At 46.6% G+C, this 72,089-nt stretch overlaps 1 protein-coding gene and 3 pseudogenes across 1 annotated transcript; 2 read left to right on the plus strand and 2 right to left on the minus strand.

Annotated features, from left to right (window-relative positions):
* Window positions 1–8,260: 8,260 nt before the first annotated feature.
* Window positions 8,261–11,141, plus strand: LOC123138649 (putative wall-associated receptor kinase-like 16; annotated as a pseudogene).
* Window positions 11,142–11,864: 723 nt separating this feature from the next.
* Window positions 11,865–14,737, plus strand: LOC123138650 (wall-associated receptor kinase 1-like; annotated as a pseudogene).
* A 12,626-nt stretch (window positions 14,738–27,363) lies between these two features.
* Window positions 27,364–29,026, minus strand: LOC123133195 (putrescine hydroxycinnamoyltransferase 1-like). The gene is made up of 2 exons (XM_044552728.1): window positions 28,459–29,026; window positions 27,364–28,322 (listed from the first exon to the last, which is right to left on the minus strand). The coding sequence occupies exons 1-2, from the start codon at window positions 28,876–28,878 to the stop codon at window positions 27,423–27,425; spliced, it is 1,320 nt and encodes a 439-aa protein (XP_044408663.1). The 5' UTR covers window positions 28,879–29,026; the 3' UTR covers window positions 27,364–27,422.
* Window positions 29,027–31,316: 2,290 nt separating this feature from the next.
* On the minus strand, window positions 31,317–55,052 carry LOC123138651 (putrescine hydroxycinnamoyltransferase 1-like; annotated as a pseudogene).
* Window positions 55,053–72,089: the final 17,037 nt, after the last annotated feature.

Raw genomic sequence — 72,089 nt, forward strand, 5'->3', positions numbered from 1 at the left:
GAAAATGCAGTAGAGCAATTGTTTTAGCACTAAACTTGTGTCTTCCCCAAGTAAGTTTCAAGACACGCTTCTTAGACGAGGAGGGAAGTCAACGAAATATCTGTATCTGTATATGTATAGTATAGGTCTTCTTTCCTCGCAAAATCTTTATCTTTACTTAATAATAAAGCACTGTGGGTTTCTGTCGTCCGTCACCCCTATTTGCAAAAAAGTCCCTGCAGTTTGTTGAAATCAACCCGCAGTCCATTTTGAGTCATACCGAACCTTTTTTTAGTTTTCTCAGAAACCCCCCTGAGATTTTAGGTAATCAACCCGCCGTACATATTTAAGTCATGCGAATCTTTATTTTGGTGTTTTAACAGAAAACCCCCTGATCTTTCGGTTAATCAATCCGCAGTTTATCTAAAACAAAATTATCCATATCTTTTAAATCGTAACTCCGATTTTAACATAGTATATATGAAACTTGATTAGAAAAATGTGTAGAATCCAAATATATTGTTACTTTTAGCTATTAAATATTTCTAAACTATTAATTTGGATGCAAACATAATCTATAGTGCACGGTCTGGGTTTTTTTTCGCACTGGCGGCGATCCAAATTGCAAATAAACACACATTAAAACCAGATTGAGAGGGAAAAAAACATTGATAACCACGCATGCACAACTCTGGAAAACCTCACGGGAAAAAACAACATTTTTCTCATCTTATTCTCAGTGATTGTGTGCGTGCGAGCGCGCGCGTGTGTGTGTGTGTGTGTGTGTGTGTGAGAGAGAGAGAGAGAGAGATGCCTTAGGATTGACCACATTCAAATGCGTTTTCGTTGTGTGAGCATTGAGACCACCGCCAGGAACACAAATGTGATGCAATTTTAAAATAAAGAACGTCTACGTATCAAGGTCTCAAGTCGTGGTTATTGGGTTAAAAGCGTGTGTGTTTTTCTATCCCGTTGTAACGCACGGGCTCTTTTACTAGTAAAAAATAAAAAATAGTATAGGTCTTCTTCTCCTTCCGTCGTGTCAGGAAAATCGCAACTCATCCGTCGCGCAGCCAGCCAAATTTCCAAGCCTTTACATTACGGCCCACCAAGCAGAAATATCTAGGAAGTCCATCATGTTTTTTCTTTTCTTTCGTGTTTGCAAGTGTCAACAGTATTCGTTTCGTTCTGCTTCGCAGCTGGTTCTCAGCACTGCAACATCAGACTTGGAAACATATTACTGACATTTGTTTATTTCCCATTTCCTATTGGAAAAATAAACCAACATTTTTTTAAATGTGTGAGCACTTTTATAAATACATGAACATGTATTAGAAATACGTGATCACATTTTGAAATTTACATGAACATTTTTATAAATGCACGAAAACTTATTTGATTATGTAATTTATAGAAAAATACATGATAAGTATATTTTATTAAAGTATGGATATTTTTTAAGTACACAATGAACATTAGTAAATGTACAATGAACAATTATTTAACAGGAGATACAATAATTTTATAATACACCATGAACCATTTTACAAAAACAAGATGAATTTTTTTTGATATGCAGTGAACATTTATTAGTACACGGTGGACCGTTTCAGAAAACACTATGAACCTTTAGAATACTAACATTTTATAGTACATCTAACCATTTAATCACCAGGAACAACTTTTAATATGCGATTATTTATTGGATGTACACATTGAACATTTATTAAATATAGGAACATTTATTAAATATGTCACGAACCTTGTTGAGGGTGAACATCCTAGGTGAGCCCCGTGGGAGGTGGGCATAGCCCGCTCTGAGGAAGGCGCGGGTGAGCTCGACGGACCCCCTCTACCTTGAAGTCGCCCACACACGGAGCTCTCTCTCGACGAGCACGCCCGGTGGGTACCGCAGTTCCGGCACGACGGACGAAGGAAGGTCGGCCCGTTGTACTGCATCTTCACTTGGTCGCCTGGAGATGGCTCGGTCGCTTGGGTGTTTGAAGTTGGAGAGAATGGATCTGGCTTTTGGGTGGTGAGTGGGAGAGGAAGGAGAGGCACCCCATTTATAGGCATGTGGGTGGGAGAGGAAGAGAGAAGGGATGAGAATGGTTCGTGTGTGAATCCGGACGCGTATGTGTATCCGTTACATTTTGGAGCCTTAAATTTTTGCCCGGAAACGATGCATGGGGCGCACGCGTACATTTAAATCACTGCACAGGGAAGCTCTTTGACCGGGCGCGTGCATCTGACTCGCTGCCGTATCTGAACCACTGGCATAATCTGAAACAATGGCCTAACACTGAATCAATACGTGCATGGCCACAAAGCTCGCCTCGCTCGCATGCATGCACGTCCGCCTTCTGCGCATGCAAACCCACGTCGCCGCCTTTCCCATGCATGCAGGCCCGGAAAGGCTGAGACGGGCTATTAACTGCAGTCTCAGGCCCAGACAGCAAGGCGGCCCAACGGTCCATCCAGCGCGCCCGGTACTTACTGAAAAAAAAAACAATCTCCCACCAAACAGATTGCATCTCGCGTATTGCCTCCTCCTCCCCGCAGATTCCTTGTAGAAGGGTTAGATCGACGGTCCTTAATCGCCGCTAGGGTTAGATGGACGGTCCTCGTTCAGCGCTAGGGTTAGTGGGGTTTGGGAGGGGTTTGGAGTAGTCAAAGATAGGTTTGACCAGATTTCAAATGAGCATAATAAATTAAATAAAAATCAGAAAAATGAAAAACATGCGCACATAATCTTTTTATGTCATATACTAATGATTTAAGTTGATAAAAATGTTTACATACATTAAAACGAAAAGTTCATGTGTCTTATGTGATATCTCAAGTATCTCAAACTCTCTTGTATGCAGTGAAGAGAAGTGTTTTGGGGAGATGAACATGAAAATTTCAAAAAACTCACCACAGCTTCATTTTGGAGTGAGTAAGAAGAATCCAGGCTTAGTTTTTCATTTTGATGTTTTAGATTTGTTTAAATCTTGGTCAAAGTTAAGTTTGACCAGAATTCAAATGAGCAAAATAAATTTAAAAAAATCAAAAAATGGAAAAACCGGTGCCGCATAGTCTGTATATATAGAATATATGTGTAGAAAAGTTAATTGGCTGATTTAGACAAGGTCGAAAAAAACCTTGCTTAGAAATGACGTCGTTTACCCTACCTTTGGACCCCTCTTTTTTAGCACGTTTTTCATGAAAATTTCAAAAACCTCACCACAGCTTCATTTTGGAGTGACTGAGAAGGATCCAGGCTTAGTTTTTCATTTTGATATTTTAGATTTGTTTAAATCTTGGTCAAAGTTAGGTTTGACCAGAATTCAAATGAGCAAAACAAAATTCAAAAAAATCAAAAAAAGAAGGAAAAACCATTGCACATAGTCTTTATATATAGAATATATGTGTAGGAAAGTTATTAGGCTCAAATAGACAAGGTAAAAAAATCTTGCTTAGAAATGAGGCCGTTTACCCTACCTTTGGACCTCTTTTTTAGCATATTTTTCATGAATGTGAGTTTACCAAAGTTTTGAAATAATTCCAACATCCATATAGCATGTCAAATTTGAAGTTCTAACATAGTTCTAACGTAGGTCCAACATCATTCAACATAAATACAACATTATTCATAATATTTCATAATTATTTATAAATAGCGTTGGGGCTTCTGTCTGTTCCTTGAGCTTCTTGCCATCATTTTGCTCCTGGTGCACCTTGTGCTCATTGCTTATTCTCTTCTCCTCTTGGTTGTCAGTACCTTGCGCTTCTTCTTCAAACCTACCACATAGCTGTGCAAAACATAAAGGGTAATGAGATCATGTCAAGTGATAAATGTATAGTAGTATTTGCAAGATTTACATACCTAGCAGAATTCACAACAACAGAAGGTTGGTGACCATTTGGAACCTCACTTGGATCACCATTTGGAGCCTCACTTGGATCACCATGATCACCATTTGGTGCCTCACTTGGATCTACATCAAATCTACATCAACCCTAGGATCCTGTTTCAGCGGAAGACCAACTTGGCGGACAAAATAAATCAGCATTCAATATTTACTCATGGCATGAATCAGTCAAATGGATAAGGATCCTATTTACTCAGCATTCACTATTTACTCATGGACAAAATAAATCAGGAATTTAGAAGGATCCTGTTTTAGGGAAAGACCAACAGCAATTTCATCACCGCAATTTACTCATGGACAAAATAGAACAGAGAGCTCTGTTCTATTGATTGCTGACAACATAATTCACCTCTAACATAATCCAAAAAAATTCTTAACAATTTCATCAACAACAATTATCCTAACAGTTTCATCAACAGAAATTCTCTTCACAATTTCTACCAAATTCATCAATGCCACTTCCAAGAGATTTTTCCAAGCTTACAACAAACCTACATCAAATCAGTGTGTGTGTGTTTGTGTGTGTGTGTGTGTGAAGATTCTCCTAACAAATCTACATCAAATCAGTGACATAAACAGAGAGGAAAGGGGGAGAGGAGAGGGTGGAGGAGAGGGGTGCATACATGGGCAAGGTTTGCTTGCGGCGACGGCGAGTCCCCCATGCTCGGCGGCGGCGAGTCCCCCATGCGTGAGCGAGGTCGTCGTTCCTGTCGTGGGCGAGGCGAGCGGCGAGGTCGTTGTTCCTGTCGTGGGCGAGGCAAGCGGCGAGGTCGCCGTTCCTGTCGTGGTCGAGGCGAGCAGCCCCTGCACCACCAGCAGCGATTACCGCCCCCGCCCCGCCCCTGTTGGTCGCTTCGCCTCCTACCTCATCTCCAGGCCATGGGCGAGGTCACCTGTGGCGAGGTCGTGGGCAAGGCGAGCGGCCCATGCTAGTCCCTTTGGCCGCCGGCCCCGCCCTCGTCCGCTGCCCCCGCCGGTTGCCTCCGCCCGCCGCCCGCCACCCACCGGCACCGCCCTCGTCCGCCGGCCCTTGCTGGTTGCTTCCGCCCGCTGCCCGCCGCCACCTGTTCGGAAGACCTAGAAAAACGCTAAGTGTTGCTCTGTTCGATGCCATCTGGTTGGAAAGTCCCACTTGTCACTGATACGAGAGAGCCGTGGTTTCATATAATGTATAGTTAAATTCCCATATATGAGCAATAGTCCCTCTCTAGCTCAGTGGTAGCGAGCGAGCTAAGCCAGCGCCAGGTCGTGCGTTCGAGTCCCAATGGGCAAATGGATCCCGCCTGTCAGTGTGTGCCCCGTCTGTCTGTTTAATACTAACATTTAAGCAAAAATGACACCTAGACAGTGACACATAAGCGAGGTTGCTGAGGTGGCTGCCTAATCATCCTAATGCATTCATACTCAAGTGCAATGACCATTTTATATTGGTGGTTATCAGCTAGGCGTGAGGTAGTGGACAGTGCTGCCCGCTTTACGACCATTTCCTCTAATGAAATTATGACCTTTATGACTTAAATGGTCGTTATGGTTCAGGGTCACTACAAGAAACCTGTTAATATATGACAGTTCTTGTCTGTCACAGACCAGGGGAAAACTGTCATGCGTGGCCATGCATGACGGATTTGAATTCCGCCATGTATATCACGTCATAATTTGACATCAAGGCGTCCATGACGGTTATCGACCGTCAAGGATTAGCCCAAGGCCCGCGCAGCCCAAACCAGGCCCTAACCTTCGTGACAGAAAAGACCGTCATGGATCGATGCCACATAGGATTTTTGAATCATAAATTGGAATGACGTGGCTGCCTACGTGGGAATTATTTTTGTCACAAAAATCATCCTGGATTTAGGCACAATTTTAATTTAGTCCCATTGTCTGAATCTTTCCACCCAAGTTTCACCAACACATTTTTTAGCATAACTTGTTAAAAAGATCATAATGCCAACTTTCACCAAAGACAAGTATTTCCAAAATCTCATACATACATATATCAATTAATATGCGTCCGCCCGCAGGTATCTACAACATTTGCAATTCACGAAATTCTCCATGAAACAATAATTTACAACATAGATTTACAAAATATATCACAAAACAAGATTAGGAAATAGTAGAATCCAGGTTACATAGACAGAACATACAAACTATTGAGGTTTTTATTATAGGTCTTCCGGTCAGTCCTCTTGATGGCAATTATCACGTCATGACAGATTGTGCTGGGCAGCACCGAGTAGCCCGCTACCCAATCATACCTAGCATATTTACAAAACAACAGATATTGGTCGATATGGATAGATAATAAGAAAATTGCAAAATAGTGAAAAATGGATTACATGCTATCCAAAAATCGTAAATCTTGTAGTGCCTACAGAGGATAACATAGTATCTACAACATATATGTTTCATCTATATCCAAATTAATTAAAACAGTCAAGTTACGGGTAAAAACTGAAGTGTTAAGTACTTGTGCATAGCATCCAAACAAGAAACAAAAATGAAGTGTTGATACTTGAAAGTTAAAGCTTAGATCAAAAAATATATAGTGAAAATAAATCAAAAAGCTACGAAGAGACAGTACTGGACATATATAAGAATGTAAAAATTTAGTCAAGCATCCAGCAGGAACAATAATATATTGACAAATGGAGATGCAAAATTAGCAGCAGCCGTGAGTTGACACGTTTCTCAGCCACCAGGACACTGCAATCCATATCAAAAGGATTACATGCAGACCAGAATAAGAACACCACCTTTTCAACATAAAAGCTTACAAAAAGGAAGACATCAAGTTTCATCAGGAATACCACTACGGGAAAACTTATATGACGAGAAGTTACGAATTAGTTCTCCAACAAGAGATGATGTTTGGAACATCTGTCATTTGGTGCAGAAAAAATAAAACTACATTATTTGTGTGTACATCTAAATCGCAAAGATTCAGATTGTTACAATATTTCATTATTTTATTGTTTCAATCATGTCTAATGGAGCAGCTTATTCAATGGTAATCTTGTACCTCTCCCTCTCACTCAGGGAGCAGCTTATTCAGTGGGGTAAACTCGTATGCTTAGCTTTCTTCCATCTACAAAAGCTGGAAGGGAGAAGGAGAAGTACACAAGTTAACCACCGAAAAAGCTGATCCCTGAGTGAGAGGGAGAGGCACAAGATTTACCACTGAATAAGCTGCTCCATCAGGTTTATGCACTTGGACCCCATCAGGTTTCAAAAATATATATAATTGTAGTTTATGCACCGGTCCTTCCGTAACTTAATATTATTTTTTTCATTCATCCTTTTCTAATGCATACATATAGAGACAAAGTTAACTGAACTCATCTCCCTCTGTGAACAAACTGAAATTCTCAAGTACACGTACATTTAGTGAGATACTGAAATTCTCAAGTACACATACATTCAGTGAGATAGTGAAATTCTCAAGTACACGTACATTCAGGACATGGTCTGGTTCATTGCATTAGAAAGCAAGAAGACTTGCACACATAGTAGAAGTTCATAAGTTCAGCCAACTAACTTGTACATACTTAGTTCAAGCAGGACATGGTCTGGTTCATTACATTACAAAGTAATAACCTATGAAAAAAAGAAGTAAATAAAGTAAAATTAGGTACTGCAAGCCTCACCATTTAAAAAGATGTTCTTCACAGAAATGCATTACATATTTTGTTTGAAACCAGTCTATGAATGCAGAATAAATGCAGGGGGTCGGTTTCTCAATAGCAAGGCAAGATTGAATTGGCATGAATAAGCTCATTAAGATCTATGATGAGCCAAACAACCAGCACTGGTTGCAATAAACAAACAAAGATCTTACCCTGCTATTGAGAAACTGATAAAAAGGCAAACAAGCCAGCTAGAAATGGAGCAATCATGTAGATTCAATCTGGAGCAAAATATTCACTTCCATGCAAGAACTAGCAGTTCAACCTTCAGCAATAATCACACATCGACAGGAGGACATTAATCTCTTGTGGTTCTGAGGACTAAGATATGAGATAGCTAAAGAAAATGAAGATGTAAAATCTGTCTATTCTTTTAGATTCGTAAGAAAACTTTGTAGCAATGTAAATACTAGTAACATGCGACTGGCTGCCCTGGTCAAAATCTTTACACCTAGTCACAGCAATATTAGTTTCTTTCTTCCAACTGAAAAATAGTTCATTATCTGAAAAATCGAACATAGAAGAGGCTATCGCAAGATATGAAGTGCTAAGCAACATCATGGACAAAAATTACAGAGAGGACAACCTCATGTACGACCTTGTTGAGACAAGGTCCCTTGTGTACGACCTAGTGAGGACAACCTCGTCGGCATGCACAAAAAAATTTGTGGAACATAGGGGATGGGGAGAAGCAAAGCCTCACCAGATCTTGAGGAGCACGAGGAAGAGGTGTCGTGGGAGTCGTGGGGTTGCCGGTGAGATCCAGGAGGACAATATTGGCACACGGGCATCGCCAAGATCCCAAGGTCAGCTCGCCGTAGGACGTCACCATCCTCCCGCATCGCTATCCTCCCGCATCTGCTGCCGCACGGGGCCCTCCTCTTGGCCTGCACGTTTCGTCCTCCCCTGACCGGCCAAGGACGCGGTGGTAATCGTCGTGGTAGTTGACGGTGCAGTGGTTTTCCAGATCTAGAAAGAGGTAATAGATGTTAGGGAATAGAGTGGCGGCAGTTGACAGTGCGGTGGTCATCGTCCTGCCTCTAGGAGAGGAGAGGGAGGGCCGGCGGCGAGCTATGAGAAGAGGGAGGCGATGAGATCTTGGGTGGCGGCGTTGTGTGGGGAACAATGGGGAAGTAGGAGGGGGCTGCGCAGGAGGGAGAGAGGAGGGGGCGGCGAGGAGGGTTAGGGTTAGGCTTTTATACGGGCAAATGTCAAGCGGGCTGTAGCGGGCTTTGGCGGGCTTGCGGGAGTGTACTACTCTATCCATGACAGTTTCTGAAAACGTCACCCGAAATCCGTCATGTATTAACAGATTTCTTGTAGTGGGTTTGGAGGCCCCCGAACAGCTTTTGACCAATTGGTCTAAAATGGTCATAAATTTATGACCAATTCTTCCAGGCTCACTGACAGAAGGTCATAAGTTGACATATTTCTTGTAGTGTACGCCTTGCACAGACGAGGGAAGGGCATGCCCTGCCACTGAGTTACCAAAAGTACCTCGGTGTCATTCCTGATGCAACCGTTGAAATCCTCGGAAAATCGAACGATGGTAAGACTGCTCGGGTTCTGGCACGGTGTCATCATAGGGCCTCTGTAGGGTGTGGTAAAAGTTTGGACACGTTCCGAGTAAGCCTCCCTTGAGGCTGCTTGTACACCACACCGTGTCTGAGCTAGTATCTGGGTATCGAGAGGGAACGAGACCAGTTTGTGCAGGAAGTTCTGGTCCTGTTGCTCCGTTGGCCTTGAAAGTTCTCATGCTCTAAGAGCGAGCAACCGCATGGCACGTGCCACGGCCTCGCATTTTTCGGGGTCGCGTGCAATATTCGAGAAATTTATTGCTCTTCTAAGGTTTCATCGTCTGGAATTGCAGATCAGCAAGGTGGCACATGAAATCATGTCGGTTAGCGGCATGGGGAATCATTTGTGATGTCCTTGTGGCATGCCTACGCCTTGAGTGGACGGGGAGTTAATAGGTAACCCATGCTTGACTAATGACATATTCAGTTCCATGGGATTATCATGTACTGTATCTTTGTTTTCCAATTGCTGTTTTTCACCATGGTTCCGCACAAAGTATTTCTGGCATATTTAGAGTACATGATAATCAAAGTATACGCAGAGTATATTTTGCAATCTCTATTAGTAAACTGAACATGCTTGCAATCAATGAAAGTTAATCCAATCTTGTGATGATGTCTTTAGATGGAGAGGTGAAGTTCCCCCTGATTAAACATAGTAAGAATTTGTTTGAAGGAGGCGCACAGATATTTGTTGACCTTATGGTGTACGCAGGCAAGCCACACCTCTCCTAGTTTTACAAATTTTGATCTTAGTTCGCAGTTTGCAAATGGATTACCAAGGGAGCAATGTTAGGGATTTCCTTCATGCTAATGGACATGTGATGCTTGAAAGAGTGAAAAACAACTGTAATCTAAGATCATTCACTCGAAAAGAGATAGATGATATCACTGGTGGGTATAGCACAATATTGGGAGAAGGGGATTTAGTAATGTTTCCAAAGAAAGATTAGATGGTCTTCATCCCGTGGCGGTAAAGATATACAAAAATGGAACCAAGGAAGAAGAGTTAGCAACAGAGGTGATAGTGCATTCCCATATAAATCACAAGAATGTTCCAGACTGTTTGGTTGCTGCACAGAGGAGAATGCTCTTACAATTGTTATGGAGCTCGTATGCAATGGCAGCCTCTACGACATCATTCACTGCAGCATCAATGCCAATGGTTTTGCCCCCTTCCCTTTGGACAAACCTTTGGACAGCGCTATTGAGTTAGCATAAGTATTATCATGCATGCAATCAATGTATAATCATGTTCTTATTGGTGACATCAAAACTGCTAATATACTGCTAGATGAAAATCTGCAGCCAAAGTTATCGGATTTTAGGATAGCAAGATTGCTTGCTACTCACAAGACTAAGCACACCAGATCTATAATGGGTAGCATAGGTTACATGGACCCTTTGTTCTGTCAAAGTGGGTTTCTAACTTCCAAGAGTGGTGTATACAGTTTTGGAGTCGTATCATCACCCGAAAGAAAGCTCTGGACAGGAATATCAGCCTTACTCGAAGTTTTGCCGAAGCACTGAGAACAGGGAAAAAGGTGAGGCAAATGTTTGATGAGCAAATTATGAATGATAAAAAGAACATAAATTTTTTCTTGAAGATGTGGCACAACTAGCAGCAGAATGCTTGAAAATGGAGGAAAAATGCGTCCGGAAATGGTTGAAGTAATGGACAGACTCAAGACAATCAGAAAATATACAAACATCGCAAGGGCAGAGCTTCTACAGGTAATAAGGTGCTTGTGTACTCCATTCCGATTGGCACGACAATTTTAGTAGTTGCTCCTGCCTTGAATTAATCTTGAGTTATTGTGCCAACTAGTAGAACTAAATAATCAAATGTCTCTTGAGCACCTTCTTATATTAAGCTTTATTTCAATTCCCCCCTAATGCAGGTAGAAGTGGAAAGGCAGAGGATGTGTCCTTTCCCATACCCCTATTACAGCTTCTACTGCAAAAATTCCACCATGAGAATGTAACGACCCGATCCCAATGGATCGAAGTCTCTGTGCTTAAGTGTCATCCCTGGATCGGTATGCTGACACACACAGTACTCAAGGAATTTAACAGAGTTCAATCACACAGTTATTACGTCGAGGTCTTCATAAAGAGTATTTATTGCAAAAATAATATGGCTGAAGGCCACCTAAATAAAGTAACGGTGGAAGCTTCGATCTACTGATCTAGGGTTTCCCCCGGAGGTAGCGGATAGAGGTCTTGAGCTTCTCCACGGCAATATCCTTCAAGAAGGTAACAACACAAAAAAGTGATGCCATCACCGGTCTTGGCAACAAGCCAAGACTGAGGTTTTCACCCGGATCCACTCGACGAACCTCCGTCTTGCATCATGCGCACGGACCACCACCGATCTCTGTAGCTGCGGAGCGAGCAAGCCACTCTAGCCAGATCAAATCTGACCGAAGGGCCAACTACGCTCGTGGCAGATCAGCCCACCAAAGCCCTACATGCCACCACCAATCTGAGGTGCTGCAGCACCGTGGCCAGATGTAGCAGCTCCACCACTCATCTGCCGCCGCTCGCCGCCGGGAGCGAGCCACCGCCGCGGACACTCGGATCTGGGGGCGCACTACCGCCCGCCCCGGTGCCCCGCACCGGCGCCACCCTCGCGCACGAGAAGGAGAGACTCCTCCGCCATCGCCATCAGCCGCCCAGGCTTAGCCCGACGGCTTCCTCCAGCGGCGATGGAGGGGAGGGATGGGATGGGGATAGCCCTGCGGCTAAGGTTGGGGCCCCTCGGCCGCCGGCGCAGGGGGGAGCGGAGGGGAGGGATGGGATCTGGAGATGGGAGGTAGAGGTAGCGGATAGGAGGCAGAGGTAGCAAATGAACCTACTTGCAGTCAATCAAAGTTAAGCCAATCTTTGGCTGATGTCTTTAGTTGGAGAGGTCAAAATGCCCCCTGATTAAACAAAGTAAGAATTAGTTTGAAGGAAGCACACCGATATTTGTTGACATTCCGATGTACGCAGGGAAGCCACACCTCTCCTCGTTTTACAACTTTTGATCTTAATTTGCAGTTTGCAAATGGATTACCAAGGGAGCAATGTTACGGATTTCCTTCATGCTAATGGACATGTGATGCTTGAAAGAGTGGATAACAACTGTAATCTAAGATCTTTCACTCAAAAAGAGATAGACGATATCACCAGCGGGTATAGCACCGCGCTGGGAGAAGGGGGATTTGGTAAGGTTTACAAAGGAAGATTAGATGGTCTTCGTCCAGTTGCAGTAAAGATATACAAGAATGGAACCAAGAAAAAAGAGTTTGCCAAAGAGGTGATAGTGCATTCCCAGATAAATCACAAGAACATTGTCAGACTGTTTGGTTGCTGCATAGAGGAAAATGCTCTTGCAATTGTTATGGAGTTTGTACACAATGGCAACCTCTACAACATCCTTCACTGCAGCAATGCTAAATGTGCTGTCCCCTTTCCTTTGGACAAACGTTTGGACATCGCCATTGAGTCAGCTGAAGTATTATCTTGCATGCGTTCAATGTATAGTCCTGTTATTCATGGTGACATCAAACCCGCTAGCATATTGCTAGATGTAAATCTTCGGCCAAAGATATCTGATTTTGGGATAGCAAGATTGCTTGCTGCTGATGTGACTCATCATACCAGATATGTCGTTGGTTGCATAGGTTACATGGACCCTTTTTTCCGTCGGAGTGGGATTCTAACTCCGAAGAGTGATGTATACAGTTTTGGAGTCGTTTTGCTGGAAATCATCACCAGAAAGAAAGCCCTGGACGGGGATATCATCCTTGCTCAAAGTTTTGACGAAGCCCTTAGAAATGAGAAACATGTGAGGCGAATGTTTGACCAGGAAATTGCGAATGATAAAAAGAATGTGAAATTTCTTGAAGATGTCACCAAACTAGCAGCTGAATGCTTGAAAATGGAGGACAAACTGCGTCCAGAAATGGCTGAAGTAGCGAACAAACTTAGGACAATTAAAGAAGCTTACCACCAGTCCAAGGTCGGAAATTCTACAGGTAGTAAGGAATTTTTATAATCCTTTCTAAGTGGCATGTCAATCTTAGTAGTCCCTCTCTCCCTCAATTAAAGAAACTTAGGATTTCATCCCTACGGCCACACCCTACCTCTCGCCACCACTGGCGTGAACCGCTTGGCTCGGTGCAAAGCCACAACTTTTACCAAGAGATTGCGAGCGCCGTTATGTGGTCTCTGGCTGTGCTACACCCTGCTCTTGTCTTGTTTCTCCTTCGCTTTATTCTCCCGTGACATCTCGCAGCTACTCTATATCAGTGGGTTCATCACCAGGAGGCAGCGGCGATGGGACGTGGGCGTGCAGCACATTAAGCCAGCAGCACACCAGCATGGCCTAGCAAGATCGGTGAGGTGTCCTCTCCTGTTTACGGCCTGCTTGATTTGGGATTGGTCATCAACACAGACGAAGTTCCCTCCTTTTCTAAAAAAACAGACGAAGTTCCCTGCTGTGGGATTTGCTTCCCTCCAACGCCGGCCATGTGTTTGGTGTTGATGCCCTAGATGATATGTCATCCGTATTTACTGCCTACCACGCGCCCGTTCTATTCGTTTTGAGAAATGGTGTATTGTCTCTGTTTAGACTCTGCAAGCTAGGTACTTGATCAAATGCTTAGCAAAATTGAGTAGACTAGCATTCATTTATTGATTTACTGTATTTAACTAGCACAACTCGCTTTCTTCTATAGATTGGCAAAAATATTATGGTAGAACACTAAAATATCTCTAGTTAAGTGGCATTTCTGCCGCATAATTATTTCTGTTAATTTCTTTGTCAATTGGTTGATAGGACCTAATTTTATTGAAGCTGCTAGGCGATGGCTTGCTCGAGGAACTACAGTCTTAGTGGAAGGTGGCTGTGAAAAAGTACTTAAACAGACTTTCAAGATTCTTCCAGATGAGCAGCTGAAAATATCTCATGTGTGCTGTCTATCAACATCTGCTGGTCCTCTGATGGGAGTTATGTGCATTTCTACAGCTAAAATGGCATTCTGCAGTAACAATCCTCTTTCTTACAAAGTTGAAAATGACACTAAATGGAGTTACTACACGGTAAAGCTTATTCACTTCCTTGTAGCATTTATCTGTAGGTTATGAGATAAGGTGTGCTCGTTGTCGCTTCATTTAATCAATTTATATATACCTTATCTGTTGTTAGAAGTAATTGAGGACTGTTTTATTTTTGTATTTCATGAAATGTATGAAATGGCAAAAGTGTTTGGTCAGAGGTAATAGTGCTTAGGAGATGATGCTTGTTTGTTTCCACAATGCTAGCTCCAACCAGTTCATATATTAATTGCTGTGCTAGTACATCTTTAATGTATAAGTTTTTCGTTACCTAAAAAAACAGGTGATCATTCCTCTTCGTCGGCTAAGAACAGCTAAGTCTTCAGTGAGCACATTAAATCTTCTGAAAAGTATATTCAGATTGTGTCGGTTGAAGGGCATGAGCTATGGTTTATGGGTTTTCTGAAGTACGACAAAGCAATATCCAGCCTGCAAGAAGCCCTTGTCAGTTCTCGTTAGTTGCAACCGTAGATATTAAATGGAAGTTTTAGTTACTCTCCAAGCCTATTTATGTTAGTTTCTACAAGCGGAAGAAATTTCTATTACTTCTATGGAAAATGTACAGGATTGGTGTATGTGCCCCATATTTGTTTGTGCTAATGCATGCAATAGCTTTGCTAGCGCAGTTGAAAGATGGTGAGTGAGGGAGTCCTGGATTAGGGGGTGTCCGGATGGCCGGACTATGACCTTTGGCCGGACTCCCGGACTATGAAGATACAAGATTGAAGACTTCGTCCCGTGTCCGGATGGGACTTTCCTTGGCGTGGAAGGCAAGCTTGGCGATACGATATGAAGATCTCCTCCCGTTGTAACCGACTCTGTGTAACCCTAGCCCTCTCCGATGTCTATATAAACCGGAGAGTTTTAGTTCGTAGGACGAACAACAATCATACCATAGGCTAGCTACTAGGGTTTAACCTCTCTGATCTTGTGGTAGATCAACTCTTGTACTACCCATATCATCAATATTAATCAAGCAGGAGTAGGGTTTTACCTCCACCGAGAGGGCCCGAACCTGGGTAAAAACATCGTGTCCCTTGTCTCCTGTTACCATCCGCCTAGACGCACAGTTCGGGACCCGCTACCCGATATCCGCCAGTTTTGACACCAACATTGGTGCTTTCATTGAGAGTTCCTCTGTGTCGTCACGCTTAGGCCCGATGGCTTCTTAGATCGTCAACCACGACGCGGTCCAGGGTGAGACTTTTCTCCCCGGACAGATCTTCGTATTCGGCGGCTTCGCACTGCGGGCCAACTCGCTTGGCCATCTGGAGCAGATCGAAAGCTACGCCCCTGGCCATCAGGTCAGGTTTGGAAGCTTAAACTACATGGCCGACATCCGCGGGGACTTGATCTTCGACAGATTCGAGCCACGGCCGAGTGTACGGCACTGTCCCGATGGGCATGATCTAACTCTGCCGCCGGACAGCGCCCAGAGTGCCGCTCAGGTGTCCGCTCCGACCATTAGCTCGGAGCCGACTGCGCTAGTCGGGGACGGACGGTTGGACGCCGCCCCAGGAGCCGCAATCTCTACGGCGATATAGCCGAATACCATCCTAGTCCGTTCCAAGGCCCGTGACTCCAAGGTGTCGGACTCTATTCCGGACTCCGAATCTTCTGCACCCCTTCCGATCGAACCCGATTGGGCTCCGATCATGGAGTTCACCGCCGCGGACGTCTTTCAGCACTCGCCCTTTGGCGATATCCTGAACTCCCTAAAGTCTCTCTCTTTGTCAGGAGAGCCCTGGCCGGACTATGGTCAGCAGGGTTGGGATGCGGACGACGAAGAAATTCGAAACCCACCCACCACCCACTTTGTAGCCACTGTCGACGATCTAACCGACATGCTCGACTTCGACTCCAAAAACATCGACGGTATGGACACCGATGAAGGAGATGACCAAGAACCAGCACCTATAGGGCACTGGAAAGCCACCTCATCATACGATGTATACATGGTGGACACACCTAAAAGAAATGACGACGAGGATCAAAAGGGCGCAACCAGGGATCGCTCCCTCGAAAAACAATCAAAGCGGCGGCGTAAGCGCCACGCCAAGCCCCACCTCGACAAAGACCCAGCCATAGAGCAGGGCGAATCAACGGAAGACGAACATGCCATCGAGCAACCGTCCAAACAGGGCGGACAATCCGAACAACCCGTCCCCGGGAAAGATAATAGTCCGGACGACCTCACGCCGGACAAGTTGCTGGAACATCAGAACCTCCACCAAAGGCTCGTTGCCACTGCACGTAGCCTGAAAAAGCAGAAGCGGAGGCTCAAAACAGCGGAAGATGCACTCAGGATCAGATGGGGCAAAGTACTCAATACCGCACACAAGTACGGCAACAGTCGTCACACAAAGAGCTATCCGAAGCGGAAATTACTACCGGAATTTGATGAAGAGGCCCTAGAGCCCCCACAGTCAAAAAACAAGGAAGCCACCAGGTTGGATAGACGACCCCACGATCGATCTCAAGCGACAAAGGGCGCCGCACTCAATACGGCGCGCGATCCGCCCAAGGATTCACATCAAAAAACTGGTCCAACCAGATCCATCTATGGGCCAAGAAAGCAAGCTCCAGTGAGCAATGCAATGCAAAAAATATCCGAACATCGCGGCACACCTACATACAGGGGCGCCGCACATCCCCTATGTTTTACCGATGAGGTGCTGGATCATGAATTTCCAGCGGGATTCAAGCCCGTGAACATAGAAGCATACGACGGAACAACAGACCCTGGAGTCTGGATCGAGGATTATATCCTCCACATACACATGGCCAGAGGAGATGACCTTCACGCCATAAAATACTTACCCCTTAAGCTCAAAGGGCCAGCCCGGCATTGGCTTAAAAGCCTTCCCGAAAACACCATGGGAAGTTGGGAAGCGCTCGAGGACGCTTTCCGGGCAAATTTTCAAGGGACCTATGTCCGACCTCCGGATGCAGATGATCTGAGTCATATAACTCAGCAGCCCGGAGAGTCAGCCCGGAAACTCTGGAACAGATTCCTTACTAAAAAGAATCAGATAGTCGACTGTCCGGACGCCGAGGCCCTAGCAGCTTTCAAACATAGCGTCCGAGACGAATGGCTCGCCAGACACCTCGGCCAAGAAAAGCCAAGAACAATGGACGCATTAACAAGCCTCATGACCCGCTTTTGCGCAGGAGAGGATAGCTGGTTGGCAAGAAGCAGCACCAGCGACCCGAGTACATCCGAACTCAGAGATGGAAACGGGAAACCGCGCCGTAACAAAGAACAGCGCCGGATCAAGGATAACAGCCCGATGAGCACGGCAGTCAAGGCCGGATTCAAAAGCTCTCGGCAAAATCAGAAAAAGCCGCCCCCCAAAGATGACAGGGACGAGCTGTCTAACCTCAACAAAATCCTGGACAAAATATGTCAAATCCATAGTACCCCCGGGAGACCTGCAAACCATACCCAAAGAGATTGTTGGGTCTTCAAGCAGTCCGGCAAACTCAACGCCGAACACAAGGGGCTCGACACACCAAGCGAGGATGACGACGCACCCCACAAGCAGAACACCGGAGAACAAAAGAAGTTCCCACAAGAAGTCAAAACAGTAAATTCACTCCAGATGACAAAAGGGAAAAACAGAACGGCACTTACGAAGACACGCGCCATACGGCCAGCCCCAGTGGAGCACCGCCACTGGTTGTTACAACCAATCACCTTCGATCATCATGATTACTCCAGAGGGGCCCGGAACGCAGACTGGACTGCCTTGGTCTTGGAACCGATTATTGACGTACTCCAATTTACACAAGTCCTTATGGACGGCGGCAGTGACTTAAACCTGTTATATCAGGACACAATCCGCAAACTAGGGGTAAACCCAGCTATAATTCGCCATGGCAACACTTCCTTTCAAGGAGTCACGCCGGGTCCAGATACCCAGAGTATGGGTTCCCTTTCGTTAGAAGTCACGTTCGGCTCACCCCGACAACTTCCAAAGCGAAAAGCTAACCTTGCACATCGCCCCATTCATAAGTCGCTATCAAGCGCTACTGGGACGTGAAGCTTTCGCCCGCTTTAACGCAATACTGCATTATGCATCCCTTACACTTAAAATGCCCGGTCCACGAGGCATCATCTCATTAAAGGGAAATATCAATTGATCCCCAAAGTACGGGTAATGGTGCGGTCGCCTGGACAGCCGCACACTAATCCAGCCCTACTATCCCGGACACGGCTCGACGAGTCCGGCGTAAACATACAAAGGCTTAATAGCCGCATAACCCTGTACAAGGGGCTCCGCGTGTTCACGTCAGGAGACAATACGGCTCAATTCTTGCTCCAACTATATTTTGTTTATTTTAATATAGATTTCTCGCACGCTTATTTTTTACTAAGTTCCTCTCTTTCGCAGACGAACACCGTGCTACGCCCGTCCAGGATACGGCACAACGGAGACACAGGCGCAGACGTGCAGTAGGGACCCGTTTCAAGGATTCTTTTCAGATTAAGACCCTGCGTAAACCTTTTTTACTGTCTCTTGTTGACAACATCCCCCGGTTTTCGCTATAACCGAGGAGGAGGCTGGCGTCTTGGCATGTGGCCACGCCAGAATTTTGCGCGTACCTGGACACCAGGGGCTTTTTTACCAAGGGCTTTGTTTCAGCCCGTCTTCATAAAGACCGAATACCTTAGGGAGTGTTCGGCGTCGCGAGTTTGGCCTTATATGCATCAGCTCCGAATCATGTCTTTGGTCAAATGTTGGGTTTGCCCGGCTCCTGTGTTTTGCTGCCTTACGTTCCGTTATATCGGCTAACGCGGCACCAGGAGAACTACTGCGATTGTGCCCCGGTTCGGCCAGGCGAGCACCTCAGTAGAGAAAGCCGAAAACTGACTGTCATGATATAGCGAGAGACTGGTCAACCACTCGATGACTCTCGGAATCTTTAGGATTCCTCCGCATTAACGAAGGGCCGCTTCCCGGTCAGGCACACACGCGCCCCGAATTCAGGCGAGCGCGGTGCCTCTAGGGGCTATTGAGTAGCCCCACTGTCAAACTCCTATGGCTAAGTGAAAGTGATAAAGCATTATAGTCCGGTTGCCTAGTTCGCCGCGCTCTCACCTCCTTTGTAGGACCAAGACGTTGGATTAAGTGTGAAAAGGCGCCTTTTTGCGAACACCCCCGCATTATATGCGTGGGGGCTGAAGCCAACGACTGCCATCTTTCAGGTTATATACACATATACATTAAACGGCCGCACAGGAGGTATTATAATTCTTGCAAGCACAAGTATAAAAAGCTTTTACATTATATCAAAATATTCCTTTTACAATAGCACATGCTATTCGAACACAACATCCTTCGAGCACTGCGCTTCTATTAAACGAGCGCCCGGAAGAACTTCCTCAAAGTAGTGCCTGGCAGGTACTCGGCCTTCGTCCGAATCCCGGGATGCAACAACACTGGCCTTCATATCCGCCCAGTATGTCTTGACACGGGCAAGAGCCATTTGTGCGCCCTCTATGCACGCCGACCTCTTCATTGCATCAACATGCGGCACAGAACCAAGGAACTGCTGCACCAAACCAAAATAACTCTTCGGCTCTGGCTCTCCCGGCCACAAACGACTCGCAACATACTTCATGGCGAGTCCGGATAACCTGTTCAGCTCCGCCTAGGCGGCCAAACGGTCGGATACCGAAAGTGGACGTTCTGGATTGTGGAACTGCGACCAAAAAAGTTCTTCCAATTTATGGTCACTTCGACCTCGGAAGTGTTCGGTTGCGTCTGTTGCACTCGCTGCCAAATCCAGATAAGTGTTTTCCGCACTCCACTGCCGGTCTAACGGAGCATACTCAGGATCCCCAAACTTCATCCGCAGCATATAGGGCTTTCCAGCCGTGATATCTCCGGCCTGACGTAGCTCCTCCTTCATAGATCTCATTGCAGAGCGAGTATCCTTGGCCTCGGCAGTTATCTTCTCAAGGTCCTTCTGAGCCGCCCTTTCTTCTTGTTCGAGAAATTTACAGCGGTCGGCAGCATCCTTCAATTTTATAGCCATCTCGGCTATTACCTTCTTGCTCTGGCAGTGAGCAGATTGTTCGGCTTTCAGCTCTTCAGCCGCCTTAATGGCAGCCGCATCACTTCTCCTTGCTTGCTCCTTGGCTCGGGCAAGTTCTGCCCGAATGTTCTCCACGGCAGCAGCGCTATCTGCATTAATTAAGCACATATATTGTAAGGCACGAACATCGAACTCCTCTCATCAGATGTCTGTGGAGCATACCTTGTGCATCGTCTAGCCGCTTATTTACAAGTGCGATGTCGGCATCCGCCACGTCAAGTTGCCGCTTTAGCTCGGCAGATTCATCAGTCCGACTAGCCACCGAACGCCTCGCAACCTTCATAAAAAGGTGACATTTTACACCTGGGGTTATGATACTCTGTGCGCCATCACTCTTGACGACACACAGAGTCTCAGAGGCTACTATTTATACAGGGCGCATTTTATATATGCGGCTCTACCAAAAAGTACACCTTTTCACGTACCTCAAAGCCTGTCAGTAAACTCCTAGCGGCCTCGTATAATCCGCTTTTTGCGGATGAAATCCTTCCTATCACCGTGTTCATCAACATACGGTGTTCTTCTGAGACGGACGCTCGCCCGTGTAGATCCCTCAGCCTCTCCGACCACGCACTAGAAGGCACCGGACTAGCCCGATGACCTTTTTTAGGATCCGGACTTGGAGAAACCCACCGGGACGACAACTCGGGGTCGCCTGCCTCGTAAGTCGGTGCAGCTGGGGGAGGCGTTTCGCTCTCCATCATCTCCGGACGAAGATCCCCTGAAGACGAGCTCTGCTGAGAAGGGTTGAGATCCGAACTGCAAGGTAATATTTTGGTTATCTTCCTCAGAAATAAAACAAGGATGCTACTCATTTTTGAACCCCTCTCTTTACTTACGGCTCGGAGGAAAGCTGATCCCCTTGAGGGCGCAATGCGGCCGGGGCAGTCTTCGGCGCCGGATCCTCTGACGAAGATTTCTTCCCCCGTTTCGAGGTCATCCCCTCTGGGTCTTCAAAGGCACTCCTTTTCTTTCCCAGGTTGGGGGAATTCTCGATTCCTCCCTTCCTGACAGTCTCCTTCGTGGAGGCGGTAGCTCCTTGGTTCCCCTCTTCGCCCTCTGCCGAAAGCATAATCTCCAGCATCCTGGTTAACACGGGATCCGGTGCGGTCTCGGGTAGGGGGGCTGGACACCTGATAAGCTTTGACTTCGCTATCCACTCCTGTTCAAAGGATAGCTCTATTAAAGGGCAACTTTATGATGAAAATGCGGATGGTGTGTCCAAATACAGGGCTACTTACCTTAGCATCCGGGCGATTGCAGCTCAGACCAGCGTCCTCGAACAAATCCGGACACATTGCTTGTGATCCAAAGAACAATTTGTACATCTCCATGGGTGTCGCGCCCATAAAATGTTGGAGGACTCGCGGTCCCTCCGGATTAAATTTCCACAGGCGGAGAGGGCGACGTTTGCAGGGCAGCGTGCGGCGAATCAGCATAACTTGCGCCACTACGGTCAAGTTAATATCTCTTTCTAGGAGATCCTAAATGCGGTCCTGCAGTAAGGGCACGTCTTTGGACGGCCCCCAGATAAGCCCTTCATTGACCCATGATGCTCGTCGTGGTGGGGGACCCAAGCGGAAAGCAGGTGGCGCCACCCATGTGGTGCCCCTGGGGGCTGTGATGTAAAATCAGTCCCGTTGCCATAAGCCGAACTCCTCTTGGAAAGTGCCCTCGGGCCAGGGAGCGCCGGCTATCTTGCTTATAATAGCTCCTCCGCACTCAGCATGCTGCCCTTTATCATCTTCGGCTCCACCTTGAAGGTTCTAAGCCACAATCCGAAGTGAGGAGTGATATGTAGGAAGGCCTCACACACGACAATAAATGATGAAATTTGGAGGACGGACTTCGGAGCTAAGTCGTGAAATTCCAGCCCGTAATAGAACATCAGCCCCCTCACGAAGGGATCAATGGGAAGCCTAGCCCCCGAAGGAAGTGAGATGTGAACACCACGCTCTCACCGGGCTAGGGAGAGGGAATGGCCTGCCCTTGAGCATGCAGCCTATGCGAGATTTCGCCGGTTAGATACCTGGCATCTCTCAGCTTTCGCATGTCTTCTTCCGTAATGGAGGAAGGCACCCACCGGCCTTGAAGGTCGGAGCCGGACATCATCGAAGGCCCGAAGCGCCTAAAATTAGAGCTTTGAGTGTTGGAACTCGAGGCGAGGGGAGGATTCGATTGAATTGAAAAAGAAAGGAGTCGAGCCTTGGTCTCTTTATAAAGGAGTTGAATACCAAGAGCCCTCCCCGTAACCATTTGGGACTCGCTTTCAATTAGAGAATCATTCCAAAAGGCGCGGTTGGGTTACCCACGCCCGTATTGATGAGAATCCCGGAATAAGAGGACATGATCTCTGCTTTGATAAGACGTGCCAAGGAAACCGCCTCACTATACGCGCTGAGGTGGAACAGTAAAACGACTCGAATAAAGGCTTGTCCGTGGCGTGATGTCACGCTGCGGAACACGTCAGCAGATTAGATTTGTGCATATATTATTCTCTCTACGGTGGTATGTGGAACTTATTTTTGCAGAGCCGGACACTATCCTTGTGTTCAACATCTTCTATGAAGTATTCGGAGGAGGAACCCGCCTTGCAATGCCGAAGACAATTTGCGCGCCGGACTCGTCGTCATTGAAGTCTGGTTCAGGGGCTACTGAGGGAGTCCTGGATTAGGGGGTGTCCGGATGGCCGGACTATGACCTTTGGCCGGACTCCCGGACTATGAAGATACAAGATTGAAGACTTCATCCCGTGTCCGGATGAGACTTTCCTTGGCATGGAAGGCAAGCTTGGCGATACGATATGAAGATCTCCTCCCATTGTAACCGACTCTGTGTAACCCTAGCCCTCTCCGGTGTCTATATAAACCGGAGAGTTTTAGTCCGTAGGACGAACAACAATCGTACCATAGGCTAGCTTCTAGGGTTTAGCCTCTCTGATCTCGTGGTAGATCAACTCTTGTACTACCCGTATCATCAATATTAATCAAGCAGGAGTAGGGTTTTACCTCCACCGAGAGGGCCCGAACCTGGATAAAAACATCGTGTCCCTTGTCTCCTGTTACCATCCCTCTAGACGCACAGTTCGGGACCCCCTACCCAAGATCCGCCGGTTTTGGCACCGACAGTGAGTGAAACTTCTAAATTGTTTCCCAACATTTATGCTCATTTCTTGAGTTTATGATGGAATATAGAATGCACAATCATGAAAGCAGAAGAAGAACAATCATTCCACGTGTTGGTGATGATGTGATTTTTCCTTGTTGATTCACATGTGTTTTTTGCCAGCTAGCTGATTGTGTTATTGCCGATAAGGTTGAGTGCTATGGCAGTAGTTTGTGCAGATATCAAATTGCTAATAGTTTCTCCTGTCGCTTCTACGTTAGCCATTCTTTTAGTTGAATTGGGACATCATTTTTTTACCTTTCTTCTTATTTTGGCATCTTTGTTGGTAGATCTTTGTAAAAATATTAGTCATTATGTTGTCTTAATGATTTTTTTCTCAATGAAGATGACATTCTTCTAGGCATGTTTGAGAAAAAAATGTTTTATTCAAGTTCCTGGCTTACTTAACTGATGGGTTGTCAGACCAAAGTGCTTAATTTCTCCAGGAGTATTGCTGGACCTTGTCCAAGTATGCAGACAATGAATAAATCCTATACCCTACCCAACTCTCCTCAGTTTCATTATGTAAAACTTATATTCTACTTTATACCCAGTTATATTTATTTTTTCTTTCTTCTTTTGCTACTAGGGCGAAAAGCTCATTTGATGCATGACGTCTAGTGGTATGCATGTCCTCACCATTCGGTTTCGTGTGAATCATCATTTAGCATTTATGGAACAATGTATAGGAGCGATGTGTTTGTTATTCACCAGGCTGTATTGGCCGTGTCATCCAACAGGCTTGGTCCTGGATTCCTCCTGCATGTGCAGCATATGTCCCGCGGCAAGCACCATGGTAGCCCGCATTTTAGAACAGGTTGCATCTTGTACCAACTTCGGGCACGGGTCAGGGCACAGAAAAGTTTGCGAGCTCGCTTAGCTGGATTGTTTGTCTGGTTGAGCAAAATAATTCTTTTGCACATATAAGTTGACCATGTAGAAGTTTTTTCATAGATGTTTATGCAACCATTAGTTGGTATTCACTTGCGGCACTTTAGCTAATCACGTGGGACTAATCACGGATGGCATGCAGTGTTATATGAGCCACACAGTTACATGCATGCAGTTCTAACCGGATTTATACAAGCAGTTTATGAAACTTAATTATTTCCATTACTAACCATCAAACGTACCAATTGCCCCGACACTAGCCCGGTACGTAGCACTGTAACCATCTGTTTTGATCAGACCAGACGACCCTTCTCGACTTATACCCCCGGCTAGTTAGGATTGATCTCACGCTAACTTGCTAAAAGATACTCCTACATGATACTAGCAGATAAAGCTATGAGATCGATCCTAACCTTCCCAACACGTTTACAACAGCACACGCAACCCTGCACAATTTATACAACACCGTTGTACAATTTTTAACAGTGGAAACACTGGACTTATCCCACACAAAGCACTGCATTCAGCAAATTTCAAATTAACAGTTCGATTAATCAATCGCCATGTTAGAGTTCTCGCACAGACCGCTAGCTATCATGGCCAGCAACACTGGTCATGCACACATAGATGTACGACAGCTCGGGCAGGTCCTTCATTTAAAGACACAAAATACCGGGGCTAAAACTTATGCGAGGCCAAAATTCATGTAGATCATGCAGACAAACACAAAGTGCTTGGGCCAAAATTAGGGACGAGCCGTTCCTGTGCTATGTGGGGCCAAGATTCATTAAATAGGTGTAGATCTCATGCACTGTTCACCTGAAATGAGCGGGGCCGAGCAAACATGGGGATGAGTTGGACCTGTGCCGTGTTTGGCATCGGATCCCAACACGATGGCACAAATAGGAGTGGCAATATGCCTGCACTTTATTGCGATCCCGGACCATACCTTGTGTATATAGTGCTATAGTTGGGAACCGGTATATCATTCATATTACACTGTCACTCATTGTATCCATCTCGAAGCATGCATGACACGGCCTAGATAAAGTGCGTCAATGCCGCGGTGCGCTGAAAGTGCGCTCCGGCTACTAGGGTTCCTACTGGGGGTTCCTTGCTACTCCGCCATCCGCGGCCACGCACTGCCCTGACGGTACAGTACACATAGATATTAATTGATACGAACCAGACCAAATCTGGTAGACGAAAGTAGTAGATGGAGATATTCATGGCGATAGCAGATCTGGTTGTTTTCTTTCTTTACCTACAGCTGTATGATACATTGATACCATGCATGATGCTGTCTCCTATTGATGGATCATGGTTTGGTGGCCCCTCTCCATCTGATGGTTTGATCGATCAGTGGTTTTGCACAAAAATCGTGCCTTACGGTTTTGGGCCTCGGCACTCTTGTCTGGCTCAAACGATGTTCGCTGATGTTTATGTGTGTGTATGTCCAAACCAAGAAAAAAATAGTGTGCTATACAAAATAGGGATGTCCCTGGAAATATTCTATTAGTGTGCTACTAGCGAGACATTTTACACCGACCAATTTAGCGAGACAATTCTCTACACACTATAGCATGCTATTATTTCAGTGGTCTAAATCCTACCCCCAACCTTTAATTTATTTTTGTCTTTAGTGTTTGTATTTTGGTTTTCACCCATGTTCGCCTGATTTTTCTTAAATTAACCGGTCAACTCTCTTCTTCTTATACGATGTGGCAGAGCTCCCGCCTTTGCCTCAGCAAGCAATTAAAAAAAGATTATTATGATAAGGGGAAACAGCAGATCCAACGAAAGCATCTAGATTATGGTCTTGATTGGATAAAATAAAATAATCATGGAAAATTTATTAAGCTTCGCTAGCACGGTTCCCTAGGAGTACTTGAGTAAATGGTGACATGGTCATCAGGGTCTACATCCAAAGGGGGCTACATCCAATGGTGACATGGTCATAGGAGCAAAACTTCTATATTCTTAATAGTTTCTGCCAGCTGTATCTAATTATATTTCTTGTTTCAGAACAATTATCAAATTCTAATCCATATGATACTTGAATAGAAACCACATTAATTTAGATAATTCAGTTCGGAGCTCAAGCTCATCTACACCTAGGGAACAGTAAAATCAAAACAAATAGTAAACAAAATTCAAAAAATCTGATTCCATTTTACGTGCAAGATGCTTCAATGCACCAGGTGTGTGCAAAAATTAATGGGTCAACGACATTCATGGAGCTTGCGCCAAAACAGACAAAATCAGCTACCAACAGTGCGCTTTTTCAAACTTTCTCACAGGCCCGAAAATTGTCTTTTATGCCATGAGCTCCTCGAATATCCAAACTCCACCAAATTCGGCATGGGCATAACGCATTTGATCATCATGCACCACAAAAAAAATCATATTTTAAAAAAAAATCGGTTATTTAAACGATTTCTTGTTCACACCTAGGAACATCTGGACCTGCGTGCAGAATCACAGCGTCACATTACTTACATTGTTACAACTAAAAATTACACCCACGCCGAGCTCAGCAAGCTTCCTCCCATTCCCAGTATATAGTAGATGGATTCAAATCAATTAACTTTCGCTGCCATGGCTGAAAGTGACCGGGCAGAGTGAGCACCACCACAGACAGAGCACAGGGCCTAAAAATAAATAAAGCTAGCTTGAGCGTAAACCATTCCATTTGCAGTAATTATCTTCATCGCACTAAACAAAATCGTGCATTCCAGGAGCAACTACTCTACTCTGAAGCTGAGACCAGAAGGATTGAATTCAATAGTATAAGGCTAGCGTAAGCTGCTTAAGATTATTTCTCCGTGTACAAACACCTACTCCCTCCATCCAGAAATAATTGTCGTATAAATAGATGTATCTAGACATGTTTTAGTTCTAAATACATCCATGTTTATCATTTTTTGTAACAAGTAAGTCCGGATGGAGGGAGTAACAAGATACAATCATCGAACATCCATGACTCAAACACACCTCGTACAAGGTTAAAACTTAGAATACAACTTGTTGTTCAATTTGGCATACAGCAAACGCTTCAACTCACTGAGAATTGCAGCCTCTATAGACATGATGATGCGCACACTGCCATCACCCTGTGGGCTGTCAATCAGGTGAACAAAACCTCCGCGGTTTGGTTCAGCATGGAACATAGCCAATGGCCTTCCCCAGCTGAAATCCGCATCGTACGACGGCATGCCAAGCCAGCTGACAACTCTAATGTCAGTCACTGGCAAATTGCCTATAGCCGGGCGCTCGTCGTCCCTCTTTGCTAGCTCCAGGTAGTCGATCGCCGAATGCACTAGGTCGTCGTTCACCCGTCTGTGGATGTCTTGAATTCGCCGCGCGATGTAGCTCAGCTCACGTGAGGCGATGGCATACGCTTTGTCGCCGACACTTAGGTTTATTATGGCGTTGCCGAAGTAGCCGCCTGGGAGAGGTGGCCTCATGATGCGGCGGATGTTGGCCGAGAACATAAGCTGCGTCGTAGCATCCGGGGGTAGCTGCCGGGCTAAACACATGCATTGCCACAGGTGGGCGCTCATGGCACTGAAGGTGCTCACGCCATCGCCACCGGATATGCGCTTGAGAGTGGAAAGTTGGTCCTTGGCAAGGGTGAAGGACACAACCACGTTGACGACTGGCCCTGGCTGCGGGGGAAGGTTTATCTTGGGGCTAAAAATGGAAAGTGCGTCGGGATGAACAACAGGTGGATCACGCGCACACAAGCGCGAGCGGTCATGGTAGGGGAGGTTCACCATAGCCCGGTCGCCGTTTCTGGAGAAAGCTGACCATGTCCTGAAGAAGTGGAATACAACAGATCCATCCATAGCAGCATGATGGATTGCCGACCCTAAGACCACCCCACCACACTTTAAGAATGTCACCTACATACATATATGGATTAATTTGTTGTACATATTACTAATTGCTTCTGAATAGTACTACATGTTAGTTCTGTTAATTGTAGGTGTAGTTAGTAATTGATTTGGATAGAAAGGACTAGATAGGAATCAAACGGACCTGGGTTGCCCATAAGAGGCCATCTGAGTCGCTGACGTGAGGAACAAACAGCCTTCTCTGCTTTGATGATGGCTTGAAGTCGGTGAAGTCATCCATGGTTAGACGAGACTGAGCCACGAGGAAGAGCATGCCCTTGCCGTTGCAGTCGATCTCCAACCTGCCGTCGCCGCCCGCCCTCAAGCGGCCGGCCAGGGGGTAGAAGGGCACAAGCGCCTTGCCCAACGCCGTCTTCAACCTGCTCACGTTGAAGAAGTCGTCGCCGGAGGTTTCTGGTCGGCGGTAGAAGTGGACGAGTGGGGTGTAGCCTCTGCTGGCTAGCATGAGGTCGAACGGCGAGAGCCGGATCGCCCTGCTCGGCGTGTCCACCGCCGGCGTCACAAAGCAGGACTCCACCACCTGCACCTCCTCCTCGCCGGCCATTCCAACGAGTAGCTATGTTGTTGTTTCTCGTTGTTGCTCTAGCTACTACCGGATGTTGTCTTGCTTTTCTTCTAGCGCTACTGCTACTTCTAGCTACCGAGTTGGAAATGGGCAGTGAGGATCGCATATCTTTTTGCATGTGATCGCATATCTTCTAGACATGATAATGGTAAAGAAAAGCGATCTGGCTGATGGGGACATACATGGCGATACATCAAATCTCGTTGTTTTCTTTCCCTACAGCTGTATGATAGTGAGTAGAGCTTAGCATTTTTGTAGTACCATCACCATGCTGCTGTGTCACCCATTCAAGGAAACTAAACACACTGTTTGGAGGCAGGCGCACGTCCTGCCATTGATTCTCTGCCGGGCCCTGTTAGAGGCAGAGCAGGGAGAAGAGGAGAGAAGACAGACGGACGGACGGACGGAGGGACCGATCAGTGGGAAAACAGCGGGACGCGATCTCTCCATCAATAATTGCTTGTGAATATGCCATCTCTCTCTTTTTTTAAGACGAAGACGATCTCTTCTTCCATATTCTTTTGAGCTTTCGCCCCATTTCCAACACAGTAGCTAACGCTGAGAGAGAGAAGCAATGAAAAAAATAGCGCCCTACAGCAAATAGCGTGGGCCTTGAAATACGCTTTTAGCATGCATGTTATAGCGTGCTATTAGTGTGTCATTATAGGCGATTTATTTAGCGAGACAATTTTTCTCAAAACGCTATAGCGTGCTATTAGTGGTGCTATAGCACACTATTTTTTAAATCTTAGAGAATGTAGGGGAGAGCAGAGCAAGGTGAATGGGCGGTGTGGAGGAGGTGCAGGTGGTAGAGTCCTGCTTTCTAACGCCGGCCGCGGACACGCCGAGTAAAGCACTCCTCTTATGCTAGTCCATGAAGGCTACGCCCCACTCGTCCACTTCTACCATTGACGTTCCGGTGACCAAACAGCCACGGGTGACTTCTTCGACGTGAGCCGGCTGAAGACGGCACTGAGCAAGGCCCTTGTGCCCTTCTACCCCTTGGCCGGCCGCTTCAAGGAGGGCGGGGACGGCAGGTTGGAGATCGACTGCAACCGAAAGGGCATCCTCTTGCTTGTGGCTCACCCTCGTCTCACAGTCGATGACTTCATCAACTTCCAGCCATCGCCAAAGAAAAGGAGGCTGTTTGTTCCCCGCATCGACGGCTCAGCCGGCCTCCTGTGCGCCACTCAGGTATATATGTCTGGTTCTTTCTTAAGGCTGTGTTCGGACTAGAGGAGAGCCAAGCAAAGGAATGGGAAAAGGTAAAGGAAGTGAAGTTGGATGTACAGTACAAATCACAGGTCTCCAAAGTAGAGGAATAAAAAAATATGGTGTGTTCGGATCACAAGAAAAACTTTCTAGCCGTTACACATACTAGCCGTTGCACTCCCTTTGCTCTATATATACATACATAAACCACAAGCTTAAGAACAACACACATCACACAGCCAAACCATTCACACAGCCGTTCCTCACTGCTGAGTTCATTTGAACATCACATTTCCTCATTCAAGCAATACCACACCATTTCCAGTAACAGCCAATGAATCCAAACTACAGTAGGCGATCAGAAAATGAAGATGAATTAGTTTTTCTCACATACACCCTACATTAGATGGCAGTAGCTCATCCACAAAAATGCCAATACATACATCCGTCCTCATAGGATCCACATACATGCATGAAACACTTACCGGCCGTGAGGTCCTGTGCCAAAGACGATTCCACATGGAGAGAGAGATCCTTCAAGCCTTAGGTCAAAAATTGTGTGAGAAGTGCAATCTTGAAGACAGAACATATGTATCCGTGGAAGAGCAAGTATGTATATTTCTATACACAATATCAAAGAATGCAAGCAATCGGACGGTGCAAGATATGTTCCAACATAGTGGATCAACTATCAGTTATTATCTTCGAGTTGTGCTCAATGCGATAAATCACTATCATGCAACTACATACACTTGCCATTCTTACACCCACATCGCATCTTAAGACAGCAAAAATTTGCATACTTTCAGGTACTACTTATGTTCTATTTTGACATGGTAAATTCATACTAGGGAAATTTGATGTGTGCATATCTCTAATTTTAGCATGAAATTTACAGAATTGTCTTGGAGCTATTTGATGGCACTCACTCTCCAAACATGAGCAGCGTCGTCAAGGCTCTGAAGCCATTGCTGCTCCCTCTAGCAGCTCAAGCAATATTCGGGCGCCGCTGAAGTATCTAGATTCTGGAGTGTGAACGTCACCTACATAGATGGATTTGTGGCACACGTTATATGAATGATATGTTTCTATTTCTACTTTTTCTTTCTAGAGCAACCAGTAACTAGGAACACTGACCAAAAACCAAATATAGTGTACTACTGTACTATACTTGACTTGATTAGAAAGTAGTAATATAGCAAGAATCAGACCTGGGTGGCGCACACGATGTAGGCTGGGTCATCGACGTGGGGAACAAACAACCTCCTTAGCCTTGGTGATGGCTTGAAGTCGCTTGTTAGACGTATTAGGGTTTGGAACAATGCTCGATATCCTTGGTGGGTACTTCTGTCATATATTTATAAGAGGGAACCGTACAAATACAAGTTATGTTACAACACGTATATCTAACATATACTTAGTCTAACACCCTCCCTCAATCTTAACTATGTCCTGAAACACTCAGGAGGTTAAGATTGCTGCGACATCCTTCAAAAGAAGGCAAGGGCAAGGGTTTAGTGAAAATATCAGCAAGCTGATCCTTAGAAGAAACAAACTTAATCTGAAGGAGCTTCTGAGCAACACGTTCCCTCACAAAATGACAGTCAACTTCGATGTGCTTTGTTCGGGCATGAAATACTGGATTGGATGAAAGGTATGTGGCACCGATGTTATCACACCAAAGAACATGCGGCTGAGTTGGGGAGACCTTCAACTCTCGAAGCAATGACTGCACCCATATGATCTCAGCTGTGGCATTAGCAACAGCTTTGTACTCAGCTTCGGTACTACTCCGAGACACCGTAGCTTGCTTGCGCGCTTGCCAGGCGATCAAGTTATGCCCAAAGAACACAACATGTCCCCCCGTGGATCGCCGATCATTAGGACTACCAGCCCAATCGGCATCAGAAAATGCTGAAATCAATCTAGAATGTGCAGGCTGAAGATGGAGACAATAGGAACCAGTGTGACGAACATAGCGCAAGATGCGCTTGACAGCAGACCAGTGAGGATCACGTGGTGCATGAAGGTACTGGCACACACGGTTAACTGCAAAAGATATGTCTGGTCGAGTAACGAGCAAGTACTGCAGCCCACCAACAATACTGCAATACTCCGTGGCATCCCCAGGAGAGAGCAAGTCACCATCAAAAGCTGTCAATTTGTCTGTGGCAAACATGGGAGTCGTGGCAGTCTTGCACTGCAACATACCAGCACGACGTAGAAGATCCTGAGAGTACTTCCTCTGAGTAAGAGTCAGGCCACCATCAGAATGAAACACCTCTAGACCCAGGAAGTAATGGAGTCTCCCAAGATCCTTAACAGCAAACTCAGCACTAAGAAAGGACACAAGCCGGTCCGTAGCAGCAGCGGATGAACTAACAAGAATGATATCATCAACATAGACCAGAATGTACATAGTCACCTCAGGTCGCTGAAGAATAAACAGAGACGTATCCGTTGTAGAAGGCACAAGACCATGCGCACGAAGAGCAGCTCCAAGACGCGCATGCCACGCACGAGATGCCTGCTTCAGACCATAGAGAGCGTTGACAAGATGACACAAATGATGCGGCTGATCAGGATTAACAAACCCTGGTGGCTGACGCATATAAACCTCTTCTTCCAGAACTCCATGGAGGAAAGCATTCTGAACGTCAAGTTGTCGAAGCGACCATCCTCGAGTAACAGCCAAGGAAAGAAGAACACGAATGGTAGTTGGTTTAATAACAGGACTGAACGTGTCTTCATAGTCAATGTCATACCGTTGTTTGAACCCCTTTGCAACCAGGCATGCCATGTACCTCTCAATGGAGCCATCAACATGTTTCTTCACCTTGAACACCCACTTGGAGTCAATGATATTGACACCGGACGGAGGTGGAACCAGACGCCAAGTGTTGTTCTTCTGAAGAGCATGGATCTCCTGCTCCATCGCAGCATGCCAGTGTGGAATGCGAAGCGCTGTCTGAAAGTGTCATGGTTCAGTCGTTGGATCAGCTTCAGCATGTGCCACACAAGCTGCAAGCCATGCGACAGTGTCGTCAGTGCGCTTCTTCGGTTGAAAAATGCCACTCTTGCTGCGAGTATGAGGGCGCAGGATGACAGGTGGAGGTGGCGACGAGGCTGTCACCACAGGGGAGCTACTGTCCAGGAGTGGCGAAGAAGACATGTTGCACACTACTAGGGAAAACCTTATACACAGAATCTTACCAGTAGCGCGTGTTAAAATGAGGCGCTACTGCTACTTAGCAGTAGCGCGTCTGCCAAAACCGCGCTACTGTTACCCCCTTAGCAGTAGCGCGGCAGGAACAGAACGCGCTACTACTATAATTGCCACACCGTTCCCGACGTGCTAGGTATAGTAGTAGCGCCCTTCTAGAAACGGCACTACTACTACGGATTTTAGCAGCAGCGTGTTTTTTCTCCCCACGCTACTGTTAAAGCTATTTTCCCCTAACCCCCCGCGCGGCCTGATTCCCTCTCCTCTGCTTCCTCCCCCAATTCCCCACTCTCTCTTCTCCCCCTCGTCGCCTCCGCCTTGCCGCTGTCTCGCCGCCTTCTCCCCCGACCCCGCCTCGCGGCCGTCTCCCCCGACCCCGCCTCGCCGCCGTCTCCCCCAGCCCCGCCTCGCCGCTGTCTCCCTCGCCCCGCCTCGCCGCCGTCTCCCCGACCCAGCCTCGCAGCCATCTCCCCCGATCGACCCCGCCTCGCCGCGCCTCGGTGCCGCCGTCTCCCCCGACCCCATCTCTCTCCCCGCCCTCTGTAAGCACTCTCCCCTTCCGATCCCTCTTGTTTGCTTAGTATGAACCCTAGCTATTTAGTGCTAGTTAGTATGAACCCTAGGCTATTTTTAGTGCTAGTTAGTTAATTACAATTAGTATTAACCCTATTTAATTAGGGCAGTAGTTCCTAGGTACTAATTAGTTAGTAAGAACTAGGTACTAATTAGCTAGGTACTAGTTTATTTATTTATAGTAAGTTTATTTTCAGTAAGAACTAATTGAATTAATATAACTAGTTAGTAAGAACTTGTTGCTATTTTTTAGCTAAAGCAATTTTCCCGCATCGGCGTGGATGATGCCTATCCCGCATCCTCATCGTCGAGTCAGTGGAGGACGACACCTGCTTGACCAGATGGGCCATGTCCGGGACTGGGCTCCGCCGAGGTGGTACTGGGAGGCGCTACCTACCGGGGGCCGCAGGTTGGTGAGGAGCCAGCCTGTCGTTGACCCGAACCTTCTTTGATGGCGGTCGCGTGGGCCAGTGACGGTCCAGAGGCTCGAGGACCCCGCGGAGGTGGTGCGTCACTGTGTCAGTGAGGAAGACGCGCATGTCCGTCGCTACTTGTTTGCGTTGGAGCATAGGTTCTCAAATACCTGGCAGGTTCTCCAGGGATCTCACTGGAGCTATGATCCCGTGATGGTTCCTTCTCTGTGGGTGTCCACCGCCCACACCGATACCCGTCGTGTGCTAGGGTTTTAGTTGTATTAGTGATGTTATATGTATGACACTATTCAGGATGTATTAGTGATAATATTCGATGATGTACGAACACGCATGAGATGATTTACTTTTGCTTATTCAATGCATGCTAATTTGAGTCCTATAAGATATTTTGAAATGTATATCTTGTGTTGCTCAAATAGGATATGTGCTTACACAAGTGGCCGGTCATGTTTGCAGGTTACACCTCCAAGTGGCCTATGTTTTGCCAGAGTGTTAATTCATTTCCGTTCCGGCAAATTTCAGGCGCTCGATATGTCCTATTTTAGCAAAGATCATGCCGGATTTTTCCGTGAATTTTGACATGACTTGTGCCAGAATATGTAGGAAATATCGAGTGCCCCGAATTAATGTTTTAACTATGAACATAGGAAATGTCTGACGACGAAAAGGATTTCGGTATTTGCAAATACTACGAAGACAAGCGCGCCCTGTGCGACGGAATCTTCGTAGATGATGATAGGCGCTTCAGCATCAAGCTGGACGAGAACTTCGAAGTGGATACAGTAAGTCACAACGACAAGTCTTTTTTCGTAATTAAGCATGACATATGCTTCATTTGCTTCAACTTATAATTTGTTTTTACTATTCTACTAGTGTATCCCCTGCCATGCAAGAGTTTTTGTATTGGATAAGATAGGTTGCAGTCGTACTATGGAGGTAAAGAAATTTGACTTGAAGACCGAGCATGGTTATATTTTCCACACAAAATTATACAATTTAGACGACTACACCTATTTTGGATGCAAAACATGGCGAGCACTATGCAAGACTTATGCATTTGAGCCTGATATGGTTATCACCTTTGATATTCATCTGGAAGATGATATTGAAGGCAATACCGACATCTGGGTTGATGTGCAGACGCCTCCAGTTATACCAAAATGTGAGTTTCTCAACCATATTTATGTCTTTGATATTGTTTATTCAAAAATAGTTGACAATTAATTTCTATTGATAGCTTATTTCGGTGCAAGCAAACATGTCCAGCGCTTGGTAGACAGGACCGTATACTGTGTCGGGGATGAACTCAACTGCGAGGAGCTCAGTCATTATGTTTCATGGCTTGCGGATCTTGGTACTGTCAATACAAATTTTCTTCCTGCATTTAGAAATTTTAGTACTGAAAACATGCGACCAATAGTGTTTGTACTGAACTACGGTCACATCTATTTAGGAAGGATGGTAAGATTTTTAATATTTGTCCTCAGTGCATCTTTTCCATACATTATTTTTGAAGCTAAACTTCATTGCTAAGTATGTTACCATACGATGTTCTTCAACAAGGAGTCCCGATGAATGTTGTGCCTTATGGGATCGAGAGTAAAGGTACCATGAGTATTATTAGCTTATGGCCAAGATATCCTACAAATTACTTTAGTGCATTCAAGATTAGCGACGGATGCTTAATAGTGCAAGATTGGACCAAATATGTGATGGGGGAGCGCAGAGAAGTACTAGGGGGCAGCAAACAGATGCACTACTCACGATTAGGAGACAGGTTCATCTTCATGCTCCAACTTGATCAAGGAGGAGAGCTATACATGTTTTGTGTTATTTTACCTGCGAGAGAACATCAGGAGTGATTAGCTAGCTAGAAATGAGTTTGAAGATGACGATGTGCTACACTATTACTATGATGATAAAATAGCTAGTGTTGGTGGGAATGACTATGATGATTATTATTAGCTAGTGTTAGTGGTGATTAAATAAATATTGTTGGTGATAATGACTATGATGATGATTAAATAGCTTGTGCTGGCGGATTAGATTCAAGTGGAGGCAACATGTGGTGCACATCGAAGGTACTACTAGTCCAAACTAGATTAAGTTTAGATTAGTAGTATACATTTGACATGCACCACATATTGCCTCCACTTGAACCTAATCCACCTTCATTTGACACACTATTATGGACATAATGATGTAAACCTCATAACTGGTATTGTACCAATATTTGTACGATGGAGAGAATCCCGCATAAATACACTAAAAATATAAAAATAAAAAATGAATACTAGTAGCGATGGAGAGAAAACGCGCTGCCACTAGTTTCATTAGCAGTAGCGTGGGGGTGAATAAACGCTGCAGCTACTTGTCCTAGCAGTAGTGCGCGCCGGCACGCGTTACTGCTAAGCAATAGCTGTAGCGCCTTATTAGTAGCGCGCCTACCCGCGCTACTAGTGAGCACAAAACCAGCGCTACTGCTAGGGTTTTCCCTAGTAGTGGCAGGTGAGTTCACAAGCACGTCTGTTAGCACGGGCACCGGACCTGGAGTGGTTGACGAAGATCGGCCCGGCGTGGTTGGGGACGACGGATCAGGTGACACAGGGGCACCGGGCGACATGGGGGCTCCAGCGAACCCACGTGCATGGGACATGCACACGTCGTCGCTCGGTGAGGCCGCCGGCCCAGGCGACCGAGCCGCAGGTTCAGCCGACCCAGGCGACTACGAGGCCGTAGGACCAGGTGACGAGGCCACGACAGGCCCAGGTGACGAGGCCACGGGGGTGGCCACCCCAGGCGAGCGGGTACGCCAGCGGATCCGCGTGCATCGGGCATGCACACGGGATTGACGTTGGTGGCCGCCGTCGTGGCAGAAGGGACAGCCGGCGTAGCAGCAGCTGGCATAGGTGGCGCATCGTCATCATCAAGAAGCTCCAGTCGAGCACCTCGTCCAGTCCCTGCACCATGGTTAGGCAACAATAAAGGAGAATATGCAGCATCCACAAATTGATCAGGCAAAACTGGAAACAAGTGCAACTAAGCGACAGGAGTGTCAGTGGGCGATGTGAGCGTGGAAAAAGGGAAGACAGTCTCATCAAACCCAACATCACGGGAAATGTAAACACGGTTTGATGGAATGTGGAGACACTTGTAACATTTGTGGAGAGGACTGTACCCAAGGAACACACATTTTTTCGACAGATACTCAAGTTTATGCTTATTGTATGGGCGAAGATGTGGCCAACACGCACAACCGAACACTTTGAGGAAGGAGTAATCTGGAGTTTCATGAAGCAATACTTATAGAGGGGACTTCATACGAAGAAGTCATGTGGGAATCATGTTTATCAAAAAACAAGCAGTAACAAAGGCATCGCTCCAGAACTGGAACGGAACAGAGGCATGTGCAAGAAGTGTTAGACCAGTTTCAACTATATGACGGTTGAAAGGATCGATATGGTTGATTAGAGGGGGTGTGAATAGGCAACTAACAATTTTTAAGCTTTTCTTTAACAATTTAAACCTTGCAACAAAATAGGTTATCTAGAAATGCAACTATGTGGACAACCTATATGATGCAATGACAACTACCACACAAGCAAGCAATAGATACAACACAAGTAAGCTTGCAAAAGTAAAGGCACGAAATAACCAAGAGTGGAGCCGGTGGAGACGAGGATGTGTTACTGGAGTTCCTTCCTTTTAAGAGGAAGTACGTCTCCGTTAGAGCGGTGTGGAGGCACAATGCTCCCCAAGAAGCCACTAGGGCCACCGTAATCTCCTCACGCCCTCACACAATGCGAGATGCCGTGATTCCACTATTGGTGCCCTTGAAGGCGGCGACCGAACCTTTACAAACAAGGTTGGGGCAATCTCCACAACAATTGGAGGCTCCCAACAACACCACGAAGCTTCACCACAATGGAGTATGGCTTCGAGGTGACCTCAACCGTCTAGGGTGCTCAAACACCCAAGAGTAACAAGATCCGCTAGGGATAAGTGGGGGGAATCAAATCTCTCTTGGTGGAAGTGTAGATCGAGGCCTTCTCAACTAATCCCGAGCAAATCAACAAGTTTGATTGGCTAGGGAGAGAGATCGGGCGAAAATGGAGATTGGAGCAACAATGGAGCTTGGAGGTAGAAGAGGTAGTCAACTAGAGGTAGGAGATGCCCCTTTTATAGTCATGGAAGAGATCCAACCGTTATCCACATGTTCAGCCTGCGACATGCGGTACTACTGCTCCAGGAGCGCGGTACTACCGCAAGGCCACGCGGTACTACCATGGAGGACCACGGTACTTCCGCGGCAGCAGCAGAGGCCGGGACTTGCCTGACTGAGTGTAGTACTACCACTTGCGCGGTACTACCGCTCCCCCTTGCGGTACTACCGCAAGGCAGGAAAGTCCAAGCCTACGAAGAGCGCGGATGAAATAAAATACATCCGTGCCTACTTCTGCTGAAAATGAAACAGTGCAAAAACTCCGACGCGGTACTACCGCGCGTGAGGCGCGGTACTACCGTTGAGGCGCGGATGTAAAAAATTACATCCGCTCCTACTACCGTGACGCAGCGGTACTAGGTAAGAGGGCCACGATAATACGACTCCAGGGGAGCGGTACTACCATGGCCTCCCGCGGTACTACCGCGCTGGACGTGCGGTACTACCATGTGGGTGCGGATGTAAAAAAATACATCCGCGCCAACTACCGTACCGGAGCAGCACTAGGCCTGGGAGCCATAGTACTAAGGCTCCAGAGGAGCGGTACTACCGTGAACCCCAGCGGTGCTACCGCAAGAACAGCAGTAGCCGTCAGAGCAAGCACAACGAGGATAATGGACAAACGCTCCAAAGTGCAAGGGAAAGGTGGAGGCAAGGAAGGGAACGTGTACGTGTTGATTCCACCCGAACCTTTCCGACACGGACCCCCTCTTAATAGTACGGCTCTCCTACGACTCAAATCCACCAAAAAGAAACGTAGAACAACACCGTCTTCAATAGTCTTCAAGGGGCACCGAATCGTCTCGTGCCTAGCGATGAAGCGTCTGAGAAACTCAAGGCACATGATTAGTCCGCAAAAGCATTGTCATCAATCACCAAAACACCTAAGGGATAAATATGCTCTTACAATCTCCCCCTTTTTGGTGGACTAATGACAATACGGGATTTGCACATAGATGAGATAATATAGGGCACAGGAAAACCCCTCCTCTCTAGAATATAGACGGGCTCCCCCTAGATGTGTGCAATCTAGATAGATGCTTTGGACTGCATAGCACACAACCTAGGATCAACACTCCCCCTATATTTTAGAGACAAAGACATGATAACTAACATCTAAGCAGAGCATAGCACAAAGGTAGCACAATATATCACAAGCTTGCTAAGATAGATAGAGTGCATATGTCTTACACCATATGAAGTAAAGCAACCCAAAGCAACTGAAACGAGGTTCAAACGAGAAAGCAGCAAACACATCGAACACGAAAGGCGACACACGACTCGCAAATCCCTACACTCTCTCCCCCTTTGGCATCGAGACGCCAAAAAGGCAGAGAGGACACCTACACACAAGGGGTGGCTCAAGCAGGGAACTCATCCCAACCCTCTCCGTCGGACTCCTCGGCAGCAGGGATGGTCTCCTCAACGTCCTCCTCAGAATCAGTCCACATGTAGCCTTGCTTCTCCATCCACTCGGCCTCTGGAGTGATGCGATCCTCAGAACCGCCAGACACATCCTCGCCATATAGCTGTAAGATCTTCTTGTCCCGGCATCGACTCTCCTTGGATGCCACGTGAGTCCTGTACTGGCCCTTAGCTTGCATGCAGAAAAGAGTCTTCATCTTGTCCTTCAGCTTCCTGGCCCACGAGGGCATAGAGGAACTATGGGAAGACCTGGCAGCACGGTCCTCAGCAACATCCTCTGCGCCAGCATCCTCCTCATCAATAGCAGCCCTAGCAGTAGACGCCTCAGCACGAGTAGTAGTGTTGGCCCAGTTGGACTTGACACGGAGACAGATGGGATCATGTCGAATCCAGTCTGAAGCAAGGAACGCCTCACGAGGGAACATCTTCTCCCAAGTCTTCGAGATCAGCAGAAACAGATAGGGCCCATAGATAGGCACCTTGCGGTTGAACACTGCAAACCGAAGCTCACACCACATGATGTGTGAGACATCAAGTGGCTGAGTCTGAGACAAACGAGCCTCCTCGCATAAGAGCATCATACCCACCATATAGGCATGAACCTTGTCCTTGTCACCAATGCGAGGGAACAAAGAGTTGCGGAAGATGCGATACATGATATCCAGGAAGGAGTTGAGCACCCACCCTGTCTTGCCATTGGGAAGCGCCTTCTCAACATAGTAGGGCTGAAGCTTGTCCTTGTTAGCAGACTCGGGATTACCATGGGGGCGAACACCCATGGGAGTGTCGAGCCCGTCATCAGGAACGTGGAGCAAATCCATGAACTCCTTCCAGGTAGCAGTCAACTTACGTCCATTGGACATCCAGGTCATCCTCCTCTCCTCACCGGGGTGAAAGTAAACTGAGGCAAAGAACTGACAAACAAGCTCAGGATCATAGTCAAGGTTAAAAGAGATCACATGTTCAATACCAAACTGCTCCACCAAATCCAGAGCTTCTCCAAAGTACTGACGGAACTTGTCCTTCCTCAGGTGATGCATTTCTATCCATTTGACATCCACGTAGGTATTCTGCTTGTTCTTGATGATATCCAGATAAGTGAGAGTCAGTTGCTTGTTCCAAAACAGTTCACAACCTCTGACAGTAGCACGGGGATGCACATACGGGTTGAGTTTCCTGAGACGGACGAACTCAGATTGGGGTATCTCGTCCATGCCCTTGTTGGGTTCCTTGTGCTTACTAGCGGATGTCTTGACATGGCGCTTGGGGGCAGAGGAGCCCTCCGGTGCTTCACCTGGATTGCGCAGACGCTTGGAACCAGTGTCACGACTGGGATTGGAACGGCGAGAGCCACCACCTGAGACAAAAATGCAAAAACACCCACGACAAGCGAAAAGGATCAATGCAAATACCACGGCAAAGCACAAGAAACAAATAGAAAGAATACTTGAAAGTTTCCATGAGATAGATGTGAGCCACGGTAGTACTGCCAGAGCCTGCGGCACTAAAGTTCTACTACCTCTCCCACCACAGTACTACCGTGACCCCGCACGGTACTACCGCGACATGGAGCGGTACTAAAATTTTAGTGCCGCAACGAGTGCGGTAGTACCGCGCCAGACGGGTGGTAGTACCGGACTAGCGGTAGTACCGCGCCTGACGGGCGGTAGTACCGCACCGCGTCAGATCCAAATGACGGTTTGAATCTGAAAAGAACCGCGAAACCATGGCGATGCTACTGTGATCAAATCTAGCACAGGGCAAAAAGACAAGTATAATTCCTACGCAATACTACACTCCTTCATCCTGCTCTTGCAAAGATTTAGCCTAAGAATCTCTAGAACACACAAGTCTCCCCCAAACACCTAGAGGCAAAGAACACAACAAAAACGAGAGGGGAAAGGGGAAAGACCTTGGCCCATGGCAAGAGCACGTGGTGGGGAACGATCCCATCGGTCGGAATCACGGGAGGGCAGCCGGGGGCGGAGATCCGGCGACGGACGCCGGCCCCGCTCTTGAGCGTGGGAGAGAGGGAGAGACGAAGTGGGGGATCAGACGAATGGGTATGGGGGAGTTAGAACTCCCCCTGCCCGTCCTTATCCCCACGCGTCTATGCGACAGTAAAAAATTACTGCCGCATGGGGGCAGTAGTACCATGCTCTCCCCAATGGTAGTACCGTAGAGGTCTGCGGTAGTACCGTGAGCTCAAGAAAAAGCTAGTTTCGACACACGTAAAGAGGTCTTTGCAAAGAAACTTTTAGCACAAAAGACACCACAAAAACACGAACAACCCAAGGCAAAAGACAACAGGGAGCAACCACGCGACACAACCTCTCAAGGAGAGGGCGGTGGCCGGAGCCACCTCTGTTTGAGTTCGTTGGTATGGCACCGCGAAGAATTATCCTTGGGCCCATGACCAAAACTCGTCTTTGAAGCACAAGTACCATCAAAAATGGCTAATGTGAAAGAGTTGATCTATTTATGCATAATGGGGGAGGGAGAGTTCATTGAGAGAACAACACTCCCCCTATGTCCATGCCTACATCTAAACTAGACAACAAGTTGAGTGTGGTGGGGGTGCAAGGGTTCAAGTCACATTGCTCGAATCAATGATATTTAGCTCATGCCTTAACTCGTGAAATCTTGCTTCATCCAAGGGCTTCGTGAAAATATATGCAAGGTTATCATCAGTGTTGACATACTTGAGCTTGATCTCCCCTCGCCTAATGTGATCCCAGATGAAGTGATACCGAATCTCAATATGCTTCGTCTTGAAGTGTTGCACCAGGTTGAGAGAAATCTTGATGGCACTTTCATTGTAACACCAAAGGGGCACTTTGTCACAAATGACACCGTATTCCTTTAAAGTTTGCCTCATCCATAAGAGTTGTGCACAACAACTACCGGCCGCCACATATGCCGCTTCGGTGGACGAGAGACACACACAACTTTGCTTCTTGGAAGACCAACTCACCGAAGAGCAACCAAGAAATTGGCACCCTCAAGAAGTGGATTTCCTATCCACCTTGTCTCCCGCCCAATCAGAATCCATAAATCCTTCAAGCTTGAAGTTAGCTCCTCTTGGGTACCATAGGCCAAAGTTTGGGGTATGAGCGAAATATCGAAAGATTCGCTTGACCGCCACAAAGTGGCTTTCCTTTGGTGCGGCTTGGAACCGTGCACACATTCCCACACTCAACATGATATCCGGTCTAGATGCACAAAGGTAAAGCAAGGAACCAATCATAGAGCGATATACCTTTTGATCCACCGTTTTACCATTGGGACCAATGTCAAGTTGGCACTTGGTGGGCATTGGAGTAGAGGCCGGCTTGACAACACTTAGCTTGAATCTCTTAAGCATGTATTGAGTGTATTTGGCTTGGTTGATGAAGGTACCTTCTCTTCTTTGTTTAATATCAAAACCAAGGAAGAACTTCAACTCTCCCATCGAAGACTTCTTGAACTTAGAGGTCATGAGAGAGGCAAATTCTTCATTGAAAGCATTGTTAGGGGAACCAAAGATAATGTCATCAACATATAGTTGGCACACAAACAACTCCCCTTTGACCTTCTTAGTAAAAAGAGTGGGATCGATTTGCCCAACTTCAAATCCACAATCTTGTAACAACTCGGTAAGGTGGTCATACCACGCACGTGGGGCTTGTTTAAGGCCATAGAGTGCCTTATCGAGTTGACACATGATCCGGGAAGTAAGGATCCTCGAACCCGGGGGGTTGCTTGACATAAACCAACTCATTAATAGGACCATTAAGAAAAGCACTTTTCACATCCATTTGTTGTAACTTAAAGTTGTGATGGGAAGCATAAGCAATCAACAAACGAATGGATTCAAGGCGAGCAACGGGAGCAAAGGTTTCACCGTAGTCGATACCCTAGACTTGGGAGTAGCCTTGTGCTACCAATCTTGCCTTGTTGCGAATGATGTTCCCATGAGCATCTTGCTTGTTCTTGAAAATCCACTTGGTTCCAATGACGTTATGGTTCCCCGATGGCCTTGGCACCAATCTCCACACCTTGTTGTACTCGAAGTTGTTGAGTTCTTCATGCATGGCATTGAGCCAATCCGAGTCTTCGAGCGCCTCATAGACGTTTTGGGGTACAACACAAGAGACAAACGCGTGATGTTCACAATAGTTTGCTAATTGTCTACGAGTGATTACCCCCTTTCTTAGGCTTCCAACCACATTCTCCATGAGATGGCCTTTGGTGGTGAGTTCGGAAGCAATCTTCGCGGCACGATGCTCTAATTCCTCCTCAGATGTGGAAGGAGGAGGGTTAACTTGATCATCTTGAGCGCCGTCTTGAGCTTGTTCTTGATCTTGAGCTTGCTCATGATCTTGAACTTGCTCGAGGGGGAGAACTTGACCTTGGGCATCATTTGGAGGTTCACCACCATCTTGAGATTGATCTTTCCCTTGGTCTTGTTCACGAGGTTGAGGGCCTACACTTTGTTCTTCGGAAGCGTGTGGGTCTTGAGTAGGTGAAGGCTCCACTTGAGTGGAGCATTGTCCTTCTCCTTCGGCCACAAGGGGTTCCTCAATGGGTAGAATATGACCAATACCCATTCTTCTTATGGCTTGGGGAGGAATTTCATCACCTACATCACAAGTACCACTTTGCTCCACTTGGGAGCCGTTATTTTCGTCAAACTCCACGTTACACGTCTCCTCAATGAGTCCGGTGGACTTGTTGAGAACACGGTAAGCATGAGAGTTTGTAGCATAACCAACAAATATGCCCTCATAAGCTCTAGCCTCAAATTTAGACAAACGAACACCTTTCTTGAGAATGAAACACTTACACCCGAACACCCAGAAGTACTTGAGATTGGGCTTGTTTCCGGTGAGTATCTCATAAGGAGTCTTGTTCAAGCCTTTGCGGAGATAGAGCCGATTGGATGCATGACATGCGGTGTTGATGGCTTCGGCCCAAAAGTTGTATGGAGACTTGAACTCCGCCATCATGGTCCTTGTCGCATCCATCAACGTCTGGTTCTTCCTCTCCGCAACACCATTTTGTTGAGGGGTATATGGTGCAGAATATTGATGCTTGATCCCCTCATCACTAAGAAACTCATCCAAGGTGTAGTTCTTGAACTCGGTGCCGTTGTCACTTCTTATTGTCAAGATCTTTGCATTATGTTGACGTTGAGCTTCATTTGCAAAGTCGATGACGGTTTGTTGAGTCTCACTCTTCCTCTTGAAGAAGTATACCCAAGTTTATCTTGAATAATCATCCACAATCACCAAGCAATACTTTCTACCCCCAAGACTATCAAAGGATGGAGGCCCAAAGAGGTCCATGTGAAGGAGCTCCAAGGGTCTCTTCGAGTAGATGATAGTCGTGGGAGGGTGAGCCGTCTCATGAAGCTTTCCTTCGATACAAGCACTGCAAGCACGATCTTTGGCAAAACTAACATTTGTTAGTCCACGGACATGGTCCCCCTTGAGAAGACTTTGCAAAGATCTCATATTGACGTGGGCTAAACGGCGATGCCAAAGCCATCCCACATCAACTTTAGCCATTAGGCATGTCGCGGTCTTAGTGGGTTGCTCCGAAAAGTTAATCACATAGAGACCGTTCTCGACATGCCCAACAAAGGCTACTTTAAGAGTCTTGCTCCACAAGAGGGCCACGGTATCAATATCAAAGAAGGTGGCAAAGCCCATGAGTGCAAGTTGACGAACGGAAAGTAAATTGAACGCAAGGGACTCAACAAGCATGACTTTCTCGATCGTTAGATCATGAGAAATGACAACCTTGCCAAGACCCAATACCTTAGAATGTGAGGCATCACCCCACTCGACATTGGTGGGCATAGATGGGATCTTTTGCACGTCCACCACCAAGTCCTTGCTCCCGGTCATATGATTTGTTGCTCCACTATCGAGCAACCATGATCCCCCACCGGAAGCAAACACCTACAAGAGATCAATGCTTGGTTTTAGGTACCCATTTAGTAATGGGTCCTTTGATGTTAGTAACAAGGGTCTTAGGAACCCAAATAGACCATTCAATGTACTCATAAGAAGAACCAACAAATTTAGCATAAACATGCCCATCACTAGCACGGCACAACACATAAGAGGGGTTAAAGTCGCCGGCTTTGTTGGGAGAGATGGCTTTGCCCTTTTTGGCATCACCACTCTTCGCATTGTTCTTCTTCTCCTTAGGAGCACCCTCTCCCTCCTTCACAAAAGTTTGCTTAAGCGGGGGAGGTCGTTTGGTCTTGTTATTCTTCTTCTCGTTCTTCTTCTTGTTCTTGGACTTGGGTGAGAACCCAACTCCCTCCTTGCCCACAACTTCCTTTTGATTGCTCAAAAGGTCATTTAGGTTCTTCTCACCTTGTATGCATGACACAAGACCTTTCTCGAGTTGTTCCTTCAACTTGGCATTCTCCTCCACAAGATGCACATGCTCACAACACGGGTTAGTAGCATTTGCATTATCAATTAAGACCATGTGAGGAAATGTGGCCTTTTCCTTGGTTAGCTTAACTTGGAGTTGAGCATGAGACTCCTTGAGGTTTGCATGAGCACCTTTCAAGACCTTATGGGCCTTGTCAAGTACATCAAACTCCTCCTTGAGTCTAGCATGATCAACCCCAAGTTTAGCCTTCTCGGAAGTTAGTACACGAGACACAACAAGAGCATGATCAAGATCTTTCTTTAATTTGGCATGGTCATCGTTGTGTGACTCCTCAAGAGCCAAACGATGCCCACGCTCTTCCTCAAGAGCATTAGAGAGATCCGATATCTCATCGGCATAGTCACGACTATGACCTTCCATCTTAGAGATGGTTTCTTCGTGAGCCTCGATCATGTCATTGGCTTCACCAAGTTGTTCCAAGAGAGCAACGAAGTGCTTCTTGGATTTGCCCTTGAGCTTACTCATGAAGGACTCAAATTCATTTACCTCCTCATTAGACCCCTTACCATCATCAAAGCCAACCGTCAAAGAAGGATTAGGAATAATGGTGGTTTTGATGTTGGGGGTTACCTTGTTGGTGGCTTTAGCCATGAGGCACTTGGCGGTGATGTTCTCGTTGGGTGAATCGAAGAGAGACACCCGAGGGAGTTGTGGCAATGGCAACGGATGCCATAGCCATTGCTTCACTATCTTCATCATCATCGTCATCCTCACGGTATTCTTCTTGAACCACCAACCCGCGAGTAGGAGTCTTCTTGGTGAAGTTGTTCTTGTTGGGGAAGGACTTGGCTTTGTCTTTTCGGATGAACTTGCCACCATTGTCTTCCCGCTTCTCGTAAGGACAATCCGCAACGAAATGACTCACGTTGCCACAGTTGAAACAAGTTCTAACTCGTTGCTTGCCCTTGAGGCCACTTGAGTTGTTCTTGTTGAAGTTGGGTCTTGTATTCTTCTTGCTCCAAAATTGTCTTGAGGCAAGAGCCATGTGCTCATGATAATCATATTTCGTGTCTTCGGGGTTGCTCTCCTCATCTTCCTCTTCTTCCTCTTCTTCCACACTAACCTTGGCCTTCAAGGCAAGGTTGGGCTTCTTTGCCCTTTGAGAACGGAGCACCGCATTGTCGGCGGTCTTGTCCAAGATGCTCATTGCAACGAACTCATCCAACACTTCACTTGAGGTCATGGAGTGGAAGTCCGGTCTTTGACGAATGACGGAGGACATGGCCTTGTTGTAGGGCATCATGGCCTTGAGGAACTTGCGCTTGATCCAATTGTCATCCGTGTCCTTGCTCCCATGATCTCGGAGTGAGACCGCGAGTTTGGTCACTCTTCGAAAGAGCTCACGAGGTTCTTCATCTTCTTTCATTGCAAACTCATCGGCTTCATCTTGCACCACTTCATAGTTGGAGCGTTGAATGCTAGCACTTCCTCGATAGAGAGACACAACACATTGCCATGCGTCTTTAGCCATGGCATGAGGTCGAAGATGAGGGAGATCTTCGGGAAGGATTGCATCTTGGATGATGAAGAGAGCACTCTCATTGAATTGATTATCCACGGCTTCTCGAGGGGTGAAGTTGCTTGGGTCATGTGGATAGAAACCTTCTTCTATGATTCTCCAAAGATTAGTATTCACATGTTTTAAATGACGCTTGAAACGATAAACCCAAGCATCAAAATCCTCATTTTTCACAATCTTAGGAGGAGGACCGGCATGATTTAAATGAGTAGAGGGAATCGGTCCACCATAAGTAGGAGGTTCCACATGGGCATAGATGCCGGTGCCATTTCTACCACTAGTAGAAGGACCCTTTTCACTATTAGCTTCCCCCTTGTCGGAGTTAGCATCCGTCACCTTGTTAGTGGGATCACCCACTTTCATCGGCGAGGTGGATAGTTTAAGTCCTTCTAGGAATTTAGTAAACATGCTTTCAACCTCGGTCGTCATGGAGGTTTTCAATGTGTCTAAAGCCACATTGAATTCCTCACGGGAGACCGAGGTTCCCCCATCGGCCGTAGACGAGATAGGATTCACACCGGAGTGCTCCTCCGCACCGTCGTTGGTGTCAACCATACTCTTCGGACGGCAAAGTCCTTAATAAAGAGACGAGGCTCTGATACCAATTGAAAGGATCGATATGGTTGACTAGAGGGGGGGGGTGAATAGGCAACTAACAATTTTTAAGCTTTTCTTTAACAATTTAAACCTTGCGACAAAATAGGCTGTCTAGATATGCAACTAAGTGGACAACCTATATGATGCAATGAAAACTAGCACATAAGCAAGCAATAGATACAACACAAGTAAGCTTGCAAAAGTAAAGGCACGAAATAACCAAGAGTGGAGCCGGTGAAGACGAGGATGTGTTACCGAAGTTCCTTCCTTTTAAGGGAAGTACGTCTCCGTTAGAGCGGTGTGGAGGCACAATGCTCCCCAAGAAGCCACTAGGGCCACCGTAATCTCCTCACGCCCTCACACAATGCGAGATGCCATGATTCCACTATTGGTGCCCTTGAAGGCGGCGACCAAACCTTTACAAACAAGGTTGGGGCAATCTCCACAACACTTGGAGGCTCCCAACAACACCATGAAGCTTCACCACAATGGAGTATGGCTTCGAGGTGACCTCAACCGTCTAGGGTGCTCAAACACCCAAGAGTAACAAGATCCGCTAGGGATTAGTGGGGGGAATCGAATATCTCTTGGTGGAAGTGTAGATCGAGGCCCTTGTCACCCAATCCCGAGCAAATCAACAAGTTTGATTGGCTAGGGAGAGAGATCGGGCCAAAATGGAGCTTGGAGCAACAATGGAGCTTGGAGGTAGAAGAGGTAGTCAACTAGAGGTAGGAGACGCCCCGTTTATAGTGATGGAAGAGATCCAACCGTTATCCACATGTTCAGCCTGTGACATGCGGTACTACCGCTCCAGGAGCGCGGTACTACCGCAAGGCCAGGCGGTACTACCGTGGAGGACCACGGTACTTCCGCGACAGCAGCAGAGGCCGGGACTTTCCTGACTGAGTGCAGTACTACCGCTTGCGCGGTAGTACCGCTTCCCCTTATAGTACTACCGCAAGGCAGGAAAGTCCAAGCCTACGAAGAGCGCGGATGAAATAAAATACATCCGTGCCTACTTCCGCTGAAAATGAAACAGTGCAAAAACTCCGACACGGTACTACTGCACGTGAGGCGCGGTACTACCGTTGAGGCGCGGATGTAAAAAATTACATCCGCTCCTACTACCGCGACGCAGCGGTACTAGGTATGAGGGCCACGGTACTACGACTCCAGGGGAGCGGTACTACCGTGGCCTCCCGCGGTACTACCGCGCTGGACGTGCGGTACTACCGTGTGGGCGCGGATGTAAAAAATTACATCCGCCCCAACTACCGTACCGGAGCAACACTAGGCCTGGGAGCCATGGTACTAATGCTCCAGAGGAGCGGTACTACCGTGAACCCCAGCGGTACTACTGCAGGTGCTTGCGGTACTACCGCTCCACAGAGCAGTACTACCGCAAGTACAACAATAGCCATCAGAGCAAGCACAACGATGATAATGGAGAAACGCTCCAAAGTGCAAGGGAAAGGTGGAGGCAAGGAAGGGAACGTGTACGTGTTGATTCCACCCAAACCTTTCCGATTCCACCCGAACCTTTCCGACGCGGACCCCCTCTTAATAGTAGGGCTCTCGTACGACTCAAATCCACCAAAGAGAAACGTAGAACAACGCCGTCTTCAATAGTCTTCGAGGGGCACCGAATCGTCTCGTGCCTAGCGATGAAGCGCCTGGGAAACTCAAGGCACACGATTAGTCCGCAAAAGCATTGTCATCAATCACCAAAACACCTAAGGGATAAATATGCTCTTACAACGGTGCTTACGCTCAGCTGCACCATTCTGCTGATGTGTATGAGGACAAGACACATGATGCGAAATACCAAGCTTCTGAAAGAAGGTGTTAAGATTACGGTATTCGCCCCCCCCCCCCCAATCAAATTGAACATGGATAATTTTGTGCTTAAGCAATCGTTCAACATGTGCTTGAAATTGCATGAAAATATGAAACACATCAGATTTGCGCTTAATAAGATAAATCCAAGTAAAGCGACTGAAAGCATCTATGAAATTGTCATAATAGTTGTGCCCACTAACAGAAGTTTGGGCATAGCCTCACACATCGGAAAACACAAGTTCAAGAGGAGCTTTGACAACACGACTTGATACAGAAAAGGGCAACTGATGACTCTTGCCTTGTTGACAGGCATCACACACTAGAAACTCCTTATTACTGGACTCAACGGGAAGATGATCACGATGAAGCACATGGCGCACAATGGGAGTGGCAGGGTGGTCAAGGCGAGAATGCCACTGCGACGATGACACCTGCATGCCACTGAAAACTTGAGACACTCGTGGCACATCAAGCACTCGTGGCACGTCAAATGCATATAAGCCGCCGCGAGGTCGACCACTACGAAGAACGTCCCTCGTGTCCCGGTCCTTAACAAAAAAATGAAAAGGGTGAAACTCAACAAACACATTGTTGTCACGAGTTAATTTAGGAACTGAGAGTAAACTATGTGTGACTAAAGGAACACGAAGGACATCAAGGAGACGCAAGGTTTTAGTGGTACGGGAAAGAAGAGATGCCTGACCAACATGTGAGATGGGCATACCTGATCCATTTGCAGTGCGGACCTGATCATGACCGGTGTAGGGCTGGCGAGTGGACAACTTGTCAAGCTGGCTCGTCAAATGGTCTGTGGCGCCTGTGTCCATGTACCAGGCAGGATCCACAGAATATGATGGAGTGAATCCAGGCTCCTGTGTAGCGAGAGCATCTTGCTTCTCGTTACCCTTCCCATTGTTCCCGATGCCAAGAAAACCACGTTTAAAACGATGATGAAACCGAGACGCCAAGTGCCCCTCAATGCCGCAAAGCTGACACTCGACCCCACCACCACACGCCTCGCAGTGAAGCCGCTTGCGGCCAGCCGTTGGAGGAGCTGGAGCGGGCGGACGGGGCTGGTTGCCCGTGGATGGTGGCGGCTTCTGCTTGGCACCACGGGCACCCCTGCGAAGAGCAGCTTTCGCAGAAGGGCCCTCCGTGTAGACTCTGACAGAGCGGCGAGCAGCGAGCCGCTGCTCCATGTTAAGGAGGCGGGCATAGAGATCACGAGGTGGCATCGGCGTGTCACGTCCATTGACGTTTTCCACAAGAGAGTCATAGTCCTCATCAAGTCCATTGAGAATGAATGAAGTAAACTCCTCATCACGGAGTGGCTTCTCAATTGAGGACAGTGTATCAGCCAAACTTTTAACTTTGTTGAAGAAGGCCGTGACAGAGAGATCATTCTTCTTGACCTCACCCAACTGGTTGCGAATGGCAGACGAACGTGCCAGCGACTGCGAGGAGAAGCTGGAGTCAAGCGTGGTCCATGCATCCCTCGACGTAGCGGCAAAAACCACCATGTCAGCCACAGATGGAGTGAGCGAAGACTGAATAGCATCCAGGATAGCTTGATCTTGAGCAGTACACCGACGATGAGCAGGGTTGGGGATCATGACAGAGCCACCATGGGGCGAGGATACCGGAACCATAGCCGGAGGGCACTGCAGGGAGCCATCAACATAGCCCTCGAGGTAGTGGCTACGCATCAAAGGCAGCACTTGGGCGCGCCACAGGAGGTAGTTATCAGCAGATAGCTTCACCGTCACCAGATGAGCGAAGTGAAATGGCCCTGGTTCGGCCATCGGCGCGGAGAGCGGCAGATCAGGCAGCGGGACGACACTGTACGGGACGAGTGCATCGGCCGATGGTTGTTGATGGTGAGCGTAAGTCGTCGATGGATGCACACCATACGGGAGTGCAGGAGGGGCGGCGTACGTCGGGGCGGCAGCATAGGGCGTCGGGGCGTAGGACGTCTGGGCGGCGGTAGCGTACGGCGCGTACGACGCAGTCGACGGCGTGACGTATGGCGCAGGGTACGGGCCACCGTACGGTGCCTGGACGTGAGCGCCATAGGGCCCCGAGGCCGGGGGCGCGTCACGGTAGTGGGCCGGAGCTGGAGGGCCACCGTAGGCCGCCTGCCCAGAGGCGCCGTAGGAGGCCGGCGGCGGAGGCGTGCCGCGCGACGGGATCGGGTTGCCCGTGATCGGCACGGCAGGCGACCGAGGCGGCGGCGACATGGCAGACGATAGAGGCGCAGGAGGTTGCGATCCCGCGGGAGCAGATCGGGCCCAGGCAAGCAGAGGCGACGCTAGGAACGGCGACTCCATCGCCAGGGTGGAGAGAGGCGGCGCGGCGGCGGGAGCCAGCGTGACGGCAACAGAGGCGGAAGCGTGACGCGGATCGAACGCGTCGTCTGATACCATGTTAGACGTATTAGGGTTTGGAAGAATGATCGATACCCTTGGTGGGTACAGCTGTCATATATTTATAAAAAGGAACCGTACAAATACAAGTTATATTACAACACGTATATCTAACATATACTTAGTCTAACATTAGTGAAGTCATCAATGGTAAGACGAGAGTGCGCGACGAGGAAGAGCACACCCTTGTTGCAGTTGATCTCTAGCCTGCCATCAGCGTAAGCCCTGAGGCGGCCCGCCATAGGGTAGAAGACAACGAGGGCCTTGCCCAACGCCGTCTTCAACCTGGTCACATCAAAGAAGGCGTCGTCGGTGGTACGCCGACGGTAGAAGCGGACGACTGGAGTGAGGCCTCTGTTGGCTAGCATGAGGTCGAGTGGCGAGAGCCGCAGAGCTTTCCTCGGTGTGTCGCTGGCCGGCATCACAAACTGGACTCTACCACCTGCACCTCCTCCTCACCAGCCATTTTAGCAGCAACGCTGTTCGCCTTCCTTCTTGCTCTCCTTTCCCTCCCGTTCTCTTTCTTTGGTTTCTAGTGTGGAAGCAATGGGCATGTGGCAGCAATCATATACTCTCTCCGTCCTAAAATAAGTGTCTCAATTTTATACTAATTTTAGTGCAAAATTATACTAAGGTTAAGACATTTATTTTGGGACCGAGGGAGTATAATAAAATGGCTTTGGACATGCGATCGGTCAGTGATCTCCAATCCTCAAGCTACAGTACATATATACTAGAATAGTGATCTCCTTCCATTCCCTTATACAAGGCCACTATCAAAAATACATTTTGTATCAATACAAGGCCACCAACAGTAATCGAGGCAAAAATTAATGATGATTTCTCGTACTAGCAACTTTTTAATACGTACATGCATGTAGTCATAATGACATTCCCCACTTCCTTCCCATTCATTCGTTGCATGCTTGTGGTGTATTAATGATCCCGGTTAACGAAAAGAAAAGTTGACTTGTAAAGAAGTCATTAAATTTTATCTTGGTACGTGTAATATGAGTTTGTGGCCTTGTATAAGGGAATGGAGGGATTATATAAATTGATACGGATCAGCATTTTTTTGGACGACACACCAGACAAAATCAAAGGTAGACAAAAGTAGTTGAAGGAGATATTCATGGCGATAGCAGATCTGGTTGTTTTCTTTCTTTCCCTACAGCTGTATGATACATTGATACCTCTTGATACCATCCATGCTGCTGTCTTCTATTGATGGGTCATGGTTTGGTGGCCCATCTCCATCTGATAACTCTAGTAAACCTATCCTCAAAAAAAAACTACACACATGCGTATGTGTGTGTGTTTGTGTGTGTAGTGTACTGCATTGGGAAACTGCGAATCAGGTGTCTATATACGTGTATGTTTAATAAGTCCTCTATAGCTAGATACAAATCAACATATGTTTGTTTACCTAGTTTGGTAAGGTCAAGCTTCTGGTTTCTGTAGGTAGAGTTGTATACTGTATAAAGGTGTGAGTCGTGACAGATTGAGTGCAAGGGCGTGGTGAATTGTTTAGGAGGAAAAAATAATAATTAGTCCAACTAAGACATTAAAGATTATGATAATTGATAAGTGCGACCCCGACACCCGTGCAGGTGGCGATGGATGATGCCTCTACGTAACATTACATGATGAAGCGGGAGTCTCGATAAGAAAAGAACAAAGAGTGCACTATCCCGACAGCCAAGCGTGCGGACTTCAGGGGTATGGATGCCTTTGGTGAGTTCCCAGAGGTGAACAGAGATGAGGCCGCGAAGAACAAGATGCAAGCTTACCTCGATATGTACAATAAGACACCTTCTTCTCAGCCAATCGCGGTGATGTGTGAGTTTTTTTTAGAAAAGGAGGATGCACCCCGGCCTCTGCATCTGGGTGATGCATGCGGCCATTTTATTTATTATACACAAAGATCTTACAAAGTAATACAACAGTAAGCCCGAGGCTACCATCTAGACGACACCTGTCGCTACTCCTATCCTCTTGATGAAGAGGTGCCGAATGTCCGGGCCAAATACCAAACAGACATCGCACAAAAGCCTAACATCTAAAGCCAGATGCCCCATCCAAGCCACATAGAGGGGACTGGGTAACACTCTGGTCTGGTGCACTCTCTGTGAGTACCACACGCACACGCTGCTAAGGGTCGTCACCTCCCTCTTCCATCGATCCATCCTAAAGCATACACTGACGCATCGACCTTGTCAGACCTCTCTGCCATCGACGCTAGACAACTTCATCCTCCTGCGCGTGTCCATCGCCATACATCTGACGCCGAGCCTCCACTGCTCTATGCCGCCGAGAAATGCTGCCATGAATATGTAGAAAGAAACGTCGTTCACCGAAGAAGCCATCCGCTGGTCCCTCGAGCCCGAGTGCATCTCCAAGAATGCCGCCCCCAAGGAGGTAACGACACATGATTGCCGCCGTCATCCGATTAACTAATCTAGCGTTTCCCCGAGTGGTATTGGGTGGGGTTGGGAGCTTCACCTCGATGATGCCTTCATGAAGGAAATGATGATAAGGGCATCATCATCACCGGCTTCGGCCAACGACCGAAGACCAAGTTCTCACCCGGATCCACCCCAAGAAATCCACCCGACAACCTGTGCACTGTCTCGACCGCCTTCAAAGCCCCAGATCAAGCCGCCTAGATCCGGCGACCAACCGCAACAGCAGTGCCATCGTACGAGCCCTGGCGCACCGGGAGTGTGCCACCACTAGAGCCTGGGAGGAGGGCTCCCACCCCGCCTCGCCAAACCGCGAGAGCCATCGAGATGGATCCCGCACGCTCGTCACCGTCTCTGATCTAAACCAATCCATAGAAAAAACCACTAGATCGCCAATGCAGATCCACCATGGGTAGGGACTGCACCACGCCGCTTCACCCGCCGGCACCTTCCAGGGCCGCCGCCCCGGGACCCAACCGCCGCCGACAGGCCGAGCCGCCAGCCACCGCGACCAAGGCCGCCATGACCCTGCAAGCCCACCGAGCGGCCGGCGCCACCAGATATTCCTCGAAGCCTAGCAGCTCCGCCGCCTCCGCCCAGCACCACGCCGCCACTTTGCGTCGTCTCCCAAGACGAACAGTCACGCCGCCGCAACGCGGATCGGGGAAGAAATGCCCTAACACGATGGGTGACCCGCCTCACCCGATCCGACGCGGGTGGGAAGAAGAGAGTCTCCGCCGCTGCCGTCAGCCGCCCGGGGCTTCGCCCGGCTACCTCCTCCAGCGGCGGCGGAGGGGAGGAAGAGGATGGACGTGCCCGGTGGCGGCGATCCGTGCGTTGGTGGGCGTTAACAAAAAGTTGAAGATGGGCCTTACCAAGATAGGTGATTCCGACACCCCGGGTGCTCCCCGCAGCTAATGTTAGTCCACGATTATTGCATAGACAGGCCGGGCCATGTCTCGGGAAGGATGACACCTTTTTATAGGATGGTGGTCGTTTTGGTTGCACAACAATCGTGCCTTACGGTTTTGGATGTTGGCACTCTTGTGTCTGGCTCCAACGATGTTCCCTGATGTTTATGTGTATGCTTGTCTAAACCCTACCCCCAACATTAAATTTTGTTTCGATCTTTAGTGTTTGTATTTCGGTTTTCACCCATTTAGATTATGGTCTTGATTGGATAAAATAAAATAAAATAATCACGGAAAATTCATTAAGCTTGGCTAGCACGGTTCCATAGTAAATATCATACTTGAGTAAATGGTGACATGGTTACTAGGGTTTACATCCAAAGGCCGCTAGATCCAACCTGACACAAAGACTAGACACTACTAGGGAAAACCTTATACACAAAAACTTTAGCAGTAGCGCGTCTTAAAAACATACGCTAGTGCTAAGTAGCAGTAGCGCGTTGAAGAAAAATGCGCTACAGATAAAACTATAGCAGTAACGTGCCTGTGGATAACCGCGCTACTACAAAAATTCCCACGGCTTAGCCGATGGGCTATACATAGTAGTAGCGAGCTGTGGAGAGCCGCGCTACTGCTACATGCTTTGTAACAGCGCATTTATCCGGAAACACGCTACTGACATAGGAAATAAAATTAAATGAAAAGCAAGTAAAAAAATAAATGAAAACGAAAGAAATAGAAAAAGGTGAAAGGAAAAAAAATAAAATGTAAAGAAAAATAAATGGAAAGGGAAAAAAGAGAAAGGAATAGCAGTAGCGCGTATCGTGGAACGTGCTGTAGCTAACTTAGCAGTGGTGCACTTCCTGGAACGCGCTACTGCTACTTCTGACTTAACCGCGCGGTTTCGTTCTTCCCCACGGCCACTTCCCCTAAATTGAACTCCTCCGTTGTCATCGCCGTCGTCGCCCGTCGGCCGCCGCGCGCTCTCCCCACGCTCTCCGCCGTGCGCCCGAGCCCCGACCTTGACCTCGACGCCGCCCCCGACCCTGACCTCGACGCCGCCCTCCGCCGCACGCCCGAGCCCCGACCCCGGCCTCAACGCCGCCTGCCCCTCCCTCGCTGCAGGTACCCGAGGTGAGCATGCCTGCTCCTCCCCCTCCCCTACCTCTGCCTAGAGTTCTTCAAATTTTAGTTCCATCAAACTAGTTAGGGTTCATCTATGGAAACGAATCAGATGCGGATGTTATCGAATACGGATGCGGCTCGAATGTTTTCTTAGATGATGTTTTCTTAGATAATGAATACACACTATTGTAATGCATAATAATTTTTAAGATTAATCATAAACCGAGTAAAATTTGACCACTTATTTTACTTTTAAGTTGGATAATTGGAATATCCGCTACCACTTTCCACCCCTAGATTCATATAATTAGATGGTAATTAGGGCAGTAGTTCCTACGTACTAATTAGTTAGTAAGAACTAGGTACTAGTTTATTTTTATTTATAGCAAGTTTATTTTTAGTAAGAACTAGTCAAATTAGATGTCATATTTGTTGTTATTTTTTTAGTTAAAGCAATTTTTTCCGCATCGGCGTCCACGATACCTATACCGCATCCTCGTCGTCAACTCGGTGGAGGACACCTGCTTGACCAGATGGGCCATGTCCGGGACTAGGCTCCGCCGGGTTGGTACTGAGAGGCACTACCTACCGGGGGCGCATCTTGGTGAGGAGTCAGCCCGTTGTTGACCTGAACCTTATTTGATGACGGTCGCGTGGGCCAGTGACGGTCGTGAGGCTTGAGGACCCCATGGAGGTAGTACGTCACCGTGTCACCGAGGAGGACGCGCACGTCTATCGCTACTTGTTTGCGCTGGAGCACAGGTTCTCCAATACCTGACAGGTTCTCCAGGGATCTCACTGGAGCTATGATCCTATGATGGTTCCCTCTCTTTGGATGTCCACCGCCCGCGCCGATCCCCGTCGTTCACTAGTGTTTTAGTTGTATTATTGATGTTATATGATACTATTTGGGATGTATTAGTTATAATATTCGATGATGTACGGACGCAAGAGATGATTTACTTTTGCTTATTGAATGCATGCTAATTTGAATACTTATTTATTTTACGATTTGGTTTGCTTATTGAATGCTCATGTCAATCTGAGTCCTATAAGATATTCTGAAATGTATATCTTGTGTTTCTCAAATAAGATATGTGCTTGCCCAAGTGGTCGGTCATGTTTGCAGGTTACACCTTCGAGTGTCCTATGTTTTGCCGGAGTGTTGATTCATTCCCATTCCGACAAATTTCAGGCGCTCGATATGTCCTATTTTAGCAAACGTCATGCCAGATTTTTCCGTGAATTTTGGCATGACTAGTGCCAGAATATGTAGGAAATATCGAGTGCCCCGGATTTGTGTGTTGAGTATCCTGGTAGTTGTGTTCGATTGATTTTCAGTTAATGTTTCAACTATGAACATAGGAAATGTCTGACGATGAAAATGATTTCGGTATTTGCAAATACTGCGAAAACGAGCGCGGCCTGTGCGACAGCATCTTCCTAGATGATGATAGGCGCTTCAGCATCAAGCTGGACAAGAACTTCAAAGTGGACACAGTAAGTCACAACGACAAGTCTTTTTTCGTAATTAAACATGACATCGGCCTCATTTGCTTTAACTTATAATTTAATTCTTTTACTATTCTACTTGCGTATCCCGTGCCATGCAAGAGTTTTTGTCTTGGATAAGAAAGGTTTCAGTCCTATGAAAACTACTATGGAGGTAAAGAGAGTTTACTTGAAGACCGAGCATGGTTGTATTTTCCATGCAAAATTTCACAACGAAGATACCTGTACCTATTTTGGGTGCAAAACTTGGCAAACACTATGCAAGACTTATGCATTTGGGCCTGATATGGTTATCACCTTTGATATTCGTCCGGAAGATGATATTGAAGGTAATATCGACATCTGGGTCGATGTGCAGACGCCTCCAGTTCTACCATTATGTGAGTTTCTCAATCATATTTATGTCTTTGATATTGTTTATTCAAAAATAGTTGACAACTAATTTATATTGACAGCTTATTTCCAATCAAGCAAACATGTCCAGCGCTTGGTAGACAAGACCTACTACTGTCCCGGGATTGAACTAAACTACGAGAAGATAAGTCATTATGTTTCATGGCTTGAGGATCTTCATACTGTCAAGACAAATTATTTTTCTGGACTTAAAAATCTTAGTACTCAAAACGTGTGACCAATAGTGTTCGGACTGAACTACGGTCACATCTATTTAGGAAAGATGATAAGATTTTTACTATTTATACTCAATGCATCTTTCTGCCGGGTTAGAAACTGTCTGCCGGCTTTCACCTGCCGGGTTAGTATCTGAGATGATTTAACAGGTTGCTTAAGTTCAGAATGACACATGAGGGCGACTTAAGCCCAAAGATGAGTTAACGTCAGGGTGACTTAGACCCATAAATGACTTCAGCCTCACGGCGGCTTATCCTTATGAGCCGGGTCTTGGTCGTGGGGAATACCCCAACAGTTGGCGCCATTGGGCTTTATTATATTTAAGTCGGGCCGAGGCCTTTTCTGGAACCCAGAACTAAGCAAGGTGCATAAAGGCTCAAATAATTGCGAAATAAAGAGATGCACACAGAAAATGAACGGATCTGAAACAAAGGGATACGCTGCAAAGTTGAGGTGAAACAAACAACGCAGCCGCGAGCTGCAACAGAAATGGATGTATTGCCGCTGTCCTATTTCTCCCTCGAAAAGAAGAGAAGCGCACATGAACATGATGCATCCCGAAAGCACGTGCATGACTTGAAACGGTATACAATACTAGCACAATGCCTGAGGAAAGACGGCCACTGGGAAATAGGAAATTTCATGGTCTTGTGCAATTTGCTATAGACAATATATGCTGCCGACATGCACAGAAAATTACTGTATAGAAGATCTTTGAATTTATGGTTCCGTCTTCTGCCACATCACATGCTATTTCACTGCTACAGAAGTCGATGCTTCAGCAGCGCAGGAAAGATTGTTTGAGCTACTGAGTAGCAACAGCGACAGAGCCTTGACCACGACGCTCATTGTTGGTCGGAAGTCCATCTCGTCCTGTATACATAGCGACGCGATTGCAGCCATCTGCTTGTCAGAGTGCATGAAACCGACCAAGAAAAAATCATGATTAAACCAACAGTTATGTTTTTTTCTGGAATAGTACGGTCAGGTTAGAAACATAACATGCTTGAGAATTGCAACAACGGAAAAAGAAAATACGACTTTCTCTTATTCCAACTGATCTAGGGCCCTCCAATTCAGCGACCATGAGCGCATAAAAAGGGATATATAGTTCACTCCTGAAGCTCTGTCAGAAAGCTAAATTTACGACCCTCTTTGTCCTGCCTCTTTCAGCCAAAGATTTGAATAGCAGGCTAAGAGCAACTCTAGCAGATTCCCTAAAATGGGTCGTCTTAAAAATACTTGTTATCATACAAAACAGAGTGGAGAATTCCACGATAGCAGATTCCCTAAACCGATCCGCGTTGTAAAAAGTTCTATTGGGCGCTCTATTATCAGTCCTCAAGCCTGTATATTTGGAGGAAGGGAGGGAGATTAAAAGTGAACTCTGTCTCGAAGTGTTCTGGAACGATGACATTTCTTCTCCTACTCGTTTTTCCCACCCACAACTCCACCACCACTGCCGTACCGCCCCAGCCGCACACAGCTCCTGCCGACGACTACATGGAGACCACCCTAACTATAGCCCATCACATTCTGCCGCCGACCTCCTGCCGCCTCCGGCACAGCCAATCTGCCGTCGCATAGGACATCAAATGGTTGGCTTGTGCACCGACGGCGCGAGTACCCTCCTGAACAGTGGCCCCCTCGCTCATGACATCCTGCCACCAGAGGCGACTCTATCCCCTCCCTGCAGCCGTCTCAGCTCCCCCCACCCAACGACCCACCCACACATGTGGCTCCTATTGAATGAGAGTGGTTTTTCTCGGTGCACCCACGCAAAAGAACATAGCAAACCATTTTAGAAAATTCTGAAACTTTGTGGGAATGATTATCAACAAATGTTATGGGCACTTGCAAAGTTAGGTTGTCAAATAAATTTCGAGGAGCTCTGTACAAAAAAGACAAAATTACTAAAAATTAGTTAAAATGTAAGTGCACTGTTTGAGCAGATTTTGTAAATTTTTCCTTCATGTATAGAGCTCCTTGAATGTTATTTGACCACCAAACTTTGCAAGTGTCAATACCAGTAGTTGATGATCATTCATAAAAAGTTTCATAATTTTTTGAAATGTTTTGCTTTGTTTTCTTGCGTGAGTGCACCATGGGTGCACCGAGCTGGGTTCAGCCACTACTTTCCCTTATTGAATTCATGCTCCAGCCAGGGATATTTCTCAGGAATATGATGTTGAAGCTTGGGTTCTATGAAAAATGGGTGAATACGATTATGGCGTGTGTATGTTCAGTATAATTCACAGGAGACTAAAAAATTCACCCCGACACGTGGCATAAGACAGGGAGACCCTCTCTCCCTATAATTGTTTTAATTTGTGCAGAAGCGCTCTCAAGTTTACTGTTGTATGAAGAAGTTGGTGGCATTAACGGGATTAAGGTGTGCAGAAATGCACCATCGGTTTCATACCATTTATTTGCTGATGATTCCTTAATTCTCATGAAGGCGGATATGAATAATGCAACTTCGTTATAGCAGACTCATCAAACTTATTGTGCAAATTCTGGACAGATGGTGGGTGCAGCAAAATCCAGTGTTTTCTTCGGTCCGAACACGGATGTTGATTTAAAAATAGATATATCTCAGTGTTTGAACATTGATGCCGAAGCACTATCTGACAAATATTTGGGTCATTCAGCACTAGTAGGAGCACATAGAAGTGACTGTTTTAAGCACTTCGCTGAGAAGGTATGCTTCAGAACTAATGGTTGGAATGAGAAACAACTGTCTATACAAGGTAAAGAAGTTTTGTTAAAGGCTATGGCTCAGTCTATACCTGTTCTTTGCAATGTTAGTTTTTATGCTCCCTAAAGACATTTGCAAGGATATCACGTATGTTATAGCAAAATTCTAGTGGGGAGATGATGAGAATACTAAGAGAATGCACTGGTGGGCATGGTGGAAATCATGTTTCCCTAAAAAAGATGGAGGAATGGGCTTTTGTGACCATCACTCTCTCAACTTGGCAATGCTAGCTAAGCAAGTTTGGCGGCTGATTTATGAACCAGAATCCCTTTGTGCAAGGGTACTGAGAGCAAAATACTACCCCTCTGGTGATATTTCAAAAGCAGGGCCCAAGAAAGGATCTTCCTTTACTTGGCAGAGCTTATTAGCGGGTATTCAGGCCTTCAAACGTGGGCCCATATGGAGGATTGGCACTGGGGAAAAGATCAATATTTGGGAGGACCATTGGATTCCCTCGAGCCCCACTAGACAAATTATTACATCAAGGGGTGGTGCTCTAATGACTAAGGTCAATGAACTTATTGATCCTATGACCGAGCGGTGGGACGAGGAGTTAATACATGGGATATTCAACCCAATGGGTGTTGGCCGGTTGCTACAGATTCCATTGAGCCACCATAGATTTGAGGACTTTGTAGCCTGACATGGCAATAGTAATGGTGTTTTTTCGGTAAGATCGACATACAATTATGAATGGAAATATGAATTCAGCTCAAAATCATTGCGACAATAATAGGACTATCAATGCTTGGAAGCTCAAAGTCCCGGGAAAAGTGGAAATATTCGGCTAGGGGGCCCTTCACAAATTAATCCCATTAAAATCAATCTTCGCAAACAGGCATGTTGGTACTGATGGAAGTCGTCCGATTTTCCATCAAGGTGCTGAAGACATACATCATCTCTTATTTAGTTGTGGCCAAGCGGTGGAAATGTGGAGGCTATTGGGAATTTTTGGCACAATAGCAAAAGCCCATCTTGTTGATCGATCAAGTTCCGTTGTTCTGGAGCAAATACTGTAGCTCCCACCTTCAAAGTCACCACACACGCCGACCATTGGATTGAGCAAAGGGATTATTACAGCATGCTGCTATCTATGGTGGCTCAGAAGAAGACAAACACATAACAAGACGGTACCCCAGATGAGCAAAAATGCTATTGCAGTCCACGTGATTTGCGCCAATTTTCAGAGAGCTTTATCAGGCGCGTTTGGGACTACACGTGGGGAGCAACGTTGGAAGAAAGCACATTCAGGAATAGTCAAGATCGACGTGGATGCATCTTTCCATGAGAATGAAGGAAAAGGAACAACGGGAGTTGTGATGAGAGATACCCATGGTTCTTTCAATGTGGCATCATGTACTCTAATCCCGTCTGTGATAGATGCTAACATGGCGGAAACAATGGCAATGAAAAATAACCTTCAATTAGCGGAGTCCTTGGATTTACCAAAATTCAGATTGAAGGTGATGCACTTAAAGTTGGTAACGCATCCTCAGGCCAAGAGAGGATATGGAGTGAACCTACAGCTATTTTTTCTAAATTGCTTCATTTTAGCAGGGATGATCGGGAATGTAGAGATTTTGCACTGTCGACAGGAAGCAAATGGTGTTGCCACCTCTTAGACAAACATTCATATGATAATGATGCATCCAATAATTGGGTTGAGGAACCCCCATATTTTCTTGTAAACGCACTCGTGAACAATGTAATGATATTACCAAATCAATAAAACTAGCCATGATGGCATTCCCTAAAAAAACTCATCCAAAAGTCTGAACTGATGGAGAGAGGCGGGCAATATATTCCAACACTCCCCCTCATGTCTAGGATTATTGACGTGGGATCGATGTGGCCACATAATCTTTTTATTTTACTACTGTGTTTGTAGGGTCTTGCACTCAAGACCTCTTGACTTGGATACCATATTGAATTCATGCACCAGCCAACTCATCGAAAAGTCCTAACTGATGGAGAGAGGTGAGCAATATATTTCAACAGTTCCCACTCCTCCCGTCGTCCCTCCGGCTAACTCAATCGCCATTTCCACCTCTCCACCTCTCACGCGGCTCCCCCTCCTCCATCCATCCCTCTAGCAGCTGACCCTTTTACGATCAGGACGATGAGGAATGTCGACACCTGGCACGTGTTTGGCAAAATGCCGAGTTGGTAAAAAACTTTCATTTCTCCTTCTATTAGTTAGGTACAATTTTGGGTGTAGCAATGTGATTGATTGCAATCGAGCAAAGTTGGCAACTGTGCACTCTTTGGGTAGTGACGGGGCTATCCATATGGGAGGATCGCTGATCCCTACCCTACGCCATCCTTCTTTAGCATGATGAGTGATTCATCTAGAAACAATGAAGAGTGGGGAAAACTTGGTCAAGACTTCTCGCAACAGATGTCAGTTGAGAATTTTGAGCGACTAGATGAAGCTGGGAAAGAACTGGAATTGCAGGAAATATGTGATTCGCAATGTTGAAGAGGAGAGTATTGAGGCAAGCAAGCTACGCCAGCGAAGAAGACATAGCTTTGGTTTTTGCATGGTAGGATGTCCCGCTTGATGTGGTCAACGGGAATGGTCACACCAGTGCAAAGTATTAGAGGCGCATTGACGAATGGTGCCATCATCACATTTCACATTTTTCCAATCCGAAAATCTCCCACAAGGGCAAGATCCTTAAGAGTTGAAAGTTGAAACTGGTGGGCGGGTTGTTTAGAGCAAGTGAAGAATGAGCCTCCTAGTGGTGACTCATACGTACCGGACGTGTCTATAATTTTTGATGTTTTCATGCTATTATATTGTCAGTCTTGTATGCTTTATATATCATTTTATATCGTTTTTGAGAACTAAGGTATTAACCTAGTGCCAAGTGCCAGTTGTTATTTTGTGCTTGTTTTTGGTTTTACAGAAAATCCATACTGAAGGAAATCCAGACACGATGAAACTTTTTAGCTAGTTTTCTTGAGCAAAAGTGACCCTAGAAGCTTCGGGGAGTCTAGACGACAAACGAGGAGATGGCAAGGCAACACAACGCTCCTAGGTGGTAGGCGCGTCTAGGCCCCTTGTGGGCCCCTCATGGCTCTGTCTGACCTAATTCCAATGCTATAAATTTCCAAATATTTATAAACCCTCGGGCAAGGCCCCGAATCAATTGCCCCCGCCCCCTCGATCCGATCTGGAGGCCTTTTTCGGTACTCTACCGAAGGGGTAATCCATCATGGAGGCCTTCTACGTCAACCTTGCCACCTTCATGATCAAGTGTGAGTAGTTCCCACATGATCTACGGGTCCATAGCACTAGCTAGATTTCTCTCTCTCTCTCATTTTGATCTTCAATACAATGTTCTCTTTGGAGATCGATTTGATGTAATCATTTTGCAGTGCGTTTGTTTGGATCGATGAATTGTGGGTTTATGATCAGATTATTCATTGAAAGTAATTGTGTCTTTTTGAACTTTATTATGTGTGATTGTTATAGCTTTGTATTTCTCTTCGATCTATCTATCTATGTTGAATACTTACATCGATTTATCTTCAGTGGGAGAGGCATTTTGTGGTCGGTTCAATCTTGCATTGTCCCCACTCTGTGACAGGAGGAGTAGCGAGACACGTATTTGTATTATTGCTATTAATGGTAAAACAACGGGGTTCAAACATATTAATTGATCTTACTTTGTCTACATGATGTCATGATGCTCCAAGCATTACTCTGTTTGTATGAACTTAATACCTTAAGATGAATGCTCGATAGCGGTTGAGGGGTGGAGTGATATTACTAGAATCATAATCATTTCGGTCCACTTGTCACGGACGTAGTGCCTGTAAATTGATCATGCCAAGAATATCATCATAACTATGTGTTTTTTTATCAATTGCCCAACAGTAATTTGTCTACCCACCGTATTTCTATGTTTATGAGAGAGATGCCTCTAGTGATGCTATGGCCACCAGGTACATTCACTTCATATTTACTAAAACCATAAAAATACCTTGCTGCAATTTATTATCTTTTATTTTATTTTTATTTTATCTATCTATCACTATCAGATTTAATCCTTGTAAGCGGCAAGAACGAGAGGATTGACAACCCCCTTGCCTTCGTTGGGTACAAGTATCTGCTTTGTGTGTGTAGGTACCTCTTATTTTGTTTCTCATGGTCTCTCCTAATAGTTTGATAAATCTTGGTTCTTAACAGAGGGAAATACTTCGCTACAGTGCTACATCACCCTTCCTCTTCAGGGAAATCCTGATAATATCTATAAGTAGTAGAAGAATTTCTAGCGCCATTGACGGTGAGACGTCACGTGAAGGAGTACAAGTACCTTCGCACACGTTTAGCATTTACTTGTTTCACTTTCTTGACTTTTTCCTTTTTATTTAGCCTTTACTTTCCTAGAAAAATCAAAATACCAAAAAATATTGTGTGTGCTTGCTTTGTTTGAATCTCTCTCATGGCTACTCAAGAAAATACCAAGTTGTGAGATTTTTTGACTACTAATAGCAATGAACTCTACTCCTAATAGAGCAGTTGGTAGTCTCCGTTCCATATTTTTTTTGTCCCACCTCTCACCTTCGTCTGGTTTTTTTCGTCTCTCTTCCCACCTCCCACGCAACGATCCCATCGCACCAAAAGAACAACGAAGACGTTTTTCCAACACTGGTTGGATGGTTGAAGGGACTGTAGTATCCCAGCCCACCAGGGTTCAAATCCTGATGCTCGCATTTATTCCTGGATTTATTTTAGGATTTCTGGCAATGCGCATTCAGTGGGAGGAGACGTTTTCGTCGACGACGAGGCACCTACAATGACTTCGTAAATCTCAAGATGATATGCCAGCTCAGTCATTCGGAGGTGCTCATAGGGATAGGGTGTGCGTGTGTGCGTTCATAAGGGTGAGTGTATGCGCATGTATATGAGCGCTTGTGTCTGTACTGATGCTCAAAAAAAAGAACAACGAAGACCACGTAGCTATTGACCTCGCACGACAAAAACTCGGACGAAAACTGACGAACAAAAAAAACGACGAAAAATAATCGAGCCCGACTCACACGAACGAGGGAGCGAGGCCTCCTGGCGAAAAAAACTATCGATCTCGTTCGTGTCGCTACGAGGACGATAACCACGCCCCAGCTGCCGCCGATCTATTCGCTACGTCCACGGAAACCACGCCCTAGCCGCCGATCCCTGTGCCGCCGCCGAGGTCCTGGATGAGCCGCCCTCGCGGATCCCTTTGCCGCCGCCGAGGTCCTGGGGTAGCCTCCGCCACCGCCGCTAGATTCCTCTTCCCCCGCTCCATTGCCACCGGCCAGCCCTCACCTCCATGACGTCGTCTCTCGATCTCCATCGATCTCCTCCTTGCCGGATCTGTGCACGTGACGAGATTGACGGATGGAGACCTCCATAGTCGCCGTTCTTCTCCCTCCCCGACCTCCTGTCGCCATGCTCCACGGATCTGGCCATGGCCACAACCGACGATGCTAGCCAGGTTGCCGCGGTGGTCGCTGCTGGATCCATGGAGGAGCATAACGTGGAGCTCACCCAGCCTTCTCCGCATTTTGCTCCATGGCTAGGTCTCTTGATGCCTAGCGGTGCTACCTGTGGGCCTCCTCCACCGGAGGGTGTTGGGCGCCAACGTGAAGTCGCTGCAGAAGGTGCTCACGGGGAAGGTCGTCTTCCCAAGACGACCCTAGGCTTACGCACATGCCCGCTCCATCAAGGTACCTAACAACATTTCAAATTCCCAAACTGATCCTTTCACTAGGGCCAGAGGAGATGAGACGGAGGCGCCCTGGTTAGGGATGACCGATGCCTGCAAGGCAGGATGTCACTAGGGCTGGAGAGGGGAGTGAGATATACAGGAGGGGGACGGAGTGATGATGTTAGTTGGGTTGTTGGGGAAATTGTTGTAGCTGCTGCGCTTGCTTTGTTTATGTACATGCTCATGTGCTTGCTATGCCCTTGCATTTTTGTGCGCTGGCGTCCGCTGCTGACCATGTTTGTCCTTGTTGCGGCTGTTTCGAAAAAAAATGATGCACTCTTTTTTTGCTGAACACTTCATGATCACATAATACTGAATGAAAGCCACCTGAACTTGGTTTGAGCTCTGATGTTGTTGAATGAATCAACAATAACTGGTTTTTATTTTTTGTAATAAACCGACACAAAGTTTCTGATTTCCTAACATAAGAGAATTTTCGGTTCTATTCCTATTAATCCAATCAATTTTTCTTGGACCCCATTATGATTGGCAAGCTACTATATCAGGTGATTGCAGTATCTCGATTGTTTTTGTCACGATTGTTTACGCTGACAGATTGTCGATTCATGGTATTCTTCTTGCCAATTTCAGTGATGACTTCAATCCCGCTAGGAGTTGATTGAGATGATCCAATATCTTGGAGGTACTCACTGATTAATTTGAGAGGGAGAACCTCGTGGAATCAGAAGTAATGACATTTGAACATTCAGTTTGAGAGATTGCAAGAGAATTTCTTTAACCAAAAGGGATGTGGCGACGTGCTGTTTGGACAGTTTCTAGGTAAATTACTAGGAATTGATATGGTCCGCGTCTGGTATGTGACATGCTGTTTTGGTGTTAGGTTGATTTTCCATCAGACATGTCGAGGTGTTGTCACTGGTTTATGACGCATTGGGTTGCTATAGGTTGGGTGCACAAGATTTAGTAGATCAAAACATCCTGAGAAAAATGATGGTCTAAAATCTACGACATGGGCGGGCGACGAATGATGCACTAGGTTGCGGATTTTATCGAAGGAGGTGTTGTTGTTTGCTTTGAATGACTGACTGAATGCAAGACACCTCTGCACCACTCCCTGAGGCATCAGGCTCCCCACAACTGCTGCTCCAATATGTTCCTCTCTTGAGGTATTTGTTCTTGGGCTTGCCAATTATTGTTTAGCTCCTGCATGTAGTTCCCTGTTTGCTCCATTGACAGTCAGCTTATATATGCATATGAATTAGATGAACATGGAGCAAAGGAGCATGCACTGATGGAGCTTGCCCAGAATCACTTAATTCCTTAGTGATGAGTATGTCAACCTGATCCTCGTTACTACAATGGTTACATCAACGGTGCTACTCCATTCACCAAGCTGATAATCAATTTCATGTTTTCCCTTTCTATTGTTTGATTTAATTGTTATTAAGTCACATGGAGAGTTTTTTCTACACAAAAATAACACAAGTTAGATTGTGCCCCCTTGAGTGTTGGCCTTCAGCGCATGATCGAATTGTGCTTGATTTGGTCAGGCTCAGCTTTGGTGGGTACGGATCTTGCGGGATTAAAAGGTGGGGAAACAAAGAGACTGTTGATCGTCGGGATGCGGTGGTAACTCTTCTTGACTACTGATTCAAGCTCGGCAAGAGTATTGGGAGCTGATTTCTCGATTAGTTCTCCTCCATCTCAAAGTTCTTTTATATTCCTTTTTACTTTTGAGAACGAAGATGCTGACTTTGTTGCTCGTCTTGGTTGCAGCTGTTAATGTGCAGACAGGAGAGGAATACATATACAATGGTGTGGGGCATGTTTGATGCTGGTACCTTTGGTGGCTCCTCTCCCATGTAGCATAGAGATGGTCTGCACTGTTCTCACTAGCATATTGCTTGTTTCCGTCATTCTGTGTATGCATGCTTGGTTTGGGGGCTCAGGTATTCCCACTTAGATCTAATCATTTGGTTTGTGTCTATACTGTTCATCATCTCCTTACAATACAGTATTACATGTTTAATCAAGGAGCATGAAACTTGAGGCAATGATGCATTTTTTAGGTATTTGAGCATGACGTATTGTGCTTTTTTCTGTAGTCTTTTACCAGTGAAGAAGGCTTTGAGCAGACCAAACTCATACAAGAAGGCTAGGAATTTGCTGACGCTGCTAAGAAATTCATGAAATTGAAATCCTTCCTATTGGAATAGTTTATGCACTGGCAAATACTAGGTTAGCGACATATTTACTCTTAACATCTCTTGTAATAAGTCACAATTGTCTCCTGCTAGCATGGTAAATATGATGTGAGGTATTGTTCCTGCAACATTGCCAACATATAAGAGCAACATGTATAATAGTACAGAATGACCGATGGTATTTACATTGCTTAGATCATTTTATGCATCTTTTATATTTATAGAGATAACACATATATTAGCTCACTTGTCTGTGGCTTGTGTTTACAGATTTTTCTATTCCTACTATCATTGATCGCTGTAGTTGAAGACGTCATGTCAGCTTACACCTCTACACTTTACAGCTAGAGCAAACCTTGTTTGTGTCTGTGTGCATGAAAGCGGTACAATTTGTGCAATAAACATAATCAGATATCTTCCTGTGACCACTATTGGTTCATAAAATTCACCCAAACACTAATAGATATTTGCCATTGTTAGTTGTCATCGTGGGAGTCAGAAATGCTGATTTCACACAAATTAGGGTAAGCAATTTACTAAATACATGATAAATATTTATTCCCCGAATAATTACTTTCAATATATGTCCTTTTTCTATATGAACCAACCATCTACCTTTTGCGCTTTGTTGCACTTTCTGTTCACATATATTTCGTAGAAGATGACTCGTGTTTAAAAATTAAGAGCAACATGTATAATACTCCCTCCGTCCGAAAATGCTTGTCCCAAGCTTGTCCCTCAAATGGGACAAACTTTAAACCCTAGGACAAACTTTTCCGGAGGGAGGGAGTAGTACAGAATGACCAATGGATTTTATATTGCTTAGGTCAGTTTATGCATCTTTTATATTGTAGCGTTAATATTTAAGTAACATGGATGCAGCTACTTATGTTCTTCATGTCGTACTAACCTAGGGAAGAAGCCCACATGCAGTACATGGCAATCCTTGTCTCTTATTCTGTTTTTCTTTACTTGAGGTTTAGGAGTCACCCATGGATGGATTTAATCCAGGCCCTACCTTGACACTTGATACTATCCATGGCTGGGGAAATGAGATGTGAGTGTGAGCGATGTGTCGTGCGGTGAGGGAGGGAATTGCATTCTTGAAAATAAGAAGAAAAGGAGTGGTTGTTTTCTTTTTTAGGGAAAGTGACTATTTGCTATGAGAAATGTCACATACTTTTTCTAAAGTTAAAATTATCAGAAACACTAACATGTCGTTTTTGGAGAATAATTGTTGGAGAATAATTACCAACAAGTGACAGGTGAGCCTACAAGTTATTCAAATTTATTAAAATTGTGATGCAACTCACTTTACTAAAAAGCATGATGCCACTCACTACGACTAAAACCGGTCACCTACTTGCATCTAGCAGCAGACTGGACTATTCTGTTACCGGTAACAGAATATTATTCTGTTACCCTGGCGCCCTATATAGGCCCGATCCATGATCACGAACACCAGAAGCAGCCCAAATGAAAAAACACCCCGGCCCGACCGCAGTCGTCCCCGACCTCCCCGATCCCTAATCCCATGCTACACCCCCCGCCGCCGTGCACACAGGCCCCCGCCGCCGCGCCCCCATGTCCCGGCCGCCGCGCCCCCAGGCCCCCGCCGCCGCTCCCCCAGGTCCTGTTCGCGGAGCGGCAAGATGGGTCACGTCATCTACGAGTCGGCGACGAGCGCGGCCTCGGCCTCGGCGGCGGCGCTGGACCCGGCCATGGCCGTGGCGGAGCTGGATGACCTCCCGGGCGGCGCGGACTCGTTCGAGCTCGCCGCCAGGTTCTGCTACGGCATGGCGGTGGACCTGACGGCGTCCAACATCTCCGGGCTGCGCTGCGCCGCCGAGTACCTGGAGATGACGGAGGACCTGGAGGAGGGCAACCTCATCTTCAAGACGGAGGCGTTCCTCAGCTACGTGGTGCTCTCCTCCTGGCGCGACTCCAT

The sequence above is a fragment of the Triticum aestivum genome, chromosome 6B (assembly GCF_018294505.1).
Source record: "Triticum aestivum cultivar Chinese Spring chromosome 6B, IWGSC CS RefSeq v2.1, whole genome shotgun sequence".
In the NCBI taxonomy this organism is placed as follows: Eukaryota; Viridiplantae; Streptophyta; class Magnoliopsida; order Poales; family Poaceae; genus Triticum; species Triticum aestivum.

Coding starts and splice junctions, on each gene's coding strand:
- LOC123133195 (XM_044552728.1), bottom strand. CDS start 28,878: ATGGCCGGCGAGGAGGAGGTGCAGGTGGTGGAGTCCTGCTTTGTGACG. Junction 28,323..28,458: donor GCCTCTTATGGGCAACCCAG/GTCCGTTTGATT, acceptor ATATGTATGTAG/GTGACATTCTTAAAGTGTGG.